At 47.6% G+C, this 72,089-nt stretch overlaps 2 protein-coding genes across 2 annotated transcripts; both read right to left on the bottom strand.

Annotated features, from left to right (window-relative positions):
* Positions 1-10,735: 10,735 nt before the first annotated feature.
* LOC309548402 (olfactory receptor 52K1-like) lies at positions 10,736-11,695 on the bottom strand (the record flags this gene model as incomplete). The annotated part of the gene is made up of 1 exon (XM_082248341.1): positions 10,736-11,695. One exon carries the CDS (start codon positions 11,693-11,695, stop codon positions 10,736-10,738), a length of 960 nt encoding a protein of 319 aa, XP_082104467.1.
* Positions 11,696-36,108: 24,413 nt separating this feature from the next.
* LOC309548401 (uncharacterized protein) lies at positions 36,109-64,199 on the bottom strand (the record flags this gene model as incomplete). The annotated part of the gene is made up of 2 exons (XM_082248340.1): positions 36,109-37,150; positions 63,247-64,199. 2 exons carry the CDS (start codon positions 64,197-64,199, stop codon positions 36,109-36,111), a joined length of 1,995 nt encoding a protein of 664 aa, XP_082104466.1.
* Positions 64,200-72,089: the final 7,890 nt, after the last annotated feature.

The raw sequence follows: 72,089 nt of genomic DNA, 5'->3' as shown, positions 1-72,089 counted from the left end.
TGACTCAATATAAGAGACTGCTGAGGACCACAGACTCAATATAAGAGACTGCTGAGGACCACAGACTCAATATAAGAGACTGCTGAGGACCAAAGACTCAATATAAGAGATTGGTGAGGACCACAGACTCAATATAAGAGACTGCTGAGGACCACTGACTCAATATAAGAGACTGCTGAGGACCACAGACTCAATATAAGAGACTGCTGAGGACTACTGACTCAATATAAGAGACTGCTGAGGACAACAGACTCAATATAAGAGACTGCTGAGGACAACAGACTCAATATAAGAGACTGCTGAGGACAACAGACTCAATATAAGAGACTGCTGAGGACCAAAATATTGAAGGTTATTATCAAAGATGCCAACTTCCCAAAGTAAAATTAACTGACACCACACAAAAAATTCACTGACAGAACAACATATTTTACTGACAGCTCAAAAAGTTAGCCAAAATGATCAATTTCAGTGCAAATATCAATATATATCCAACTACATGAAGGTCAGATATATATAACCCAACACAGAGTTCCCCCTTACATCAGGGTCTGCAGAGTTTCCCTTTACATCAATGTCCTCAGAGTTCCCCGTTACATCAGTGTGCTCAGATTTCCCTTTTACATTGGGGTCTGCAGAGTTCCCCTTTACATAAGGGTCCACAGAGTTCCCCTTTACATCAGGGTCCACAGAGTTCCCCTTTACATCAGGGTCCACAGAGATCCCCTTTTACATCAGGGTCCACAGAGTTCCTCTTTACATTGGGGTCCACAGAGTTGCCCTTTACTTTGTGGCCCACAGAGCTCCCCTTTACATCAGAGTCCACAGAGTTTCTCTTTACATCAGGGTCCTCAGATTTCCCCTTTACCCCTTAACATCAGGGTCCTCAGAGTTCCCCTTTACCCCTTAACATCAGGGTCCTCAGAGTTCCCCTTTACGTTGGGATCCGCAGAATTCCCCTTTACATTGGGGTCTACAGAGTTCCCCTTTACATCAGTGTCCTCCTCTGGTTTGAACCTCTTCTCCTCCAGACCACCAGTCCTCCAGTGATAGTCCCAGCGGCGCTCCCACCTCCCCCATCCAGTCCTCCAGTGATAGTCCCAGCGGCGCTCGCACCTCCCCCATCCAGTCCTCGGGTGATAGTCCCAGTGGCGCTCCCACCTCCCCCATCCAGTCCTCCAGTGATAGTCCCAGCGGCACTCCCACCTCCCCATCCAGTCCTCCAGTGATAGTCCCAGCGGCCCTCCCACCTCCCCCATCCAGTCCTCCAGTGATAGTCCCAGCGGCCCTCCCATCTCCCCCATCCAGTCCTCCAGTGATAGTCCAAGCGATGCTCCCGCCTCCCCCATCCAGTCCTCCAGTGATAGTCCCAGCGGCGCTCCCACCTCCCCCATCCAGTCCTCGAGTGATAGTCCCAGTGGCGCTCCCACCTCCCCCATCCAGTCCTCCAGTGATAGTCCCAGCGGCACTCCCACCTCCCCATCCAGTCCTCCAGTGATAGTCCCAGCGGCCCTCCCACCTCCCCCATCCAGTCCTCCAGTGATAGTCCCAGCGGCCCTCCCATCTCCCCCATCCAGTCCTCCAGTGATAGTCCAAGCGATGCTCCCACCTCCCCATCCAGTCCTCCAGTGATAGTCCCAGCGGCCCTCCCGCCTCCCCCATCCAGTCCTCCAGTGATAGTCCCAGCGGCCCTCCCGCCTCCCCCATCCAGTCCTCCAGTGATAGTCCCAGCGGCACTCCCACCTCCCCCATCCAGTCCTGTAATTCATAAAAGGCACCAAACAGCACAATGACATCACCACGCACCCTCCCCCTTCTGAGCCCGGCCCTGGGCTGGCCAGCTTGGGAACTGATATCTATTTTTTGGCAGCCGCGGCCTGTAACTGATATTTGTGGAAGAACAACTGACTGTCCATAAATTTAGTGGCGGCTGACAACCTTGGTTTCTGTAAAGGACGAGGTCCTGCAGGTGACAAATTAGAAGAGACGGCTTTATGGAAATCAATAAATGAAAACAAGTTTGGCCAACAATATCAATTACATAAAAATTCAGAGTCTTCTCCGTGTCCTGATGGCCCTCCCCCCACAATGTACATTCGTGTCTTTACTGTCCATGTGAGGCACCGGTGGTCAACTGAGGGATGTCAGGGCTGGGCCACAGAGCTGACTTCTTCACCCTCCGACTTTGGTGGCCATTAAGTTATTGAAGAAGAAAAATAAGATGAGTGAAGGTCTGAGGGCCGGTTTTTACTTCTCATCACTGAGTGTAGATACAGACAGGTTCACTTTATGATGGAGGAACATGAAAAAACTCGATGTTACGCCCGGTAATCTATATTTATATCACACAAAGCGTGATATTTATATGTCTGGGGTCATTTGTAGCGCATGGCCGGATACAGATGTGCGAAGTCATTCCCGATAAAACCTCAAAATTTTACTGACGACTTATTATACTTCCCACCGTCATTTCTACAAACCACAGAACCTCGTCTGGTGCAGCTGGGACCTTCCCATGTGTAACGAGACGAGTATTTATATGACAGAGGAAGTGAAATCATATTCACCCAAACCTCACCGTCTTCATCTGCCACAAGCTGCTCATATTCACCCCAACCTCAAAGTCTTCATCTGCCACATTCTGCTCCTATTCACCTCAACCTCACCGTCTTCATCTGCCACATTCTGCTCCTATTCACCTCAACCTCACCGTCTTCATCTGCCACATTCTGCTCATATTCACCCAAACCTCACCGTCTTCATCTGCCACATTCTGCTCATATTCACCCCAACCTCAAAGTCTTCATCTGCCACATTCTGCTCATATTCACCCAAACCTCACCGTCTTCATCTGCCACAAGCTGCTCATATTCACCCAAACCTCACCGTCTTCATCTGCCACAAGCTGCTCATATTCACCCCAACCTCACCGTCTTCATCTGCCACATTCTGCTCATATTCACCCAAACCTCACCGTCTTCATCTGCCACATTCTGCTCATATTCACCCCAACCTCACCATCTTCATCTGCCACATTCTACTCATATTCACCCAAACCTCACCGTCTTCATCTGCCACAAGCTGCTCATATTCACCCAAACCTCACCGTCTTCATCCGCCACATTCTGCTCATATTCACCCAAACCTCACCGTCTTCATCTGCCACATTCTGCTCATATTCACCCAAACCTCACCGTCTTCATCTGCCACAAGCTGCTCATATTCACCCCAACCTCACTGTCTTCATCTGCCACAAGCTGCTCATATTCACCCCAACCTCACCGTCTTCATCTGCCACATTCTGCTCATATTCACCTCAACCTCACCATGTCCACCCATCCAAAACTGCTTATATTCACCCCAACCTCACCATCTCCACCTGCCACATTCTACTCATATTCACCCAAACCTCACCGTCTTCATCTGCCACATTCTGCTCATATTCACCCCAACCTCACTGTCTTCATCTGCCACATTCCGCTCATATTCACCCAAACCTCACCGTCTTCATCTGCCACATTCTGCTCATATTCACCCAAACCTCACCGTCTTCATCTGCCACATTCTGCTCATATTCACCCAAACCTCACCGTCTTCATTTGCCACAAGCTGCTCATATTCACCCCAACCTCAAAGTCTTCATCTGCCACATTCTGCTCATATTCACCCCAACCTCACCGTCTTCATCTGCCACATTCTGCTCATATTCACCCCAACCTCACCGTCTTCATCTGCCACATTCTGCTCATATTCACCCCAACCTCACCGTCTTCATCTGCCACAAGCTGCTCATATTCACCCAAACCTCACCGTCTTCATCCGCCACATTCTGCTCATATTCACCCAAACCTCACCGTCTTCATCTGCCACATTCTGCTCATATTCACCCAAACCTCACCGTCTTCATCTGCCACATTCTTCTCATATTCACCCCAACCTCACCGTCTTCATCTGCCACATTCTGCTCATATTCACCCCAACCTCACCGTCTTCATCTGCCACAAGCTGCTCATATTCACCCAAACCTCACCGTCTTCATCCGCCACATTCTGCTCATATTCACCCAAACCTCACCGTCTTCATCTGCCACAAGCTGCTCATATTCACCCAAACCTCACCGTCTTCATCTGCCACATTCTGCTCATATTCACCCAAACCTCACCATCTCCACCTGCCACAAGCTGCTCATAATTACCCCAACCTCACCCTCCCATCCACAACACCCTGCTTATATTCACCCCAACCTCACCATCTCCCCCTACCACAAGCTGCTCATCTTCACCCCAAATTCACCCAAACCTCACCGTTTTCATCCGCCACATTCTGCTCATATTCACCCAAACCTCACCGTCTTCATCTGCCACATTCTGCTCATATTCACCCAAACCTCACCGTCTTCATCTGCCACATTCTGCTCATATTCACCCAAACCTCACCATCTTCATCTGCCACAAGCCGCTCATATTTACCCAAACCTCACCGTCTTCATCTGCCACAATCTGCTCATATTCACCCAAACCTCACCGTCTTCATCTGCCACAAGCTGCTCATAATTACCCCAACCTCACCCTCCCATCCACAACACCCTGCTTATATTCACCCCAACCTCACCATCTCCACCCACCCAAAGCTGCTCATATTCACCCTAAATTAAACAGAAATGACCAGCGCTATGGAATATATAATGAATGTAGATTACTTGTAAGGTGTAAGCTGCCAAAAACCAAACCCAGAAGGGTTAAAGAATTAAATGCGTACAAAGAGGGTTGAGAACGGCGCTACCTTTTAACAGATTAGTGCACTTTGTGAATAAATAATTTAAATGAACAGTGATGTTTAAAAATAATTTTTAAAGTGCATATAGGTGACTTGTAATTTAATGTTTATAGTAAAACCTGAATAAATATAAATTATAAAGTGCACATGTGACTAACCTCACCATCTCCACCCACCACAATCTGCTCATATTCACCCTAACCTCACCATCTCCACCCACCACAATCTGCTCATATTCCCCCCAACCTCACTATCTCCACCCACCACAATCTGCTCATATTCCCCCCAACCTCACTATCTGCACCTACCATAGGCTGCTCATTGTCAGCCCAACCTCAACATCTCCCCCCACCACAATCTGCTCATATTCAACTCAACCTCACTATCTGTACCTACCATAGGCTGCTCATATTCACCCCAACCTCACCATCTCCACCCACCCCAGTCTGCTCATATTCTCCCCAACCTCACCATCTCCACCCACCACAATCTGCTCATATTCCCCCCAACCTCACCATCTCCACCCACCACAATCTGCTCATATTCCCCCCAACCTCACTATCTGCACTTACCATAGGCTGCTCATTGTCAGCCCAACCTCAACATCTCCCCCCACCACAATCTGCTCATATTCCCCCCAACCTCACTATCTCCCCCCACCACAATCTGCTCATATTCACCCCAACCTCACTATCTCCACCCACCCCAGTCTGCTCATATTCTCCCCAACCTCACCATCTCCACCCACCCCAGTCTGCTCATATTCCCCCCAACCTCACTATCTCCCCCCACCACAATCTGCTCATATTCAACCCAACCTCACTATCTGTACCTACCATAGGCTGCTCATATTCACCCCAACCTCACCATCTCCACCCACCCCAGTCTGCTCATATTCTCCCCAACCTCACCATCTCCACCCATGACAAGTCACTCATATTCAACCCAACCTCACCATCTCCACCCACCCCAGTCTGCTCATATTCTCCCCAACCTCACCATCTCCACCTGCCACATTCTGCTCATATTTAACCCATCCATACTATCTCCACCTACTATAGGCTGCTCATATTCACCACCCACCCCAAACTGCTGATATTCACCCCAACCTCACCATCTCCACCCACCCCAGTCTTCTCATAATCAACCCAACCTCACCATCTCCACCCACTTCAAGCTGCTCATATTCTCCCCAACCTCACTATCCCCACCTACCACAATCTGCTCATATTTAAACAATCCTTACTATCTCCACCTACTATAGGCTGCTCATATTCACCCCAACCTCACCATCTCCACACACCCCAATCTACTCATATTCACCCAACCTCACCACCTCCACCCATCACAAGCTGCTCATATATAACCTATCCTTACCATCTCCACCCACCACAAGTTGCCCTTATTCACCCCAACCTCACCATCTTCATTTACACCAAGCTGTGCTAATTCACCCTAACCTCACCATCTCCACCCTCCCCACGCTGCTTATATTCACCCCAACATCACCATCTCCACCCACCACAATCTGCTTATATTCACTTCAATCTCACCATCTCCACCTACCACAAACTGCCGATATTCCCCCCAATCTCACCATCTCCACCTACCACAAACTGCCGATATTCCCCCCAACCTCACCATCTCAACCCACCCCCAACCTGCTCATATCTACCCTAACCTCACCATCTCCACCTGAACCAATCCTTACCATCTCCACCCACCACAATCTGCTCATATTCAACCAATCATTACCATCTCCACCCACCCCAGTCTGCTCATATTCAACCCAACCTCACCATCTCCACCCACCCCAGTCTGCTCATATTCAACCCAACCTCACCATCTCCACCCACCCCAATCCACTCATATTCAACCCAACCTCACCATCTCCACCCACCCCAATCCGCTCATATTCAACCAATCATTACCATCTCCACCCACCCCAGTCTGCTCATATTCAACCCAACCTCACCATCTCCACCCACCCCAGTCTGCTCATATTCAACCCAACCTCACCATCTCCACCCACCCCAATCCACTCATATTCAACCCAACCTCACCATCTCCACCCACCCCAGTCTGCTCATATTCAACCCAACCTCACCATCTCCACCCACCCCAATCTACTCATATTCAACCCAACCTCACCATCTCCACCCACCCCAATCCACTCATATTCAACCCAACCTCACCATCTCCACCCACCCCAATCTACTCATATTCAACCCAACCTCACCATCTCCACCCACCCCAATCCACTCATATTCAACCCAACCTCACCATCTCCACCCACCCCAGTCTGCTCATATTCAACCCAACCTCACCATCTCCACCCACCCCAATCTACTCATATTCAACCCAACCTCACCATCTCCACCCACCCCAATCCACTCATATTCAACCCAACCTCACCATCTCCACCCACCCCAGTCTGCTCATATTCAACCCAACCTCACTATTCCCACCGATGACAAGTCACTCATATTCAACCCAACCTCACCATCTCCACCTGTCCCAATTTGCTCATGTTCATCCCAACCTCACCACCTCCCACACAAAGCACATCGCAAGCAAATGTGAATCTCCTTCATTTTACTAATACCACCCTGTGTGTCTGTCAGCATTGCTTGAGAGGCCCCCCATCCCCCATCCCCCTATCCCATCTCCCTTTCTTGTAAGGAACAGCTGCTCAGTAGTACTGATGAGTAAAAGGAACTTCCAGATGTCAGGAGGAGAATCCTGACATGGCGCCCCTTCCTGTCTACATGTACTCCAGCGATGGCTGCATGGCGTTTCTCAGGGTGGGTTTCCTGATGGGATCCATGAGCTCCATTCACAAAGCCTAAACCCTTTTTTATGGTGATGGTTCTTCGGCTGAGACAAATGATATTTGTAAGTAAGAGACCATTGGCTGACCATTTGTGAATATTGATTGCTGGCTTGTCCACTTACACTCTCACTTTAAGTCTGTATGACAGGGTGACAACTCAAGAGAACAATTAGGAGACAGGAAAGAGCGTTGTCACCCCCATGACAGGAAGTCCCTGATCAGGGCCTCTTATGGCTGGATCAGCAGGAACTATTTTACAGAAAACCGCAGATTTAAAAAGACTAAACATTACTTTTAACTTTACATAATAAAGATGATATGACACGTTAGTGATTGGAGGTCACCTATGGAGTGGGACTCATCTTCTGCACCAAGCAGTGCTGGTACAAGGTCAATCAGTGCCCAGGGAGAAGATGGGAAACTGCATCCACGCTCCTCCCTTCTCCAACCTCCCAGTACACAGCTCCCTCTCCCCTTGATCCCCCCTAGAAAAGAGGTCCCCTCTCTTCCCCACCGCAGAGCTACACCACCCCGTAGCACTCCCAATGCTAAGAAGTGGGGGGATCTCTGTGTACTTGGAGTGCTAGGAGGTGTGGGGGAACTCAAGTACACAGATTTCACCCCACCTCCTAGCACCCTAATACACAGAGCTCCCCCACACCTCCTAGCCCCCCAGTACACAGAGCTCCCCCACACCTCCTAGCCCGCCAATACACAGAGCTCCCATCACCTCCTAGTACCCCCAATACACTGAATGTTAGGAAGTGTGGGGCAGATCTGTAAATTGTGTGTGGGGGGGGGGGGGGTACTTAGAGGAGGAAGGGGAGCTCTGTGTATTGGGAGGGTGCTTGGAGGTGGTGGGAGCTCTGTGTACTGGGGGTGCTATGAGTTGATGGGAGCTCTGTTTATTAGGGAGTGCTAAGATGTGGGGGGAGCTCTGTGTACTGGGGGTACTATGAGGTGATGGGAGCTCTGAGTATTGGGGGTGCTAGGAGGTAGGGGAGCTCTGCGTAGAGGAAGGCCGCTATGAGGTAATGGGAACTCTGTTTATTAGGGGGTGCTAGGAGATGGGGGGAGCTCTGTGTACTGGGGGTACTGGGAGGTGGTGGAGCTCTGTGTATTGGAAGGGTGCTAGGAACTGGGGGGAGCTCTGTGTATTGGGAGAGTGCTAGGAAGTGTGGGGGAGCTCTGTGTACTTGGAGTTCTAGTAGGTGTGGGGGAGCTCTTTGTATTGGGGGTGCTTGGAGGTGGGGGGAGCTCTGTGTACTGGGGGTGCTATGAGGTGATGGGTGCTCTGTGTATTGGGAGAGTGCTAGGAGGTGGGGGGAGCTCTGTGTATTGGGAGGGTGCTATGAGGTGATGGGAGCTCTGTGTATTGGGAGAGTGCTAGGAGCTGGGAGGAGCTCTGTGTATTGGGAGGGTGCTATGAGGTGATGGTGATGATGTCTATTGGGGAGTGCTAAGAGGTGGGGGGAACTCTGTGTATTGGGGGGGGGGTGGGTGCTAGGAGGTCGAGGGAGCTCTGTGTACTTGGGGTGCTATGAGGTGGGGGAGCTCTGCCTATTGGTAGAGTGCTAGGAGGTAGGGGGAGCTCTGTGTATTGGGGAGTACTAAGAGGTGGGGGGAGCTCTTTGTATTAGGGGTGCTAGGGGGTGGGGGGAGCTATGTGTATTGGGAGGGTGCTAGGAGGTGGGGGGAAACTCTGTGTATTGGGAGGGTGCTAGGAGGTGGGGGCTCTGTTTATTAGGAGGGTGCTAGGAGGTGGGGGAAGCTCTGTGTATTGGGAGGGTGCTAGGAGGTGGGGGAGCTCTGTGTATTGGGGGTGATAGGAGGTGGGGGGGAGCTCTGTGTACTTGAAGTGCTAGTAGGTGGGTGGGAGCTCCCCCTACCTCCTAGCACCCCCAATACACAAAACTCCCCCACCTCCTAACACTCCCCAATTAACAGATCTTCCCCCCGCCTCCCAGCACCCCAAGTATACAGAGATCCCCCACCTACTAGCACCACCAATACACAGAGCTCCCCCACACCTCCTAGCACTCCAAGTACACAGAGCTCCCCCACACCTCCTAGCACTCCAAGTACACAGAGCTCCCTCACACATCCTAGCCCCCAATACACAGAGCTCCCCCACCTCTTAGCACTCCAAGTACACAGAGCTCCCCCCACCTCCTAGTACCCACCAATACACAGAGCTCCCCCTGCCTCCTAGTACCCACCAATACACAGAGCTCCCCACACCTCCTAGCACCCCCAATACACAGAGCTCCCCCACACCTCCTAGCACTCCCCAATACATAGAGCTCCCCCACACCTCCTAGAACTCCCCAATAAAGAGAGCTCCCGAACACCTTCTAGCATTCCAAGTACACAAAGTTCCCCTGCACCTCCTACCCGCCCCCCCCAATACACAGAGTTCCCCCAACTCCTAGCACCCTCCGAATACACAGATCTCCCCCCCACCTCTTAGCACCCCAAGTAAAGAGAGATCCTCCCACCTCTTAGCCCCCCAATACACAGAACTTCCCCCTCCTCCTACAGTCACCAGTACAGCACTACCACAGGTTGCTCCACGCCTAGCCTACTGGCAGCTGTTTCTCCAGAACTGAGGAGGCGCTGTAACTTGAGGTTTGCTGTGTCATATGTAATCATGGACTCAGCTTTTTTGTTTATAAGTGATGGCTGCTGGCAAGGAGCAGAGGGTTGGTGCCAGTGGTAGCAGTACAGAGTGCCACCACGCTCCACACAAAATAAAACAAAATCGCTGCTGACAGGAGTGACACTGGAGTTACTCCTGTTATGGAGAGGCAGATAGAGGGGAGCTCCCAGTGCATCCCCACGGCACATACATTCAGTGCCCGGGGAAGGTTCCCCCTCTGCCCCCCCTCTTGTCCTGGCCCTGGTGCCAAGAGATTACAGCATCCAGAGCCAGGTGCCTCATGTATTGGACGTTCTAGTTTGACCGACTGCTAGAGGGAATACTAAGAATGGGGAATATTAGAGATGATAAACTGAGACTTCCCCAAGAGTCATGTACAAGAGATTGCCAAATATATATCAGTAGTCTCAGATCCTCCATCTTGGTTTTGTCATAAAACTTTATTTTCTAGGACACACCCATCGATTTCATTCCATCAATGAATTCTGTTTTTTGACCATTTTCAGCATTCGGAGTCTGATCTCGTTGGTCCTCAGGCCATAAATCAGTGGATTGGCCAGGGCAGGGGCCAGTAAATAGGCGGCACTGAGAAGATTGTGGGTGTCTTGGGTCACTGATTTCGATACCCGGTACACGATGGAGGAGGAGAGCCTGAAGAAGTAGACAACCAAGATGACCAGGATGTGAGTCCCACACGTGTGCAGAGCCTTGTTCCTGAGTGTTCCAGTGGAGATCTTCAGTGCGGCACAAATGATGGTGCCATAGGAGATGGAGAGGAAGGATAGGTCCACTATCATGGAGATCACTCGCATGCTCAGGCCCACAATCTTGTTTTTGGTGACGTTACTACAAGCCAAGCTCAGCAGGGCCATGTGCTCACAAGCAAAATGGTGGATGGTATTGGAGCCACAGAAATGGACTGTGGAGGCCAGATAGATGACGGGACCGATGAAAGTCACACACCTTATAAAAGATAGAACCGTGAGACAAAGCAACATTCTCCTGGTCATAATAGTGTGGTAGCTCAGCGGCTTGCAAATGGCGATGTACCGATCCAGAGCCATCATCAGAAGAACATTGCAGTCCATCATGATGGTGAAGTAGATGAAGAACATTTGAATCAAGCAGCCAATGAGGGTGATCTGGTTCATGCCAAAGAGGAAGCCAAGGAGCATCTTGGGCATTATGCTGGTGGAGCTACAGATGTAGGTGATGGACAATAGTGAGATGAGAATATACATCGGAGCGTGCAAGGAGCTCTCTTTCCTCACCGTATGGATGATGACGCTGTTGGTCAATAAAATGATTATAAAGAGAAGGAGAAATGGGATGAATAGGAGACTTCTGAACTGAAGGACTCCAGGGAACCCCAACAAGGTGAATCCATTGTGAGATCGGTAGAAGGTGGAATTCCAGGTACCCACCATGGCATTTGGTTGGAGTCAGAACCAGTCACCTGTAGATGGAGGACAAGATGTGACTCAAATTCATTTTACTTTTTAAGTCAATGGACACGTCACCATCTATTTCCGACTGCAGCTCACAGTCACATTGTAAAATGATCTTTTATAGATGTTGAAAGACAAACTGAACCATCTGTCCCTAGACAAGGCTGGAAACAACGTAGGATTGCTGGAGATATCGGACACATTCATCTCCAGCCACCTGCAGCCATGGTACCAGAATATACCGGAAGCTTGCCGGCTGCAGCTCACAGTCACATTGTAAAATGAACTTTTATAGATGTTTAAAGACAAACTGAACCTGTCCCTAGACAAGGCTGGACACAACGTAGGATTGCTGGAGATATCGGACACATTCATCTCCAGCCACCTGCAGCCATAGCACCAGAATATACCGGAAGCTTGCCGGCTGCCTCTGCAGCAATGCCTCAGCTGGCCACCCACAGCCTGCAATCCCAATGTGCCAGACAATAGGATTCCTATACAAGAACCCTTCCTGTTCTCTATCTGGAAAGATGGGCGGGGGGGGGGCTGCATTGTATATGTATGTATGTGTGAGGAGGGGGGGGTTGTATGTACAGTATGTGTGAGGGGGGGGGGTAATTGTAAAAACCATTTAAATGAATAATTAAGGGTTTGTTCACATGTGCTTTGGTCTCTGAAGACTGACCCACTTTCAAATCGCTCTTCAGAGAGCATTTAACAGGGAGTAAGGACAAACTGTATTGCCTTCTCATAGCCTGCTTTAACTCTGCTCCCAGCATGCTGCAACCATGTGCATTGGCTGTGTTCTTACTTAATGAGGACCTGCAGCTGTGTTTATACAAATTAGGACCTGTGGCTGTGTTCTTACAAATTAGGACCTGCAGCTGTGTTCATGCGAATTAGGACCTGCGGCTGTGTTCATACAAATTTCGACCTGCGGATGTGTTCATACAAGTTTGGACCTACGGCTGTGTTCGAACAAATTAGGACCTGCGTTTTTGTTCATACAAATTAGGACCTGTGGCTGTGTTCGTACAAATTAGGACCTGCGGCTGTGTTCGTACAAATTAGGACCTGCGGCTGTGTTCATACAAATTAGGACCTGCGGCTGTGTTCGTACAAATTAGGACCTGCGGCTGTGTTCGTACAAATTAGGACCTGAGGCTGTGTTCATACAAATTAGGACCTGCGGCTGTGTTCATACAAATTAGGACCTGTGGCTGTGTTCGTACAAATTAGGACCTGTGGCTGTGTTCGTACAAATTAGGACCTGAGGCTGTGTTCATACAAATTAGGACCTGGGGCTGTGTTCGTACAAATTAGGACCTGCGGCTGTGTTCATACAAATTAGGACCTGTGGCTGTGTTCATACAAATTAGGACCTGCGGCTGTGTTCGTACAAATTAGGACCTGAGGCTGTGTTCATACAAATTAGGACCTGCGGCTGTGTTCATACAAATTAGGACCTGCGGCTGTGTTCATACAAATTAGGACCTGTGGCTGTGTTCGTACAAATTAGGACCTGCGGTTTTGTTCATACAAATTAGGACCTGGGGCTGTGTTCGTACAAATTAGGACCTGTGGCTGTGTTCGTACAAATTAGGACCTGCGGTTTTGTTCATACAAATTAGGACCTGCGGCTGTGTTCGTACAAATTAGGACCTGCGGCTGTGTTCATACAAATTAGGACCTGTGGCTGTGTTCGTACAAATTAGGACCTGCGGTTTTGTTCATACAAATTAGGACCTGCGGCTGTGTTCGTACAAATTAGGACCTGCGGCTGTGTTCGTACAAATTAGGACCTGAGGCTGTGTTCATACAAATTAGGACCTGCGGCTGTGTTCATACAAATTAGGACCTGTGGCTGTGTTCATACAAATTAGGACCTGTGGCTGTGTTCATACAAATTAGGACCTGTGGCTGTGTTCATACAAATTAGGACCTGTGGCTGTGTTCGTACAAATTAGGACCTGCGGCTGTGTTCATACAAATTAGGACCTGTGGCTGTGTTCGTAGAAATTTGCAGGAAAGCTAAAACATTTGCACAGTAATTTGTGTTACTTTTTTAGATACAGAGCATCCAGAAAGTCCTCACAGCGCTTCACTTTTTCCACATTTTGTTATGTTACAGCCTTATTCCAAAATGGATTACATTCATTATTTTCCTCAAACTTCTACAAACAATTCCCCATAATGACAATGTGAGAGAAGTTTGTTTGAAATCTTTGCAAATTTATTAAAAAATAAAAAAGGAAAAAACTCCCATGTACATAAGTATTCACACCCTTTGCTATGACACTCAAATTTGAGCTCAGGTGCATCCTGTTTCCACTGATCATCCTTGAGAGGTTTCTACAACTTGATTGGAGTCCACCTGTGGTAAATTCAGTTGATTGGACATGATTTGGAGAGGCACACACCTGTCTATATAACATCCCACAGGTAACAGTGCATGTCAGAACACAAACCAAGCCATGAAGTCCAAGGAATTGTCTGTAGACCTCGGAGACAGGATTGTATGGAGGCACAGATCGGGGGGAAGGGTACAGAAACATTTCTACAGCATTGAAGGTCCCAATGAGCACAGTGGCCTCCATCATCTGTAAATGGAAGAAGTGTGGGACCACCAGGACTCTTCCTAGAGCGGGCCGCCCGGCCAAACTGAGTGATCGGGGGAGGGGGGCCTTAGTCAGGGAGGTGACCAAGAACCCGATGGTCACTCTGACAGAGCTCCAGCGTTTCTCTATGGAGAGAGGAGAACCTTCCAGAAGAACAACCATCTCTAAAGCACTCCACCAATCAGGCCTGTATGGGTGTGGCCAGACAGAAGCCACTCCTCAGTAAAAGTCACATGACAGCCCACCTGGAGTTTACTAAAAGGCACCTGAAGAAAACTCAGACCATGAGAAACAAAATTCTCTGCTCTGATAAAACAAAGATTGAACTCTTTGGCCTGAATGGCAAGCGCCATGTCTGGAGGAAACCAGGCACCGCCCATCACCTGGCCAATACCATCCCTACAGTGAAGCATGGTGGTGGCAGCATCATGCTGTGGGGAGGAACTGGGAGACTAGTCAGGATGGAGGGAAAGATGAATGCAGCAATGTACAGAGACATCCTTGATGAAAACCTTCTCCAGAGCGCTCTGGACCTCAGACTGGGGCGAGGGTTCATCTTCCAACAGGACAACGACCCTAAGCACACAGCCAAGATAACAAAGGAGTGACTACGGGACAACTCTGTGAATGTCTTTGAGTGGCCCAGCCAGAGCCCAGACTTGAACCCGATTGAACATCTCTGGAGAGATCTGAAAATGGCTGTGCACCGCCCCTCCCCCATCCAACCTGATGGAGCTTGAGAGGTCCTGCAAAGAAGAATGGGAGAAACTCCCAAAAAATAGGAGTGCCAAGCTTGTAGCATCATACTCAGAAAGACTGGAGGCTGGAATTGGTGCCAAAGGAGCTTCACCAAAGTATTGAGCAAAGGGTGTGAATACTTATGTACATGGGAGTTTTTTCTTTTTTTTCTTTTAATAAATTTGCAAAGATTTCAAACAAACTTCTCTCACGTTGTCATTATGGGGGAGGGGTTTGTAGAATTTTGAGGAAAATAATGAATTTATCCATTTTGGAATAAGTCTGTAACATAACAAAATGTGGAAAAAGTGAAGCGTGTGAATATTTTCCGAATGCACTGTGGACCCCTAATTGAATGAGTCAGCAGTCAGTGTGGGTGAGGGGGTGAGGAGGTGAGGGGGTGAGGAGTGATGGGTGAGGGGCCAGCAGTGAGGTGTGAAGAGGTGAGGGGTGAGGCGGTGAAGGGTGAGGAGTGAGGGGTAATGAGGTGAGGAGGTGAGAGGTGAGGGGTGAGGGGCCAGCAGGAGTGAGGTGTGAGGAGGTGAGGGGTGAGGAGGTAAGAGGTGAGGAGGTGAGGGGCGAGGGGCAAGGAGTGAGGGGTAATGGGTTAGGAGTGAGGCGTGAGGGGTAAGGTGTGAGGGATGAGGAGTGAGGAGTGAGGGAAGAGGAATAAAATCCCATAATATTATCCCATAATAATATCCCATAAAATTATCCCATAATAATATCTCATTATATTATAATAAAATCCCATAATATTATCCCATAATAATATCCCATAATAATATCCCATAAAATTATCCCATAATAATATCTCATTATATTATAATAAAATCCCATAAAATTATCCCATAATAATATCTCATAAAATTATCCCATAATAATATCCCATAATAAACCAAACACACATACACATTAGGGATGATCGAACGGTTCGGGTCAACCATCGGCCGAATTCTGAACTTTTTGCGGTAAAATTTCGGAATTCGGTCACCCGAACTGCCCAAAATGCAATGGGACAGGAAGTGGGCTTTAAAAGGCCGTGATTGGCCCAGAAACGTCAGTAAAAGCCAATGAGGGAGGAGGCAGGAGAATGCTAGGAATGTGATTGGAGTGACTACGGGGTCCAGAGGCCAATCAGGAGTGAATAGCCCCCCAGTATATAACATAGCCCCGCCTAACCTCTAGCACTGTAATACAGAGGCTTTGGAAGAGAGTGGAAACATTTGTGTTAATTCTGCTTTGTTACACAACGTTTGCTGCATAGCCGATTGCTTGTAAAGCTCCAGATCAGCAGAAGAGCAGTCAGCTTACAGAGAGATTGTCAGTGTAGTTAGAAATACAGCGATTGTGCTGTTTGAGTTAGAAAAAAAATTTTTTAAAGGGACATTGTCAGTTAGAAATGATCTTCTGCTGTATGGAGCTGTTCTTTTAGTGTGAGGAAAGGGATATGCAGTGTAGTTAGGGTACTATATCCCACTATAGTTGGATTCAATAATCTAGTTTTTGTAGGGATACTTTAAGTGTCAGGGTTCCGTCTAGTGAGCACGTTGCACTGCTGATATATCTACAGCAGGTATACGTGCTTGCTAGTCAGCTATTGTGCAAAATACATTTCAGCGATACACACATCTGCTGTATTTAGCGACAACTTTGGGTCGCATAGCAGTGTGTGTCTTGCAGATGAATTTCACATCGCACAGTTGATAAAGCCTCAGTGACAACTATACATAAATTAAAGTTCATCACCAAAAAAAAAAAAAAACAGATTATTTTTCTTAGAATTTCAGTAGCGCAGGGATGGTGTTCCCCTCCTTTCATAAAGTGCAAATATATAAAGTGCAAAAATTGCATAAATAATCCAAAACATCCAACTAAGCAAGAACAGAGTCCTTCAAAAGTCTTTGTTTATGTAGTGCATTTATTTGCACTTTATGAAAGGAGGGTAACACCATCCCTGTGCTACTGAAATTCTAAGAAAGATAATCAGTTTTTTTAGTGATGAATTTGAATTTATGTATAGTTGTCACTGAGGCTTTATCAACTGTGCAATGTGAAAATCACCTGCAAGACGCACACTGCTATGCGACCCAAAGTTGTTGCTAAATAAAGCAGATGTGTGTGACGCAGAGTAGCAAAGCCTTTTGCAGTGGACTTCACGCTTACAACAAGAACAGGCGTTAACTTGTCACTGAGGCTTTATCATACACATTGGCTGAGCAGTTGATTAGGAGCAAAAGAAAGGCGTGGTTAAGCAAAAAAGTAATTTTTGAAGGTTTGGCATGCTATAATTCTGGTTCTGGACATGCTACAGAGCTGAAACTTCACAGGTACACTTAGACCCCCCAGATACTAAATCCAAAGAAATCTCTTTTTTTTCCCAATAATTTTTTCAATAATTGGCTCTCTATCAAAAACGACAATTTTAAGAACTTATTTTTGCCTGATTCATAGTCCCTGGGGCATGACCCAGAACCCTAGGCACTTTTTAGGGGCATTTATTAGGTTTTAGGGCTTCAAAATTGTGTTTTTTGATTCCCGAAGTTCGGGTCCCATTGATTTCAATGGGGTCCAGGAATCCGAACCGAACTTTCAGGAAATTTGGGTGTTCTGGTCGAACCAAACTTTTCAAAAGTTCGATCATCCCTAACACACATCCCAATAGTGGTGATATCTGGTGCAATGAAGGCACGCCAACACACATCATGTATGATCTCCATCTATCTTCATCATCCACCATCCTCACCTCTCTGCACCATATATAGAGTTAGGACACGCCCACCCATTGTATATCACCTCCTGTTTATAAGAGGGACATACAAATAATACCCCAAGATTATAAGGTAAAAGACAACTTCTGGCACCCCTCTTAGGTCACTCCCAGCTCCCCTCTTAGGTCACTCCCAGCTCCCCTCTTAGATCACTCCCAGCACCCCTCTTATTCCACTCCCGGCACCCCTCTTAGATCACTCCCGGCACCCCTCTGATTCCACTCCCGACACCCCTCTTAGGTCACTCCCGGCACCCCTCTTAGTCCACTCCCAGCACCCCTCTAAGGTCACTCCCAGCACCCCTCTAAGATCACTCCCGGCACCCCTCTTAGATCACTCCCGGCACCCCTCTTAGATCACTCCCGACACCCCTCTAAGATCACTCCCGGCACCCCTCTTAGTCTACTCCTGGCACCCCTCTTAGATCACTTTTGGCACCCCTCTTAGATCACTCCCGACACCCCTCTAAGATCACTCCCGGCACCCCTCTTAGTCTACTCCTGGCACCCCTCTTAGATCACTTTTGGCACCCCTCTTAGATCACTTCCGGCACCCCTCTTAGATCACTCCCGGCACCCCTCTTAGATCACTCCCGGCACCCCTCTTAGGTCACTCCCGGATCCCCTCTTAGGTCACTCTGGGCACCCCTCTTAGATCACTTCCGGCACCCCTCTTAGATCACTCCCGGCACCCCTCTTAGATCAATCCCAGATCCCCTCTTAGGTCATTCCTGGTACTCTTCTTAGGTCACTCCCGGATCCCCTCTTAGGTCACTCTCGGCACCCTTCTTAGGTCACTCCCGGATCCCCTCTTAGGTCACTCCCACCACCCCTCTTAGTCTACTCCCAACACCCCTCTTAGATCACTCCCGGCACCCCTCTTAGGTTAATCCCCGCACCCTCTTAGATCATTCCCGACACCCCTCTTCGGTCACTCCCAGCACCCTCTTAGATCACGCCTTGCACCCCTCTTAGATCCCTTCCGGCACCCTTCTAAGGTTACTCCTCACACCCATCTTAGGTCACTCCCCGCACCCCTCTTAGAACACTCCTTGCACCCCTCTTAGGTCACTCCTGCACCCCTCTTAGATCACTCCCAGCACCCCTCTTAGATCACTCCCCATACCCTCTTAGCTCACTCCCAGCACCCCTCTTAGATCACTCCCGGCACCCCTCTTAGGTCACTCCCGGCACCCCTCTTAAGTCACCCCAGCACCCCTCTTAGGTCGCTCCAGTACCCCTCGGTAGGTTATCCGGTGCTCATGCTGATAATGATTGGGGGGCTCTGGCTATGATTAAGCAGGTGCGTCAGACCCCTGCAGGGAGAACACTGCTTCCAGAGAGCAGGAGTCCTTTTCTGCAGCATGCTGGCAGGGGACAGGCCTTTCTACTCTACTCTCCAAAGGAAACAAACTATGACTCTGTACAGCTTTTCTTCTAATACATCTTGATGGTTTTTAGCTGATTTAGCCTGATGGGGGTTCTCTTTTATATGTGCATTGTGCTCTGCTTGGGGCCCCCTCTGATCTCTGAGCTCTGTGTGAAGTGTAAGCAGTGGAACAAGGTGGCATGATGTGGCACATACGGTATACACATACAGTATATATATATATATATATAGTGTGCAGAGGAGAGGTACCGGCTTTCCTCTATAGATAGACCCCCTGTATAAACCCAGCAGATCCTTGTCATATGGGGTCCTACAGAGAAGACCAGAGCTTGTCTGGATGGGGGACAAAGAAGGTACCTACCTGGTAATGACATCCTGCCCCTCCGCCGACCGCTCTCTGCCATTACTGGGCAATGTGTTCAGAATCTCATCACCAGGAAGGTTATATTTGTGTCGTCTCCTCTGCGGAGATTTCCCCTGAAGGGCCATTAAACTTCTCAGAGTCACCAGAGTCCAATCTTTCCTCCTCTCCCTCCTTCCTGAATTGTCTGTGAGAGAGGAAGGGGCCACACAGGAGAGCGACCAAGGGCCCCGCCAGACAACTTAACTCCTCACTGACCGCAGACACTGCTCCGAATGGAGAAAACACTGACCTCAGATGACTGGAACCTTCCCATGGATGGAAGATGAATGACAGACAGCATGGGATCCTACAAGAGATACTCCGACCCAGTGCTGTATTTTGGCCTAGGCCAACAGGGCCCAGGCCTAGGGCGGCACTTTGCAGGGGGCAGCAAAAAAGCCACCCCCCTCCATCTGAGACTCTATTGGCCACTGGTTGCTAGAACCGCCTCTCTCACCCCCTCTCTCTTTCTCTCACTCACCCCCCTCTCTCACCCCTCCTCTCTCTCTTTCTCTATCATCCCCCCTCTCTCACCCCCCTCTCTCTCATCCCCCCTCTCTCTTTCTCTCACTCACCCCCCTCTCTCACCCCCTCCCTCTCTCTCGCCTCCTCTCTCTTTCTCTATCATCCCCCCTCTCTCTCTCGCTCTCTCTCATCCCCCTCTCTCTCTCTCTCATCCCCCCTCTCTCATCCTCACCTCTCTCTCATCCCCCCTCTCTCTCTCTCTGATTCCCCCCTCTCTCTCTTATTCCTCCCTCTCTCTCTCACCCCCCTCTCTCTCCCTCCCTCACCCACCCCCTCTCTCTCCCTCCCTCCCTCACCCACTCCCCTCTCTCTCCCTCCCTCACCCCTCTCTCTCCCTCACCCACCCCCCTCTCTCCCACCCCCTCTCACTCCCCCCTCTCATGAGATCTCAGGGGTTCATGCTGGGACCTGTAGTCCTTCAATTTTGGAGGGAGTCACATCTGTTAAAAATAGGAGTAGGGAAAATGTATTTGGGGGAGGGCGCCCAATTTTAGCCTTGCCTGGGGCAGCACAAAACCAAAATACACCACTGCTCCGACCTCTAACAAAGGAAAATGTGTTCTAAGAGGATATAAAATATACAAAGACGGTCAATCAATCAATCAATCCTACCATGTTACATAAAAAGTTGCCCCATCCTTGTGTATAAATCAAGTGTAGCTCTACCCCCCAAAGGGGCCGCTGGTAATAGCTGGTTCTTCCCTAATAATATAGAGGCTGCCCACCACCACAAGCAATCGTCCATACACTCTAGCTTCAATAATTCCGTGTAGGGGATGTATTTTTGATATTTTTGATTGAAGAACCTAAAACAGGAGAGGGATTCGGGCATGGGACACTTCATAACCAATTGGCAACAACAATGAAAGATAAATAAAATAAAGTGCAGCGCCTATAAAGTGCACATTAAAGGTAATATGAAAATGACATGCAGGTATAAATGTGACTGATGCATAAAGAGAAAAATTCAGTCCTGGCATAAACAGTCTCTGAGATGAAACAAGAATGTGATGATAGGAAGCCGCTCCCCACTGCAAGATGATAATCCACCACCGTGTTGCAAACGAGCGAGGTACCCTTACCAACTGCGGTGGACCCTCAACTCAATGACAGGTCAAACAGGCATGTAAAACAGGGATCAGCTCAGAGGATCATCAACATCCATCGGCTCTCCATACCGGACCGGATATGAATGGATCCTATGTATAAAAACTTCCCCAACTCTTCCACGGGTTGATCATGCAAGAATAAAGGGAATCCAATGGTGCAGTACGTCCAACAAAGCATATTTTATTGATAAAAAAGGCAGGTACTCACATATTGTTAGATGAGAAACAGCATGTAATAGCAAAGATGGCCGCGGCGGTAGCGTGCTCACGTGCTTCGTGTGTAACTGACGCGTTTCTTCATCATAGACGTTGTCAAAGGCGTGAAAGGACAATCCTCTCCTTAGTCTCTTTATATCTAGGTGATTGGAAATATCGAACAGCCTAAAGGCCTCGCAGCTGTAGATCATAGGGTCATTTCTTTTGGCATCTGGGTATCTTGTGCCCTTGAACAACTATTGTTACCCAATGCGATATTCAGAACACTGTCTAAAGCTCCCCCAGTAGAAGCCACTGGATAGAATGGGTCCTCTGTTGTTTGCTTTGACCTTCTCCAGAAACTTAGCCCCTCTAACACACTAGGCTGAACGTACAAACATACAATGTCATACTGGAAGTCATACTTTGTACCCAGTAGTAGCGCTATATCACAGAAAACTCACCAAACCAGGTAGTAAAGGCAAACGTCATATATCGTCACCCAATATGGTTGGTAACTAGGCAATCATATAATGGATTAACAATGGCAATAACGCAGTTCAGCATACAAAGTGATTACCAGTAAGATGACATTTGGCCTTCAGATCAATATGAACAGTAGAAAGACCGCCTCAAGTGCAGCAGTGAGCTATACTGCCAGAGTGCTTTTATGGAGACAATGCTGGTCCGAGATCAATTGGGTATGCACTGTCTAAAACAAAAGGATGATAGTAGAGAAGGGGGCTGGGAAGCAAAGGGGGCTTGCAGAATAATATTACAATAAGGGGTAGTCCTTTGAGAGGTTCTTCTGTCGCCCATCGTTGGGGCCCTCTAACCAGCATGAAATATAGGTACAGTATAGATACAGTATAGTCTCTATACAGGTGTAAGGTAGATGTGGTTCAGAAGCAGTAAAGCCAGCTTCTCAGGAGATCCACCCAGGCCCTTAGCTCTGACAACGCTGATGCCTCAAGAAAAACTACACAGTCCATGGGCTGCCAAAAAGCAGCAGTCCCTCTGGAAGCCTCCTGGGGAGAAGGAACAATCTCTCCAGGGCTTCTGACAGCTCGCTAGCCACCAGCTGAACACTCCTTACTCCTTGGCTAGAGCATGCTATATATTCAGACTGGGTATTTGATCTCCCTCTCTAGATCCTGGAAGCTTCTTCTAGAGGCAGGGGGAAGCAATCAAACTCCCAGCCTGTGAAACCCTTAACAGACCATACCAAACCAGCACTGCTTATTTGATTACAGAAGGAGCCAAAAACTAAATTTGTCTGTCATGTTACATAAAAAGTGGCCCCCACCTTTATGTATAAATCAAGCCTGCCATGTTATATGAAAAGTGACCCCCACCCTTGTGTAAAGATAAAACTTTCTATGTTATATAAAAAGTGACCCCCCACCCTTGTGTACAAATCAAATCTTCCATGTTATATAAAAAGTGGCACCAAGTGGGGGCGTGGTCTGGATGCTCCATGAGATGGTTGCCTGATGCTGGACCTCCATAGCCCAGTAGACTCTCAGAAACCCTTACTGACGCTCCTTCTTCCCAGTGAAGCTCTGTGCCATGCAAAGAGAGGCAGTCTACCATCACAACGCCCAGAGAGGGAGACCCCATTAATTGCATGACATTTTCTCTGCTGTAGAGTTGTCAGGATCCAAAATTGGAGGCGAACATTCTAGCGGCAGTAGCTCATTCACAGATAATTTTGGACACAGACCTGGGGCCTGAAGAGGCAGCACTGTAGAATGCAGCAGTTAAAGGGTTTAGCATCCCTCAGCATCCCCAAGCCCCAAAGAAGGACCTGTAAGAAAAAACACCAACACACCCCATTCATGATCACAGACCAATCTCACACCAAAAGCAGGAGGCGCAATACTCTCCTTTATCCTGCCTCTGATACCCCGACCGTGGAAATATGCACATGACTAATCTAACCAGTATTATATCCCATATAGGAGGTCATGTATTTATAGGGTTGGTGCTTTTGTTGTTTTTAACAAAGGAATTGTTAACAACTGTGTGCGTGTTTTTATTTATTTTTGATAATTTTTTGACATTCACATTGGGGGGATTCCAAATTCGGGTAAGCCCCCTGCCCGCAAGCCCCCACAACCACCGCCTAGGGTTGTCGGGAAGAGGCCCATGTCCCCATGCACATGGTGCTTTGGAGGGGGGGCTGTGCCCCCCCCTGCCCAGAAGCACCCACCCCCCCATGTTGAGGGCATGTGGCCTGGAATGGTTTAGGGGAGGGGGGGCACTCGCTTGTCCCCCACTTCCTGACCTGCCAGGCTGCATGCTCGGTTAAGAGTCTGGTATGGATTTGGGGGGGGGGGCACGCCATTTAAAAAATAAAAAATAAAGGGCGTGGCAAGCGCGGGACAGTGATGGACGCTTGATCTCCCGCTCCGCCGGCAGCCATCCAGCGCCGTCCACAGTGACACAGACAGGATCCGAGCCTGAATCTCACCCCAGCTGACCGAGGCATCTTGCAGCGATGTCCCGCAAGCGAAAGGAGGAGAAGGGACCGAAGAAACTCACCGCCTTCTTCCCGCAGCTGGCCCGAGGGGGTCGACAAGATGGCGCCGGCGGTCCGGGCCTTGCCGCCTCGGGGAAGCAGCGGGTGCACTACACTGACCTGCCTCTGCTGATACCCAGCTGTCAGGTACTTTCTCCCCCACCGAATCTGCTCCCTCCAGCCCTTCCTGTACGAGCCCAGCTAAATCAAAGATGAGACTAGAAAGCTCTGACAAGGCCCCAACGCCTGGGAGCTCTAGTAACCCTCTTCTGCCCATCTCCCTGGGGACATCTCCATTTGCGGCCTTTCCCACTGTAGGCCAGCCTATCATGGACACAGCTCTTAAGGACATGATGTATGCCCTCCATACCTCTCTCCAAGCGGACATTGTGACACTTGCTAATATATTTTCAGCAGAAGTTCATTCCCTGGGGGACAGGGTGCACACCGTAGAATCCTCCATTTCAGAGATTGTAACCACTGTGAATGATTTGGTAGAGGCACATGAAGAAAATATGGATGAGCGACACTGGATCAAAGCGAAAATCGCAGATCTAGAGGATCGCTCCAGAAGAAATAACCTCAAAATCCGTGGCATTCCTGAAAATGTGCCTCCTGCTGAGCTACACAAATTCGCCACAGATCTATTCTTAGCTATATTACCTGGAGCGTCCCCCCTGGAGCTGACGGTTGACCGTATTCACAGGGTTTCAAAACCCCCATTTCTCCCTCAACATGTCCCACGCTACACATTGCTGCGCGTGCACTTTTACCAAACGAAGGAATCCATTTTAACCAAAGCTGGATCCCTGGGCACTCTCCCTGACCCCTATTCCGCAGTGCAAATTTTCGCGGACCTCTCTAAGCACACCCTGGATATGCGCAGGCAACTTTCCACTATCACTAAAGCACTGCGCAACCACAATCTGCCGTACAAGTGGAAACACCCTTCCAAGATATTAGTGGAGAGGATTGGAGAATCATACACAGTCACCCCGCTTGATAGGGGCATATCCCTGTTGCACTCTTGGGGCATCATCCCCGATCCGGTCCCCCCCCCCCCCCCCGGGAGCGAACAAAATCCCCAAGTAGAGTTTCCCCTCAATGGCACTCCCTGCCTCAATGCACCTCAAGAGACGTCTGAAAGTCTGGGCTCATACATTCTCTCTTTTAACCCCTTCACCATGGTGTCCTGTTCTGATTCCAGCTTGTCATCCTGTGGCGTTTAGCCCGTTTGGCTACTGAACTGTTCTTACCCCCGATTGGAAACGGCAACCCCAGCCCATGGTTTCCACCTGCTTTTATGTTCCCTTGTCGTCTTGTATTGTTCTATGTTGTTCTCTTTTTCCCCCTTCTGCAGGTGTAACAGTCATTGATCTTCCAAGCAACACTATGTCTCCCTCCAGGACCTATTGGCCTGTCCCCAGGCTCTCCAGATCCACCAGCACATTCTACTGCCACACCAGCGCATACCTAGACGGTCAACAGCTTGTCACTTCAGACGTCTTCTGAAGACGTCTGATGACGAAACGCGTACAGCGCCGTCACATCACTTCCGGTTCCGGTATCCTGGTGGAACGCATTGCGTTCCAGGATGCCATTTTCTCGCTTTGAAATGACTTTCTACATGTGAGTACCCATTTTTTGTATATTGATCTGAATAAAGGTGTAAATGATATCACACTATCGAGCCTTTCTTTGCCCTATGTGACCCTCCCACCCGTACATACTACCGAATGACCGGACTCCACCCAAGGACCGCCAGATTTCATATCACTAGGAGAAGACCCCATTAAGCCTGTTTCCCTTTGGGACACCTGGGACCCCCAGTGATTGCCCACAATGCTTTCCCCCTACACAAAAGGGAACTAAGGAGCCAAAGGAAGGAATACTCAGCTATATTCCAAATACCCGCTCTATACCTCTGTGTGGGGTGGGTATATCTGGTTAGTAGGTCTTTTTACTACGGGTCACCCCGCACCTCGCCAGTCACCCACCTTGGGGTTATCGTAAGGTTGTTCCCACTTTTACCTGCACATCTACCAAGTTATAGACTAATTTCCTTTCTTCTTTTTCAAGCATTGGCCTATTGGACATTATTTCCAGCCAGACACCCCACTGTTATTCTTTGTGCACTTTCTCGCACTATTTGTTGTGTGATTCACTCACTTAAATTTCTTAATATTATATTATTTTTATTCTTATTTTAAATTTTTATTAATTTTCACTTCATCTTTAGTGCCATTTATTTAGCACTATATATCATTAGCACATATTTATCCTACCATTGCTTCTTTCTATTTATTCAGGTTTTACCAGACCACTTACCCATTTATTGTTTTGATACGCACTTTGCACTTTCTCCACGCCTCCTGCTGGCTATTCACTCATATTGCACTATATAGGGTGTTGATTGCATATTATTTTGAAGTGTATACTTATTTATATATATTTATTATTGTCCTATCTTACACACACTCAGGGCAGCCATCAGGGGGGGACAGCCCATACACATGTAGGGGGCCCAGGCGTTCCGAGGGGCCCAGTCACCCAGGCCCCAACCAACAAGACCGAGTTGTTGCTGATGTAGTAACTAGCAATTGCTAAAGCATGGCGGCTGCAGAGTAAGCCAATGCAGCTGAAGGGATGTCTCTTTGCTGAATATATGAGGCCGTCTCTTTGTTGGATTAGGATGTCTCTTTGCTGTATATATGAGGCCGTCTCTTTACTGGATGGGGATGTCTATTTGATGGATTGGATTCATTTTCATTCATTAAGATTGAAGAGTGTTAAAATAGAAGTGGGAGCACTGAAGGACTCGGTGGGATGGCTAGAGGACGGATTCGGTGGGACGGCCAAAGGGCGGGCCCTGCGGAATGTTGGTGGTCAGGCCCAGAGGGGCCCAGGCCTAAAGCAGTGTAAGGGGCCCCAAAATTTCTGATGGCTTCCCTGCACACACTTACCTTGTGTACTATCACATCACAGTTTTTATACGTATTTATTCATTTTATTTCCACCCTATATACCGGCAGCACCAATTACCCTATTTTCCACACACCATTTTATATAGTCTTTGGACTGTAGTCTGGGGTAGGCGGCAGCCGATCTCTACATATATCCTTTTATTCCTTGGATAACCTTAGCGTGGATTTTACTCTTACTAAAGATACATGATCATTGTCTGCTCACTAGATGGCTTTACAATGACTTTGGTCTCTATTTACGCCCCCAACGTTCATCAAATTCGCTTCCTGAACCAAATTATGAAAAAAATTTGCTCAGTTCAAAAGGGTCCCCTAGTGCTGTGTGGTTATTTTAATCTACCCCCGGATAGAACAGTGGACACTTCAACTACCACCACCAGATGCCAGCAAGCCCTGCAAGGTTTCATACACAGAAACGACCTCTACGACATTTGGAGATGCCACCATCCCTCTGACCGGCAATTCTCCCACCACTCTGTAGTGCATAATACCTATTCGCGTATTGATGTTATTTTATCTGATATGTCGATTCTCCAGAGAGCAGTGGACTCAGAGATAGCCCCAATTACGTGGTCCGACCACGCCCCAGTGAGCGTTGTACTCTTGCTAACTTCTAAATCATCCTCACAAAAACCTTGGAGAGCGAATGCTGCAATTCTTAAAATCCCGGAAAATGTAGATTTTCTAAAAAACTCAATTTCTGATCTTTTCCAAGATAACAAGGGGTCGATATCTGAGTCCGCGACTCTCTGGAATGCCCATAAGGCATTCAGTAGAGGGGTACTTATTCAACTGCAGCGTAGGACAAGCAGAAAGCGCTCCCAAATTGTAGACAAGCTCACCCGAGACATCACCTCCCTGGAAGTCCAGAACCAAACTAACCCCTCCATAGATCTCAAAACCAAGCTTTTATCACTTAGGCGGGAACTTAGGTCACATCTCCTTGACACTTACGAACGCAATCTCCGGAAGATTAAGGCCACGTATTACACCACCAACAACAAGGCAGGCAAACTGCTAGCCATCAGAATTAAGGGTCAACGTATTAAACATAAACTTAAAGCGGAGTTCCACCCTGGTTATACTTTTTTTAATAAAAATACCCCCGGGACAGTCAGGAATAGTACATTCCACAATGGATAGCCTCTGATCTGTCCCGGGTTGCACTTACCTTTTAGGAGAAATACTTACCTTGAAAATGTCTTGTCCAGCACTGCCATCTCAGGTGTGGGCAGCTTGAAGCCAGCGCGATCCTCTTCTGCGTCCTCTTCCTTCTTCGGTCCCACGATGCACTGCACCGGCCCCGCCGTCACTTCCGGTGCGCGCGTGTCATCCCTCCACAGCTTCTGGGCATGCCCAGAAGCTGTTTAGAAGGGAATGACGCGCGCGCCCTGGAACTGACGTCGGGGCCAGTGCAGGCGCATTGATTCCTGGGAGCGATGACGTTCAGCTCCCAGGAATCATTGCAAGCCAGGAAGTGATGAATCGCCGTGGCCGCCGAGGGGAGGAAGAAGGAAGTGAGGTAAGTATATTTTCTCTACAAGGTAAGTAAAAAAAAAAAAAAATTGCGATTATCCATTTGTTTTTCAGGTGACCCGGAGCGAGAAGATGGAGGTAAGTATAAATTTAGGGTGGAACTCCGCTTTAAGTACATCATTCACCCCCACACAAAAGAGCAGCTATATGACCCTAGAGACATAGCCAACGCCTTTAGCATCTACTATGAATCTCTGTATAACCTGAAAGACTCCCAGACCACATCGCCCAACCCTGACCACATCATAGAATTCCTAGACAGCATCTCCCTCCCTGCCCTCACCCCCGCACAGTCTGCACAACTTAATACCCCTTTCACGGTAGAGGAGGTTTACGAAGCCATAGCCTACTGCCTGGGAAATCCCCTGGCCCAGATGGCTTGATCAACGACTATTATAAAGCACTAAAGGACATCCTAGCACCCCACCTCTGCACATTGTTTAATGATGCCGCCTCCTCCTCCTCATTCCCAATGGAAATGCTTGAAGCTACCATCGTAACTCTCCCCAAACCAGGCAAGGAACCAAACTCTCCGCAAAATTTTCGACCTATTTCCTTACTTAATTCAGACATAAAAATCTATGCCAAGATAGTAGCTAACAGACTAATGCCACTTTTACCACTGCTCATGCACAAGGACCAGTCGGGATTCACCTTAGGAAGACAATCCGCAGACGCAACCAGACGTCTCATTGACGTCATACATAACGCAAACACCAATAGAACGCCTTCTCTGCTCCTATCGTTGGATGCAGAGAAGGCGTTCGATAGAGTGCACTGGGGGTATCTCCAGGAGGTGCTCCACAAATTTGGCATACACGGCAAAATGCATGCAGCTATACTAGCGCTCTACTCTCATCCTTCAGCCTGAGTTCTTGTCGACACCTCCCTTTCCACGCCTTTCCACATTACAAATGGGACGCAGCAGGGGTGCCCACTCTCCCCCCTGGTCTTTAATATGGCCATAGAACCTCTGGCCCAAAAAATCCACACGGACCCTGGTATCACGGGCATAACCGTCGGCTCTCAGGAACACCGCATCAGCCTATTCGCTGATGATGTGATCCTGATGGTATTGAATCCCACAACTTCACTCCCACAAATTAAGGATATCCTTACTGCATTCGGGCGGTTTCGCTATACAAGGGGAATGAGGCCAAACCCCATATACTCGATTTAGGCATAGACGGGACAACCAGAAACCTTCTCACTCGGTCACTCCCATACAAATGGGCGGACGCGGGTATTACCTATCTAGGCATTACGCTTACCAAATCCACGTCCCTATTGTTTCAAGCTAATTTCTCTCCCTTTAAGAGCCAATTGGCCACGGAACTGCAATCTTTGGCAAAATTTGAGCTTACATGGTCGGGACGACTAGCTGCTTTTAAGATGTGCACATTGCCCAAACTTCTATATCTATTCAGGTCGTTACCCATCCCCGTCCCTAAGTCGTTCCTACGCTCACTACAGACGATGGTATCTCATTATTTGTGGCAAGGCAAACGGTCTCGGTGCGCAAAAGGGATCTTAATGAAGACCAGGGAAGCCGGAGGTGCCTCCGTGCCCAACCTGGAAGATTACTACACAGCCTCCATACTCTCCCAATTGCGCACTTGGTTCCACCACACCCCAGACAGCCTCTGGGGGGCGCTGGAGAGAGACCAAATCCCCCACAAAGACCTCTCCTCATGGTTATACAGTAGGAAAGTGGGGGACAAGCTACCAAAACACATGTCTCCGACCAACAGAGCATCGGTCTCGGCAGGGTTACATTTGATGCACTCTAGGTGAAAAAAAAAACTTCACTTACCACAATTTCCCTTCCTATGTCCAGCATCCTTCAAGTAGTCCCAGATATGAATCGCAGTCAGTGGTTACTCCGTGGCTGCATCACATTAGATGTCCTATATAGTCTCGGAGTCGTTAAACCCTTTTCACAGCTAGTGTCGGAATATCACATTCCCAAAACGGAATGGTACCGTTACATCCAAATTAAGTCCTGCCTGAAACAAAATCCTCAACTCAGAGCGCCCGTCCCGAAGAAAATTTGGGACTATCTCACCTCCCCTCTGTCAAAAGCAAAGGGCATCTCTACTATTTATCCCATCCTCGGTGAGAAGAACGTATTGACCAAATCTCCCCCCATGCTCAAATGGGCACCGCATTCTCCCCTCGCCAGTGGTCCCTAGCCCTAACCTCGGGTTGTAAAGCCTCCCTAAGTGCTTCTGTCAGGGAATTGCACCTAAAAATCTCCTTGAGATGGTATCTCACACCGTGTATCTTAGCGAAATTCGATGACAACACCCCCCCAACATGTTGGCGACAGTGTGGTCAGCAGGGTACCATCAAACACATACTGTGGGATTGCCCACCCATACGAGCCCTATGGTCTAAGGTCTTCACTTTACTCTCCAAAATTATATTACTACCCCTGGACCCATCTCCAGAGCTAGGTCTCTTGAATCTGACGTTAGAAAAAATACCGCTGCAACTCCGCAAAATAGTATTGAATGTCCTTCTGGCAACTAGATTAACCACTTGCCGACTGCCTAACGACTATCTACGTCGGCAGTCAGCCCCTTACAGGCAAAGTGACGTAAGTCTACGTCGTTAGCCTGTGAGGGTCTAGGGAGCGAGCGCGTGCCGCCGGAGGCGCGCTCCCGCTCCCGCGTGGTCACGGACCCCCCCTGCGCGTGTGACCGGCGGACCCGATGTCCGCCGGTCACTCTGCGATCGCCGCTGCAGAGGGAGAAAGTCAGGCGGCTAGTGTAAACAAGCCGCTTGTCATTCTCCCCTGTGTAGAAACTGTGATCACACGGTATCACCAGGAAATGGAAAAACGTCCAGCTCCCATCACTACTAGAAAAAAATCATACACACTACCCAATTGCACTACACATACGAGCTAATTATGTCTCCCACAAGCGAGCATTACCATAAAGAAAGAAAGAAATGGTTCTAATTGGTTCAGCTCGAACTTCGATGTATAATCTAATTTGATCACTAGATGGCGCACTTGTTATTATTAGCTGATGTGAGTGGTGAAGATGTAGATTTACTGTATTATACTTTTGACCTTCCTGTACTGTACAAGTTACGAGTTATATGAGCTGGAATGATCTGGATGACTATTGATACTTAATTCCTACCTGTTACACAAGTTATGCAAACCTGCTTATTGTTTTCCCCTGTTGTATGACAAAAATTACAATAAAAACTATTTGAAATGAAAAAATAAAAAATAAATTGGTGTGGGGTTTTCCTTAAAATCCATATCAGACCCAAAGGTGTTTTTTTTACATTTTTTTTTTTATAGCCGGCAATGTTTTTTTTCATTCAGCTGTCAGCGGGGAAGCCCGTTGACAGCTGATGACTCATCCGTTGTTGCCGGCTTCCTGCCCCGCTCTTTAACACCCAGATATTCACTATGCCCTGATTTGCCAAAGCTTTGCCCAAACACGGCTTAGAATGAACTGTGCAGCGCAGAGAGCATTGTGGGGCGCACAGCGGCTGCGCCACAGGCACCAGTCTATATACTTTAGTTGTAATGGCACAGTCTAAGGGATGTCTTTTTAAGATTTATTGCTGAAGAATTTTAACAGGAGAGGAGTTTAGGGTCACAGGATACTCCAAAATGGCCAATAACAATATTGGGAGGACAAACTTCTCACTAGTGTTCTTACAGCAGCCTTTCTTGACAGTGACAGGGAATGGCCATTATATCTCCAACTCTTTTAAAGCAGCCCCAGTCCATATAGTATCCCAAGTTCCATGGGCATCTGCAAGGGGCGGGGGCAAGTTCCCCCCCCTGGAATCTCGATTCTTGGGGGGCTGGCACTGACACAGGAGCAGACAGGCAGGGAGGGGAGGGCGGGGCACTGATGCAGGAGCAGACAGGCAGGGAGGGGAGGGGGCGGGCACTGACACAGGAGCAGACAGGCAGGAAGGGGAGGGGTGGGCACTGACACAGGAGCAGACAGGCAGGGAAGTGAGGGGCAGGCACTGACACAGGAGCAGACAGGCAGGGACGGGAGGGGCGGGCACTGACGCAGGAGCAGACAGGCAGGGAGGGGAGGGGGCAGGCACTGACACAGGAGCAGACAGGCAGGGAGGATATTGGGCAGGCACTGACACAGGAGCAGACAGGCAGGGAGGGGAGGGGGCAGGCACTGACGCAGGAGCAGACAGGCAGGGAAGGGAGGGGCAGGCACTGATGCAGGAGCAGACAGGCAGGAAGGGGAGGGGTGGGCACTGACACAGGAGCAGACAGGCAGGGAGGGTAGGGATGGGCACTGACACAGGAGCAGACAGGCAGGGAGGGGATTGGGTGGGCACTGATGCAGGAGCAGACAGGCAGGGAGGGGAGGGGGCTGGCACTGACACAGGAGCAGACAGGCAGGGAGGGGAGGGGGCGGGCACTGACACAGGAGCAGACAGGCAGGGAGGGGATTGGGTGGGCACTGACGCAGGAGCAGACAGGCAGGGAAGGGATGGGTGGGCACTGACGCAGGAGCAGACAGGCAGGGAGGGGAGGGGGCAGGCACTGATACAGGAGCAGACAGGCAGGGAGGATATTGGGCGGGCACTGATGCAGGAGCAGACAGGCAGGGAAGGGATTGGGTGGGCACTGAAAGATGAAAGATAAATGTAATCATGAGATTATAGCTATGAAAGATCCACTTACTCCACGTAGAGTGGTTAGAGAGTGAAAGCAGAGGGGTCTGCTCTCCCAGGAACCTCGGAGGAACCAATGAGGAACCCATCGCCATCCCACCTAGTTAGCAGATCTCCCATACCAAGGGAGTCACAAGTACCCTGCACTTGTTGTCAGTAAGACAGATCCAAGGTTCAAAAAACAGTCCCTTCCTTGAAAATGGTTGAGTGTTGGGCGTAGAATGGTCATTGGATTAGGTGATTCACCTAACATTCCATTTGGATTTTTCATTTTTATTGTTTCACTTTAAGCATCAATAAATCACTGCCCCTGTAAGTACGATTTAAAAAGAAATTGCATTGATACATGCCTCCCAGGGCAGTGCCGAGGGCCCCATACCCCTTTTTAGGGCCAATAACTTGCATATCAACCTACAAAATGGGGACTTTTGATTTTTCATGTTCGTGTCCCATAGACTTTAATAGAGTTCACGGCTTGAGGCCAAATCTTCCCTGTTCATGAGTTCTGGTACAAACTGAACCAGGGGGTGTTTGGCCCAACTCTACTAGTGAGATTATAGCCAAAGAAGATCCATTTACTCAATGTAGAGTGGTCAGAGAGTAAAAGCAGAGGGGTCTGTTCTCTCAGGAACCTCGGAGGAACCAATAAGGAACCCATGACCATCCCACCTACTTAGTAGATCGCCCATACCAAGGGAGTCACAAGAACTCTGCACTGGTTGTCTGTAAGGCAGATCCAAGGTTCGTAAAACATTCACTTCCTTCAAAATGCTCAAGTTTAAAAAAAATCTCTACTTAGGACCTATCATCAAATCTTTTCAGAGTTTGGGAACGTTCCATCAAGTTAGGAACATTACTATGACATATACTATGAGAACTAGTCAGTGACCAAGGATAAAGATGGTGATCAGATCACAGAAGGTCCACTTACTCCATATACAGTAGTCAGAGGGTGAAAGTAGAAGGTCTGCTCTCCCAGGAACCTCTGAGGAACCCATAAGGAGCCTATAGCCATCTCACTTAGCTAGCAGATTCCATGTCAAGGGAGTCACAAGAACCCTGCACTTGTTGTCCGTAAGACAGATCCAAAGTTTGTAAAACAGTCACTTCCTTGGAAATGTATGAGTGTAGAGCATTGAATGGTCATTGGATTGGGTGCTTCAACCCATCCATGGCAATGGCTGAGATGGAGCAAACAAGAGGTGGGAACTACTGAGAAAGGTGAGTAGACGTGCGGTTTGTTTTGTTCCGAATTTATGAAGTACAATAGTAATGAATTTAAATGAATCCGAAATAACGAAAATACATTCCACTGAAATTCGAATCGAATTAGAATCAAATTCGAATCAAATTAAAAAAGGAAATTGAATCTGAATTTGGATTTGAAAATCAAGAATAAAAGAAAATAGAATACAAAATAAAGGAATAGAAATTATAAAAAATAATAGAATAAAATAGAATAGAAAATAAAGGAATGGAATAGAAAAGAATGGAATAGTTTAGAATAGAAAAGAATAGAAAATAAAATAATAGAATAGAAAAAAATAACATTGAATAGAAAAGAATAGAAAAGAAAAAACAATAGAATAGAATAAAATAAAATAGATAGAATATAACTGTCTTCTGAAATTTCGAATTTCAAATAGAATAAATGTAAATTTGAATAGAATAGTTTAGAATAGAATTGAATTGAATAGAATAGAATAGAATAAAATAGAAAAAAAAACAAAAGAATTGAATAGAAAATAACCGTCTTCCGAAATTTGAAATTCGAATAAAATAGATTTGAATTTGAATAGAATTGATTCAAATAGAATAGAAACGAATAGAACAGAATAGAATAGAATAAACAATAGAATAGAAAAGAATAAAATAGAAATAATTTAACCGTCTTCTGAAATGTGAATTTCAAATAGATTAAATGAGGATTTTATTGCAATTTGACCAAATACGGAAAATTTGAATCAAATTTGAAAACAAATAAACAAACAAAACAAATTCCGAAAACGAATCGAACAATTTTACTTAAACAAAATTATTTAAATAACATCTCAAAACAAAACAACTTTTTTCATTCTGCACATGTCTAAAGGTGAGTGATGGTATGTTGGGGGATGGGCTAAAAAACATAGTCTTTTACGTTGCCCGAAAATTCTCTTTAAGCCCCATAATTAATTTTCAGTAAATTTTTCTTTCACCGTGAACAGATTCGGCACTTTATCTGATATTTGTTGGGGTGGGCCTGGTTGGTCCGTCTACATGCACTTTCCTTATTTAGTAAGATTCATTGGGGTGGGCCTAGTTGGTCCGTTTACATACAGTTTCCTTCTTTGGTAAGATTTGTTGGGTTGGGCCTAGTTGGCTTATTTGCATAGAGTTTTCTTCTTTGGTAAAATTTGTTGGGTTGGGTCTGGTTGGTCCATTTACGTAGAGTTTCCTTCTTTGATAAGATTCGTTGGAGTGGGCCTAGATGGTCTGTTCACATAGGCTTCCCTTCTTTGGTAAGATTTGTTGGGTTGGGCCTGGTTGGTCCGTCTACATTGGCTTTCCTTCTTTGATAAGATTCGTTGGAGTGGGCCTAGATGGTCTGTTCACATGAACTTTCCTTATTTAGTAAGATTTGTTGAGGTGGGCCTGGTTGGTCTGTTTACATGGACTTTCCTTCTTTGTTAAGATTTGTTGGGGTGGGCCTGGTTGGTCTGTTCACATGGACTTTCCTTATTTGGTAAGATTTTTTGGGGTGGGCCTGGTTGGTCTGTTCACATGGACTTTCCTTATTTGGTAAGATTTTTTGGGGTGGGCCTGGTTGGTCTGTTCACATGGACTTTCCTTCTTTGATAATATTTGTTGGGTGGGCCTGGTTGGTCTGTTTACATGGACTTTCCTTCTTTGTTAAGATTTGTTGGGGTGGGCCTGGTTGGTCTGTTTACATGGACTTTCCTTCTTTGGTAAGATTCGTTGGGATGGACCTGATTGGTCCTTTCACATGGACTTTCCTTCTTCGGTAAGCTTTCACTAAGCAGATCCTTATCTCCTTCACCCTCAGCCCGTAGATGATTGGGTTCACAGTGGCGGGGAAGAGGAAGTAGATGGCGCTAACAAGGTTTTGCCCATTGACCGGAACGGCTGTGCCCATCCGGTACACAATGGATGACAAGAAGCCACAAGTGTAGATGAGTATAGCCACGATCAGGTGGGTGCTACATGTGTGCAAGGCCTTCCTTATAGCTTGTCCTTTCACGGTCTTCATTGTCGTACGGAGAATGTCCAAGTAGGAAATGAGGATGAGACTCCCGTCCAGTGCCGAGACAAAGACCCTGACCACCAGACCGGTGATGTGCATCTTGGAGATGTCTCCACAGCCGAGCTTCAGGAGCACCATATTTTCACAGGCGAAGCCCTCAATGACGTTGGAGCTGCAGAACTGAACTTTGGACACGGATATGACTATGGGGCACACGAAGATGACGCTCCTGATCACACAAAGGAGGACAAGCCATCCCAGAAGCCAATTGGTCATGATCTCATGGTAGCGAAGAGGCCTACAGATGGCCATATGCCGATCGAAGGCCATCAACAGAACCACCGCTGACTCCATAACCACTGATAGGTAGATGAAGAACATCTGCACCAGGCAACTGCCCAGAGAGATCTGGTACTCGGTGAAGGCCAGGCTTACCAGAAATGCAGGCAGGATAGTGTTAGTACAAGAGAGGTTCACTATGAAGAGGAGAGAGATAAGGGTGTACATTATGGACTGGAGGGTCTTCTCCACCCAGATCCGGTAGATAAGCAAGCAGTTCCCGGACAGTATGGCCATGTAGACAGACAGGAACGGAATGATGAGTAGGGCCCGGGATTCCGTAAACTCGGGAAACCCAAAAAGGAAGAAGCTGGAGTAGGAGGAGTCAAAGGTCTGGTTGAGATGGAGAACTTCCATGACCACATAATCCGTGTGTAAGAAGCGCCTGCAATGAAAGATGAAGATGTTAAAAAGAGGGAAGGATGGCTACTCCACCCCACAGCAACCAAGTCATTAGATGCTTAGATGACCGGAACAAGGACTACAAGCACAGGAAGCCAGACAGGGTCAGTCCCAAATCCAGGACTACTACTACCTCCTGATTAGGCTGAAGAGCATCAGTCTTATTTTTTTTAAGCGGGTTACATAAGCCCATGACTTGGTAAGCTTGGACAATTCTGGATACTGTCGTTTTTCATCATTTCATTGGTGCACTCAGTTTTAAGGCTGGACATGTTTGGTATCTGTTTACTCGTCATGACTTCCTGTTTTATATTTTACCAAAAAAAGGGCAATATATAGTGTTCCTGTGCACTAAAATTATTTTTGTGTAATTTTTTTTAATGAAAATTTTAATGTGATAAGCTGTGCTAATAAAAAATTCCAGCTGCCACCATTTTATTCTCCATGGTCTCAGCTTTCAGAAAATATATAATGTATGGGGGTTCTTAGTAATTTAGCAGCAGGCATTGGATATGAAGTGGTTAAACAGCAGGAAAAGACCTCCAACCCTTGGTGAGCGTGATTGGGTCGTGCTGGTAGAACACACCCCTGAGTATCCCCCATCAATGGATACTCGAGTCTGCACCTACTTCAGGTATTCATAGAATGTCTCTGCCATTACCAACAAGACTGACCAACAGGAGGAGACCTCCAACCCTTGGTGAGTGTGATTGGGCCATGCTGGTAGAACACACCCCTGAGTAACCCTTATCATTGAATCCTTGAGTCTGCACCTACTTCAGGTATTCATAGGACAGCTCATTCATCACCAACAAGACTGACCAACAGGTGGAGACCTCCAATCCTTGTTGAGCGTGATTGGGCCGTGCTGGTAGAACACGCCCCGGAGTATCCCTCATCCTTGGATCCTGGAGTCTGCACCTACTTCAGCTAATCATAGGATGGCTATTTTATCACCAACACTTCTGACCACCTGGTGGATACCTCCAACCCTTGGTGAATGTGATTGGGTCATGCTGGTAGGAGACACCCCTGAGTATCCCTCATCACTGGATCCTGGAGTCTGTACCTACTTCAGGTATTCATTGGATGGCTCTTTCAATACCAACAAGACTGACCAACAGGTGGGGACCTCCAACCCATGGTGAGTGTCATTAGGCCGTGGTGATAGGAGACACCCCTGAGTATCCTTCATCATTGGATCCTGGAGTCTGCACCTGCTTCAGGTATTCATTGGATTGCCCTTTTATTACCAACAAGACTGACAGCAGGTGGAGACCTCCAAACCTTGGTGAGTGTGATTGGGCCATGCTGGTAGAGAAAACCCCTGAGTATCCCTCGAAGTCTGGAAAGCCCAAGATGGTGGCCGTAGCAGCAGACGGAGGTGGATCTGGTCTGGATGGTGGAAGTGTCATCTATCTGTGAATGATGGACCAAAGATGTAATTGGTTGTTATGACTCTGAGGGTGCAATGACAGAGCACTGGGGGAATCCTGTACTGGAGACTGGAGAGGGAGTGTGGGGTATCGGGAAGGAATGTAGACTGTAGGCTGACCTGAAGACCTGTGTGAGGGCTCACTCACCCCCACTGTCAGCCAGATAAAGTCTTGCAGGGGGTGCAGATTTGGCCCTCACCTAGAAGATTGAATTTTATGAAGTGTTGGTCACCAATGTCAGCCGGCACTTCCTCCCAGAACCTTCTATGATGACTGGAAAGTTCCATCAGTCACCCACCTGAGCTCTCCTGGGGGGTTCCACCTTCCTCACTGGTCACATGATGCTTTCAAGTCCAGGACCAGGATGACATCCGGTGATGTCCTGAGGACAGTCATTCCACATCACCGACTGCAATGAGCCCCACCGGGACCTGCACTGAATATCAAACATCAATTCACAGCAACTGAGAGCCAAATACATTCCCTGCATTGTGTGTAATGGCTTCTCTGTACAGCACTGCGGTATATGTCAGAGATATATACATGTATAATAATAATAGTGTGTGGCTGTGGGGGAGGGGACATTAGAGTGTAAGCTCCTGTGGTACAGAGACTGATGTGACTGGCTCAATGAGCTCTGTACAGCGCTGAGTATATGTCAGAGATGTATATAAAGAGTTATAGAGAAGTGTATCCCGGGTATCATTGTGGAATATATTGATAAAAATGATCAGGGTGTATTATGTATTGATAATAATAATCGGGGTTTATTATGTATTGATAATAATGATCGGGGTGTATTATGTATTGATAATAATGATTGGAGTGGATTGATAAGAATGATCGTGGGTGTATTGATAATAATGATCGGGATGTATTATATATTGATAATAATGATCGGAGTGTATTGATAATAATAATCGGGGTGTATTATGTATTGATAATAATGATCGGGGTGTATTGATAATAATGATCGGGATGTATTATGTATTGATAATAATGATCGGAGTGTATTGATAATAATGATCGGGGTGTATTATGTATTGATAATAATGATCGGGGTGTATTATGTATTGATAATAATGATCGGGGTGTATTATTTATGGGTGGAGGGCCCAGTGGTAGAGTCAGTTAGGAGGGAGCTGAGGACCGAGAGTATTATTGGGGGCAGAAGCGACAGCAGGTCCGTAGCTTCTAAAATTGGGGGGTCTGTGCGGATAAATCTGAGACCAAACAGGAATAAAAGTAAGCGCCAATCACTATCAACTTCCACAAAACTAGGAGGGACATATGCAAATACCTGGAGCATAGCTAATAAAATGGATGAGTATGAAATGTTAGCACCTGAGGAGGACATACTGTAGACCTTGTGGGAATAACAGAAACTTGGTTCGACTCTTCAAACGACTGGCTGGCCAATATCCAAGGGTATTCTGTGTATCGGAAAGACAGGGAAGGAAAAAGAGGGGGAAGGGTATGTCTCTATGTCAGGAATAATGTAAGGGTGGTGGAAAGGAGTGATATTATGGAAGGGATGAGTATGGAGTTAGAATACGTGTGAGTAGAGCTCCGTAGGGAAGGTGAAAAGGGAAAAGTAATTGTGGGGGTTTGCTATAGGCCACCCAACCAAAGGGAGGAGGTAGAGCTGGAATTTATATCACTATTGGGTAAAGTGGCAAAGCTGGGATCAGTCATCATATTGGGGACTTCAACTATCCTGACACTAACTGGGAAGAGGGGACTACACACTCACAGAAGGCCCGTCTCTTTATGGAAACATTACAGGACAACTACATGTCACAGTTGGTGGATTCTCCTACTAGAATGAATGCAGTGTTGGATCAATTAACTACTAATGACTAGGGTTGAGCGAACACAGATTGTATTGTTCAGGATCGTACCGGACTTTTCGGTTTTTGGTACCCGGACACAGACCCGAACATTTTACTGTATATTGGGGATACAGTACTTTGTTCGGTTTTAATGGCGCGGTTTCAACAGCTGCATGGCAGCCAATCAGCAAGCGTTTAACTAGTGTGCCCTTAGAAGCCATCACAGCCATGCCTACTAATGGCATGGCTGTGATTGGCCAGTGCAGCATGTGACCCAGAGTCTATATAAGCTGGAGTCACACAGCGCCGCACGTCACTCTGCTCTAACTATACTAGGGAGAGGTTCCTGATGCTGCTGATTTGAGGGAGAGATAGGAGATTATTGTAGGGACAGGCTGGAGATTGCTTTCAGGGAAAGAATAGGAAGAATCTTCTTTAATCAGACAGCGATCTATATTGATTTTATCGTGTGGGGGTGCAGTGCACAATCTTTTTGCCCTGACCTGAGCCCAGTGAGGAGGAGGGAGAAAAAAAAAAAACTTTTATCAGTCTGTTCTAATCTGCTATTCAAAAATCACCAATTAAAGGGAAAAATAAAAAATTGTCATTCATATGTTACTGTGAGATACACCCTTTGGATACTGTTGTTCTATTCTGCTATTCAATAAACACCCATTTAGGGGAAAATTAATAATTTTGCAGCGTTTGCTGATTATGTTACTGTGAGATACACCCTTTAAATTTGTTTGGCGCATCTCCTTCCACCACCGAGGATTGCGGGGCGCTTCAGTTTGCCTCCTGTTGCTAACTCCTCCTACTCCGCTTCCTCATCCTCATCCTCTACCGCCTCCTCATCCGGTCAGCGTAACACCTTCACCACCAACTTCAGCACAGCCAGGGGTAAACGACAGCAGGGAGTTTTAAAACTTGCCTGTTTGGGGGAAAAAAACACACACCGCACAGGAGTTGTGGAGGGGCATGGAACAGCAGACCAATGAGTGGTTGGTGCCAGTGAGCCTCAAGCCCGGCCTGGTGGTGTGCGATAATGGGCAAAATCTCATAGCAGCTCTGGGCCTAGCCGGTTTGACACACATCTCTTGCCTGGCACATGTGCTGAATTTGGTGGTGCAGAGGTTCCTTAAAAATTACCCCGATATGTCAGAGCTGCTGCAGAAAGTGCGGGCCGTCTGTGCGCACTTTTGGCGTTCTCACCCTGTGCTGCTCGCATGTCAGCGCTGCAGCGTAACTTTGGCCTTCCCACTCACCGCCTCATATGTGACGTGCCCACAGGGTGGAACACCACCCTGCACATGCTGGCCAGACTGTGCGAGCAGCAGCAGGCGATAATGGAGTTTCAGCTGCAGTATGCACACGTGAGTCGCTCTGCGGTACAGCACCACTTCACCACCAATAACTGGGCCTCCATGCGAGACCTTTGTGCCCTTTTGCGCTGTTTCGAGTACTCCACCAACATGGCCAGTGCCGATGACGCCGTTCTCAGCTTAACTATCCCACTTCTATGCCTCCTTGAAAAAACGTTTCGGGCAATGATGGAAGAGGATGTGGTACAGGAGGAGGAGCAGGAGGAGGAGGAAGAGTGATCATTTCCAAGGCTTTCAGGGCAGTCACAAGTGGCTCAGTGGGTGGGTTCCTGCACCCACAAACGCCAGGTACACAATTGTCCAGCAAGGGCACAGTTCTGGAGGATGACAAGGTGGAGGATGAGGAGGAGGAGATGGAGGAGGAGTGACCATGTTCACAGCAGGGTGGCACCCAGGCCAGCTCGTGGCCATCACTGGTGCATGGCTGGGGTGACACAGAGGATACACCTCCCACAGAGGACAGCCTTTCGTTGCCTCTGGGCAACCTGGCACACATGAGCGATTACATGCTGCAGTGTCTCCGCAACAACCGCTGAGTTGCCCACATTCTAACTTGTGCTGATTACTGGGTGGCAATACTCCTGACGGGGACATAGGGTTTCCATGGTCTGCATAGCCAGAAGGCCTGGCAGACCTCATTCTTCATGGTAGCTGAAGCCACCTCGAATACTAGTTTAGGGGGGCTCTCCCAAAGAGAGACCCCCCAGGGCAGAGGAGGAAGGAACCTGAGGGCCACACATCTAACCTTCCAAGCCCCCATTACTCCAGCAGGTTTTGCATAGCCGCCACCCAAACTTTGTCAGGCCAGATGACAGCACAGTGCCCCCACTGGATAACTGATAACAACAGATACTACACTTGATCTTAGCCAAAAGGTCGAGAAGCGATGCTGGTGGCATTCCCACCTGATAGCGGGGGGACAGTGGAAGCACAATGCAAAGGCAGAGGAGGAGGAGGTCGCCAATGCAGCCAGGGCACCGCCAGCACCTCAGAAGGCAGGGTTAGCATGTATGAAATGTGGAAAAGCTTTGTCGGCACGCCACAACCAGGACCACCAGCTGTTGTTTTTTTTTTTTTTTAAGCCCGTGGTGTGTGAACACACTCAGACTATCACCCGGTGGGTGCATAAAAAAGTGCACACCACAAAAGTGAAACACAAAAAAGTGCACAGGGTGTACACATGGTCCTTGACCCTGATCCCCCGGGGCGCAAGGCTCCTGACAGGGACTGGGGGCCTTACACTGGCTAACCTGGCCGAAACCAGGCAGCCCCGTTCTTTAGGAGGTCTGCTTAAACAGACCACCCCAAGTACTAGGTGGGGCTCTCCCGAAGAGAGACCCCATAAGAGAGGGCGAACCAAGCCAGAAGGCCATATCCACCCCCTCCCAAGACTTTCAGGGACAGGCCCAAGGATCTACACCCTACTAATCACGCTGTGCAAAATAAAGTGTACCGCCACAATAAAAAACACAAAACGTGAGACACACAACACATAAAAGTGGGGAAAGGGATAGTGGAGAAGTGCAAGGTTAGTGCCACGTTGCAATACTATGGCAGGCCCTTCGGCCAGGAATAAAAAATTCCTCTGGTCCTGACTCCTGACCAAAAGGCCCGGCCTTAGAGGCAGGTGTGAAAAATGTGTGTAGGAAGCGCAGTGTCCTTGGTGCCATACTCATAGTGTTGCCATCCACCGTGAATTATGGCACCCCTGGACTGCCACTTCAGGGGCACATACACCACAGGCTTTTCAGAATCCTGGTCCCTGGCAAGACCAGGGCAGCCCCGTCCCTACCAGAAGGCCTCAGAACTTAGACAGCTTTGGGAGAGCCCGGCCCACAACCAGGGACACATACCTTTTCCAAGGCCAGACTCAACCCAGAAGGGAGAAAAAAGCCCCCCCGCCACCATCACCGTTCCTTACCATATACCATATATAGTTCCTTACCGTTCCTTACGTACTATACACATACTGAATGACGGGTCTGCCCCCTTCAACTTCTGGGTCTCCAAATTGGGCACATGGTCTGAGATTGCCCTTTACGCCTTGGAGGTGCTGGCCTGCCCTGCAGCCAGTGTATTATCTGAACGTGTATTTAGCACGGCTGGGGGCGTTATCACAGACAAGCGCAGCCGCCTGTCCAGAGACAATGTGGACAAGCTCACATTCATTAAAATGAACCAGGAATGGATCCCACAGGACTTTTCCGTACCTTGTGCAGAATAGACATGTATACCGGCCTTACCTAGCCATTGTTGTATTTTTGATCTTTCTCACTCTTTTGGGGTGTACCCTCATTTAAAAAGAAATAAAATTAAAAACAAAACCAGTGTTGGCTACCTCGTCCTCCTCCACCACCGCTTCCACCTACACCGCCACATCCACCGCCTCTTCAACCCCCTATTCCATGTGGGCCTTGTCTTCCTCCTCCACCGCCACCACCGCAGATTCCACCTGCACCGCCATATCCTCCACCACTTCAACCTCCTACTCCATATGGGCCTCGTCTTCCTAGATCAACATGATTCTTTTTTATTTTTATGTTTTTTATGTTATTTTAAGCTATTTCCCTATCCACATTTGTTTGCAGAGCACTTTCCATGTTCTTAACAAGCTTTTGCTGCCATTTGCAGCCTTCTAGCCCTTTCCATGTTTTTTTGTAGAGCCATTTTAGTGCTCAAAAGTTCGGGTCACCATTGAATTCAATGGGGTTCAGGATCGGGGTCAAGTTCGGGTTAAGTCCGGGTCAAGAACCCGGACTTTTTTTTCAAGTTCGGCCGGACCCGCCGAACCCGGACATCCAGGTGTTCGCTCAACTCTACTAATGACCCAGATCTCTGATCTCTAATCTCAGATGTAGGAGTCCAGGACAACCTGGGCTCTAGCGATCACAGGATGATCACATTTAGTATAAATAACAATATAACAAGGCAAGTGGGGAACATAAGAACCCTAAACTTCAGAAGGGCAAACTTTCCCAAATTGTGCTCAATGATGGAAAGGGTAAACTGGGACCAAACCCTGGGAACACTGACCATGGAGGAAAAATGGGAATGCTTTAGGAACATATTAAGCAAATGCATCTCACAGTGCATTCCTATGGGAAATAAATTTTGAAGAGACAAAGCCAAACCTGGCTGACTAAACCGTAACGTAAAAAAAACTTATTAGGGGAAAAAAAATGGCTTTCAAGAAATATAAATCAGAGGGCACAGTATTGGCTTTCCAGCAATACAAGGCGGAGGCAAATAATAAGAGTAAACACGAAATCAAGATGGCTAAAATCAACTTTGAGAGACAAATAGCGGAGGATAGTAAAAAGAACCCAAAGAAATTCTTTAAATATATCAACAGCAAAAAAACTAGGGCAGAGCATATTGCACACATAATTAACAATGATGGGAGTATGGTTACAGAGGACACTGAAAAAGCAACCGTGCTGAATGCTTTCTCCTCCTCAGCCTTTACACAGGAAAAAGAGGGGTACACTGACCATGACTGTATGGGGTACACTGACCATGACTGTATGGGGTACACTGACCATGACTGTATGGTTAGTAGTAATACACAGGACTTGCCACTATGGCTAACAGAGGGTGAAATCAGGGAAAGGCTGGATAAACTTAACACAAACAAATCACCAGGCCCGGATGGCGTACATCCGAGAGTACTCAAAGAACTCAGTAAGGTTATATCTAGACCACTGTTCCTGATCTTTGCTGACCGTATTATGACAGGAGATGTACCAGGGGATTGGAGGAAAGCTAGCGTGATACCGATATTCAAAAAGGGGCAGAGCCATGTCCCGGAAAATTATAGGCCTGTCAGTCTGACATCGATAGTATGTAAACTACTGGAGGGGATGATAAGGCACTATATCGTAGAGTTTGCTAAAGACAACAACATCGTCAGCAGTAATCAGCACGGGTTTACAAATGGGCGTTCTTGTCAAACCAATCTGTTAACATTCTACGAGGAGGTGAGCTGTGAGCTAGATAGGGGCAGACCAGTGGATGTGGTGTACCTAGATAGGGGGAGACCAGTGGATGTGGTGTACCTAGATAGGGGGAGACCAGTGGATGTGGTGTACCTGGATAGGGGGAGACCAGTGGATGTGGTGTACCTGGATAGGGGGAGACCAGTGGATGTAGTGTACCTGGATAGGGGGAGACCAGTGGATGTGGTGTACCTGGATAGGGGCAGACCAGTGGATGTGGGGTACCTGGATAGGGGGAGACCAGTGGATGTGGTGTACCTGGATAGGGGGAGACCAGTGGATGTGGGGTACCTGGATAGGGGGAGACCAGTGGATGTGGTGTACCTGGATAGGGGCAGACCAGTGGATGTGGGGTACCTGGATTTCGCTAAGGCATTTGATACAGTTCCCCACAAACTCTTAATTTATAAAATAAGGTCTGCAGGCATCGACCGCAAGGTTTGCTCTTGGATACGGAACTGGCTAAAAGGGCGTGTCTAAAGGGTGGTAATAAACAGCGCCTACTCAGACTGATCTGAGGTGGTAAGCGGGGTCCCCCAAGGCTCAGTCCTGGGACCAACCTTGTTCAATTTATTCATAAACAGCATTGAGGACGGGATCAGGAGTTCAATATCAGTTTTTGCAGATGACACAAAATTGGGCAGGGCAATAACTGCACAGCATGAAGCAGATATCCTACAGAATGACCTGGACAAAATAACGGAGTGGGCAACGACATGGCAAATGAGGTTTAATGTGGAGAAGTGTAAGGTTTTGCACTTGGGGACTAAAAACATAAAAACACAATACACGTTAGGAGGGGAACCCTTGTGGGAATCAAAAATGGAGAAGGATCTGGGAGTCTTGGTTGATGATAGACTAGGCAATAGCATGCAATGTCAAGCGGCAGCTTCCAAAGCCAGCAGAATATTAGCATGCATAAAGCAAGGGATGTATTCCAGAGATAAGACTATAATCCTTCCACTTTATAAAACTCTGGTCTGACCCCATCTGGAGTATTCTGTCCAGTTCTGGTCGCCAGTCCTCAGGAGGGATGTGTTGGAGCTGGAGAGAGTCCAGAGAAGGGCAACTAAACTGATTAGGGGGTTGGAGGACCTTAATTATGAAGAGCGTCTGCAATCGCTTGATTTATTCTCCCTGGAGAAGAGACGCCTGAGAGGGGACATGATAGCGATTTACAAATACCTCAACGGTGATCAGAGCATAGAAAAAAAAACGATTCAGTCGCAAGGATTGCATGAGGACTCGAGGGCATACAATGCGATTAGAGGAGAAGCGTTTTAACCTCAGGCAACGCGGGGGGTTCTTTACTGTTAGGGCTACAAGATTGTGGAATTCTCTACCACAAGAGGTGGTTTCTGCGGGAAGTATGGTGGCTTTCAAAAGACTCTTAGACGTACATCTCAAGGATCAGGAGATAAAGGGCTATGTTAGATGATTACAGTCACACACACCTACACAGGGGGAACTGGATGGACTATTGTCTTTATTCAACCTCACCTACTATGTAACTATGTATTGATAATAAGGATTGTGGTATATTATGTATTGATAATAATGATCGGAGTGTATTGATAATAATGATCGGGGTGTATTATGTATTGATAATAATGATCGGAGTGTATTGATAATAATGATCGGGGTGTATTGATAATAATGATCGGGGTGTATTATGTATTGATAATAATGATCGGGGTGTATTATGTATTGATAATAATGATCGGAGTGTATTGATAATAATGATTGGGGTGTATTATGTATTGATAATAATGATCGGAGTGTATTGATAATAATGATCGGGGTGTATTATGTATTGATAATAATGATTGGAGTGTATTGATAATAATGATCGGGGTGTATTATGTATTGATAATAATGATTGGAGTGTATTGATAATAATGATCGGGGTGTATTATGTATTGATAATAATGATCGGAGTGTATTGATAATAATGATCGGGGTGTATTGATAATAATGATCGGTGTGTATTATGTATTGATAATAATGATCGGAGTGTATTGATAATAATGAATGGGGTGTATTATGTATTGATAATAATAATCGGGGTTTATTATGTATTGATAATGATGATCGGGTGTATTATGTATTGATAATATGGATTGTGGTGTATTATGTATTGATAATAAGGATTGGGGTGTATTATGTATTGATAATAATGATCGGGGTGTATTATGTATTGATAATAATGATCAAGGTGTATTGATAATAATGATCAAGGTGTATTATGTATTGATAATAATGATTGGGGTGTATTGATAATAAGGATTGGGGTGTATTATGTATTGATAATAATGATCGGGGGGGGATTATGTATTGATAATAATGATCGGGTGTATTGATAATAATGATTGGGGTGTATTATGTATTGATAATAATGATCGGGGTGTATTGATAATAAGGATCGGGGTGTATTATGTATTGATAATAATGATTGGGGTGTATTGATAATATGGATTGTGGTGTATTATGTATTGATAATAATGATCGGGGTGTATTATGTATTGATAATAATGATCGAGGTGTATTGATAATAATGATCGGGGTGTATTATGTATTGATAATAATGATTGGGGTGTATTGATAATAAGGATTGGGGTGTATTATGTATTGATAATAATGATCGGGGTGTATTATGTATTGATAATAATGATCGGGGTGTATTATGTATTGATAATAATGATCGAGGTGTATTATGTATTGATAATAATGATCGGGTTGTATTATGCATTGATAATAATAATCAGGGTGTATTATGTATTGATAATAATGATCAGGGTGTATTGATAATAATGATCAGGGTGTATTGATAATAATGATCGGGGTGTATTGATAATAATAATCAGGGTGTATTATGTATTGATAACAATGATCGGGTTGTATTATGTATTGATAATAATAATCAGGGTGTATTATGTATTGATAATAATGATCGGGGTGTATTATGTATTGATAGGTGGGGGCTCTCACCTCTCTCCTGTATTTTGGGGTTGATGTAGAGATGATTTGGGGTTCTGGGTAATTGTAGAGATTTCCTTCGTTGTGCTCGGCAGATTCTCCGGCACTATTTATGAAAGGTTGAGCATTCCCGGAAGGACGGACTCCCAATATCTCCGAGCTCATTAATCCTCCTCTCCCCCCCTCCCCCTCCCCCCTCCTCCCTCCTCCCCCCCAGAGATCCCATAATACATCCCTCACCACCCCCCTCCTCCTGACCCCCCCTGACCAGATCTTCTCTCTTTGTATCTTTTTATAGATATTGTCTTCTCCTGAAAAACAATCACAAAATCTAAAATAATAAAAGGGATGTATAAATCATTGAATGATGGATTTGTGGTGATAAATTACTTCAGATTTTAATTGGTGGAAAATACAGAAATAAAAATGAAGGTCCCAAAAAAAAAAAAAAAAAATAGATAAATAAACTAAATAAATATAACAGAAAAACTAGATTGGCTATATCATTAACCACTTGCCGACCGCCGCACGACTATTTACGGCGGCGGTCAGCCCCTCACAGGCAAAGTGACGTAGGACTATGTCGCTAGCCTGAGAGCCTCTAGGGGGCGAACGTGCGCCGCCGGGGGCGCGATCCCGCCCCCGCTCGTTCCCTAACATGTCCGCATGTGACATCGGAGCCGCCGGTCACTCACGATCTCCCGCTGGAGAGGGAGAAAGGCAGGCGGTGATGTAAACAAAGCCGCCTGTCATTCTCCCTGATGTAACTGCAGAGATCATACGATCCTGCTATGTAGGATTGTATGTCTCTGTGCTTACATCACAAGCCACACCCCTTTACAGTTAGAAGCACACCCCTAGGGACACATTTAACCCCTTGATCACCAATAAAATTAACCCCTTCCCTGCCAGTGTATTTTTGCAGTAACAGTGCATATATATAGCACTGATTACTGTAGTAATGTCACTGGTCCCCCAAAAGTGTCAAAAATGTCAGTCAGGGGTCCGATCTGTCTGCCGCAATGTCGCAGTCCCGCAAAAAAATCGCAGATCGCCGCCATTACTAGTTAATAAAAAAAACACCAAAAATTACATACAGTAAATATTTCCCTTTGATAGTAAACGCAATAACTTTTGCGCAAACCAATCAAGATACGCTTATTGCGATTTTTTTTACCAAACATATGTAGCAGAAAACAAATTGGCCTAAAATGTTAAAAAATTTTGCTTTTTAAATTTTTTTGGGGGGAATTTCATATAAAAAAATGTGAAAAATATTGTTGTTTTTTTCAAAATTTTCACTCTTTTTTTGTTTATAGCGCAAAAAGTAAAAATTGCAGAGGTGATCAAATACCACCAAAAGAAAGCTCTGTTTGTGGGAAAAAAAGGACGTCAATTTCATTTGGGTACAGAGTCGCATGACCGCGCAATTGTCTGTTAAAGTCACGCAGTGCCGAATTGCAAAATAGGCCCTGGTCAGGAAGGGGGTAAAATCTTCCGGGGCTTAAGGGGTTAAGAAAAGTTCTGTCACTGGATGTCTTTAGGCCAACAGTCAGCATCAATCAACCTACTTCCTCTGAGCCCAGATCTTCCAAAATCCATCCCAGCCTTTGATTGGATGGTGAAAGGAGAAGCAGCACAGCAATGAGCATCTCTCTGTCACTCCGCTCTCTCATCCTATTAGCATGCTTCTCACCAGCACTGATTGGCTCCTTCTGCTGCTGTCTCTCCCAGCCTGAGCTCTGCTGATCCCGGGTCACATACTGCTGGGATTCAAAAAATTTATGAATGACTGATTAGGAATTGCAGAGCTGCGTTCATTTGTGTCTTTTATATCCCCCAGAAGGATGAAGTCTGACCAACTCAGCACACATGTTGCAATTTGATTGTCCAATCAAATGGGTTTAGATAGAACTCTGCAGACATCTCTAGGTGGACAAAGAGATATATTGTATATATTGTGTGTATTGTGTGTATTGTATACATTGTATATATTATGTGTATTGTATTATATGAAGGTATTCAAATAGAATAACACCGTATATGGCCAAACATTCATGGACACCTGACCATCACACCTATGGAGCTTGTTGGATATTCCAAAACCATGGCCATTCATATGGAGGCCCCCACCCCATAGCCACTAATTTGGAGTGGCCCCCTCTCCCTATGGCCAATAATATGGAGTTGCCCCCCTCTCCCTATGACCATTAATATGGAGTTGCCTCCTCTACCTATGGCCAATAATATGGAGTTGCCCCCCTCTCCCTATGACCATTAATATGGAGTTGCCCCCCTCTCCCTATGACCATTAATATGGAGTTGCCCCCTCTACCTATGGCCAATAATATGGAGTTGCCCCCCTCTCCCTATGACCATTAATACGGAGTCGCCCCCTCTACCTATGGCCAATAATATGGAGTTGCCTCCTCTACCTATGGCCAATAATATGGAGTTGCCCCCCTCTCCCTATGACCATTAATATGGAGTTGCCCCCCTCTCCCTATGACCATTAATACGGAGTCGCCCCCTCTACCTATGGCCAATAATATGGAGTTGCCCCCTCTCCCTATGACCATTAATATGGAGTTGCCCCCTCTCCCTATGACCATTAATATGGAGTTGCCCCCTCTACCTATGGCCAATAATATGGAGTTGCCCCCCTCTCCCTATGACCATTAATATGGAGTTGCCCCCTCTACCTATGGCCAATAATATGGAGTTCCTCCTCTCCCTATGCTCTTTAATATGGATTTGCCCCCTCTCCCTCTGGCCATTAATATGGAATCACCTCCTCCCCCTACCCCATGGTCATTAATATTGAGTTGCCCCCTCTCCCTATGACCATTAATATGGAGTTGCCCCCTCTCCCTTATGGCCAATTATATGAAATCCCCCCACCCCATGCCCATTGATATGAAGCCCCCCTGCCCGTGGCGATTATTATGGAGTCCCGTAACCCCATGGCCATTAATATGGAGCCTCCTTCATTAGCATTATGTAAGAGACGCTCAGCTGGACCCAAACAGACATTTGTGCGCATGCCCAGGCACACAGGAAGAAATGTGCGAATGCGCGTACGCAACGTGCGCACGTAATTGCCGCCAAACGGCCTATTTATACTGAGCGGTGACAGGAGCACATTGCTGAGTGGTCTTTCAGCTTGTTTCTGTTTCCCTGTGCCCTGACCTGCTTCTGGATTTCCTGTTATACCGACCCGGCTTGCCCTTGACTCTCCTCTGGATTCCTGCCTGCCTACCTGTGACCTCGGCTTGTTTCTGACCCTGCCTTTGCCTCATGCTTTTGTACCTCGCTGCCAGACTGTGTACCGACTTCGGCTTGTATCCTGACTCCTCTCCTGTCTAGCGTTCCTGTACCCGTGCTGTCCGGCTGCTGACGACTCCTTGGCTTGTGTTCCGGCTTCGCTCCTGCCTTCTCATCCAGCATCACGAGTTCCAGTTCCAGGTGTTCATCCAGTGATCCACAGCCATCAGTCTTCTGTCAAGACATCACCTGCTATTCCGGCCCTTGTGCCACTCTGTGTCCTACACCGCCTGTCATCTCTACCAGGGGTGTTGGACAGGAGGTGCAAGAGAAGCCCCCTCTCTACAGCCTGGTGTCCACCAGGTACATGATACATTATTATGGAGTTCCCCATCCAATGGCCTCTAATATGGAGTCCCCCTAACCCATGGCCATTATTATATTGAGTTCCTCCACCCCGTGGCCTCTAATATAGAGTCCCCTTACCCCATGGCCATTATTATGGAGTCCCCTCTATTGCCATTATTATGGAGTCCTCCACCCCATGGCCACTCATATTGAGTCCCACCACCCCATGGCCATTGTTATTGAGTCCCCCACAATATTGCTTCTTATATGGAGTCCCCCTACACAATGGCCATTGTTATGGAGTCCCCCACTCCATGGTCTCTAATAGGGAGTCCCCCTACCCCATGGCAAATGAATATGGAGTCCCCTCTATTGCCATTATTATGCAGTCCTCCACCCCATTGTTTGATTGTTGTGGGGGAAATTGTCAGGAGGGAGGGGCCAGGAGCATTGGCAAAAGACCCAAGAAGAGGAAGATCTGGGCTGCTCTGTGCACAAATACTGCACAGAGGAGGTAAGTATAACATGATTGTTATTTTTAAGCAATAAAAAAAAAAACTAGACTTTAGTACCAAGGGATGGAAGGGTGACCATTAATTGCTGGATGGTCTTCAGCTGCCTGTAATCCTTGCTCCTGGGCTCCCTGGTTACCCTGCTGTTTGACTATAGCTTGTTCCTGGATATCTCCTTGACTTTCTCTCGATCGTGACCTTGACTTGCCGCTTGATCTCACTCCTGTCTGACTTCCCATGTATGACCCAGGCTTACCTCCAGACCTTATCTGAGCAAGACCCCAACCTGTCACTGGACCCTGCCTCTGTTACCTCAACTTACCTGTGTGTGACCCTGGCCTGGCTCCTGACCATGTCTTCTCTTCCAGTCATCTGACCATGTATGACCATGGCCCAGCCTCCAAACTTTTGTCTCCCTGCTACCCTACCTACCAGGTTTGCCTTCTGCCTTGGTCCTACCATGCATTTATTCACTACCAGTGTGGGGGCTGCCTACCACAATTAATTGTGAGGTGTCCTTCTGCTGCATCCATCAGAATCTCTGCAGACCATCTCTACAGATCAGCATATGCCATCCAGGTACCCATGCCTGCAGGTCCCCACAACCACTAGACCAGGGTTGTGGGAAAGAGGCCCTTGTCCTCAGCAACATGGAGACAAAGTGCTATGCCAGGAGGGTCCCTACTAACTAGGTACCCTGCCATGAATAGAGCATGTGGCCTGGTATTGTTCAGGGGGGATGCATGCCCCCCCCCTTACATGCATCCTCAGGTATGTGCCTGATACTTTTACACATATACTGTATGTATATACACTCCTCTTCCCCCAGCACATCAGTTGCTTGCAGAACAACTCAGACCCAGGGGCGGACTGACCATTTGGGGATTAGGGTACTGCCCGAGGGCCCAAGGTCAGTAGGGGCCCCATGAGAGGCTACACACTACAGAAAGAAGCCAGGAACTTCCATGCAGGCTATGCTGTGGTAGATATTTTAAATGCCCACCCTATGTGGCAGAGCTGCAATTTGTAGGTGGGGCTTTGTGTGGCTTGAGTGTGGACACAGGGGGCCCCATGATCTCTGATTGCCCGGGGGCCCCATGAGTTGTCAGCCCACCCCTGCTCAGACCCAACTGAAACACCGTATGGTGGATCTGGCAAGACACTCAGCCAAATCAAGCGAAAGCCTTTTTATAGGAAGCGACTGCGGGCCCCTTTGGTGTGTAGAAAAAGTCCCAGTTTCCAGCTGTATTCCTGTGGCTACTGATCCCAGCACCACCTCCTCAGGCACTGCCAGCCCACCTGGCTGCAGCTGCCTCTCTCACTAGCCCTCCTGGCTACTTCCCACATTCATTCCAGACTAACCCTCCCCAGCCACCCGGCTGTCTTCTCCCTGGAGATCTCAGGGACCTGCTAGCTGGCTCCTGCTGTCTTCACTCTTGCTCTTGCTCCCGTGCCTCTGGTCAGGACTCCTCCTTGTTTTGTTAGAAGATCCCTCCAGCACCTGAGCCCCAGGCCCGAGGTCACCCCCCCCCCCAGACTAGGGGGCTACCCTCAAAGGGCCTTTGCACTCCATCTCCAGCTTCCACCCGAACTCCACATACTGCCCCTGCTGGCCTGACTCTAAGTATTTAAGAGGTGTCCTCCCCCTCGCCAGCCCATTTAACTGGGGTTTGCTGGGGCCCTCCTCAATACTCCAGGCAGCTCCTCCTAACCTCACCTCCCATTCTTCTGGAAGCTTCTCAAAGGTTCAAGAACTAGGGGAGATACTGGAGGTGCTACCTGATGAGTCATCCAGCTTCCCTGGCTCATTCACCTTGACCCAGATTCAAAACACCGGCTTGGCTGCCAAACAAGCCTACATTTACCTACATTTATGCAGCCTCTCAGCAGGTGGGCCCTGCATGCTCCCAGCACGGTAGCCGGAAGGGTACTACCTATTAGGAGCTTTCCAATCATGTGACAGCTGGGACAGCCAATCACAGCGATCACATGACCCGAATGCCAGCCTCCGCCTCCCGGCTTTTAGAACCTTTAATGGGCTGGGAGGCTGTCAGCGGGAAGGGGGTTAATAAAATTGATTTGCCGATTCACTCTGTTGGGGGTATTTGGCCCTTTTCTCTTTTCTTGCTTGCTGTACATGTACTAAACTGGATTTGATCCCATGCAGGGCTGAGATTTAAATAGTCCACTGGGTGGCCACTGGGTGCCAGTATCAGTGGTGCCCATTATTGCCTTGACTTCCATGCCCAATAACATGGGCATACGCATAAACCTAAGCACGGGCCGCATGGTGGGCACCATCTCCCTGACAACTGCCATGGTGCTCCTGACACAAACTTGTAGATGAGATCAGTGACCGTATTCGGCATTTTATATTTACCAAGATATCCATTTATTACCCACTTGGAAAGTCCCCCCCCTTCATCACCAGACTATTTTTGGCTATTCAGCACTGCGCTACTTTAACTGAAAATTGCAATGCTGTACCCAAATGACATTTTTATAATTTTTTCCACACAAATAGAGCTTTCTTTTGGTGGTATTTGATCTTCTCTGCATTTTTTATTTTTTTGCTAATAAAAAATAATAAATTAAAAAAAGACCAAAAATTTAGAAAAAATTATATTTTCTACTTTCTGTAATAAAACATATCCAATAAAATCAAATTTCTTCATGAATTTAGGCAAAAATGTATTCTGCTACATGCCTTTGGTTTAAAAAAAAAAAAAAAATCCCAATAAGTGTATATCATTTATTTATTTATTTCATTTCATTGTTTTTATTAGGTTTTTAAAATGCAAATAGAGACATACATACATTTATTTACATTCAAATATACATTTCAAATATACAATAAATCTACATTTATTTATTTATTTTCATGTTTCTTTGTTTTTATTAGATTTTTAAAATGCAAATTGAGACATACAAAGGCAGGTTGAACCTTGCCCACACAAAGATACAAAATCAAAGAAAAATAAGAAAAAAGAAAAATAAGTGTATATTATTTATTTATTTATTTATTTCATTTAATTGTTTTATTTGGTTTTTAAAATGCAAATTGAGACATACATACATTTATTTACATTGAAATCTACATTTATTTATTTATTTATTTTCATGTTTCATTGTTTTTTATTAGGCTTTTAAAATGCAAATAGAGACATACAAAGGCAGGTTGAACCTTGCCCACACAAAGATACAAAATCAAAGAAAAATAAGGAAAAAAAAAAAAAAAGAAAAATACGTGTATATTATTTAGTCTGTGTGAAAGTTATAGCGCCTACAAACTATGGGATATATATCTGATATTCGATCGATCCTGATGTACTGACGACGGATCTCATTTCTTGAGGCCCAAAAATTCCAGGACAGGAGAAATCACCCCCCCCCCCCCAAATCACCCCTTTCTGGAGAGTAGATGGTCCGAGGTATTTAATAAGAGACATGGCGAGTTTTTTGAAGTTGTAATTTTTTTGTCATAATTTTTTGGAAAATGAAGACATAAAATATTTTTTTTTTCTTTTCCATACTGTCACCAGTGCAGTATGACATCATCATATGACTGGTGCGGCGGTTATTAGGGACACTGACTGGTGACAGTAATATGAAAAAAATTATAATATTAAAATACAAATTTTTCATTTAATGTTTTTTAAACATTTTTTTTCTTTTTTTTTTTTTAGATTTTTTTTTTTACATCCTGTCATCAGACACTGTACTACTGTGGGCAGGGATTAGGCATTTTTTTTACAATAGTTTTAGCTGTCATGAATGGCTTTCATTCATGGCAGCTTGTGATCTGTGATTGGCTTCAGCTAACCACATGGTACAGGTTGCTTTGATTGGCCCAGGTACCATGTGATAGCTGTGTGACAATCATAGCATCACAATAGAAAGAAAAGCAGTCACAAGAGGAAGCCATTCATGATTGTTTTGTTTACATTGTAATCATGTGATCGCTATGACCAATCACAGCTGCCGGGTACCGAGCGCCGCATGGGATCGCACCGCTGCATGCCCCAGGGGGTGCTCCAGTGCGCATGCGCTCCGTAACCTAGCAGTACATCACAGACTGCAGCTGCCACCCTGACACAGAAACTGTACTTACTGTGACTTACTTATTACCCATCAGTGCACCTATCTGTGCCCATCAGTGCACCTATCTGTGCCCATCAGTGCACCTATCTGTGCCGCCTATCAGTGCCACCTATTAGTTCCCATTAGTGCAGCATATTAATGCTGTCTCATCAGTGCCCTTCAGTGCTGCCTCATCAGTGCCCTTCAGTGCTGCCTCATCAGTGCGGCATATCAGTGCCACATATTGGTTCCCATCAGTGTAGCATATTAATGCCTCCCCATCAGTGCCACCTAATCAGTGCTCTTCAGTGCCGCCTCATCAGTGTCTTTTAGTGCCGTCTCATCAGTGCCCATCAGTACAGCCTCACCAGAGCACATCAGTGCTGCCTCATCAGTGCCCATCAGTGCCGCCTCATCATTACCCATCAGTCCTGCCTCATCAGTGCCTCCCATCAGTGCTGCATACCAGTGCCACCTATTAGTTCCCATCAGCATGGCATATTAATGCCGTCCCATCAGTGCCACCTAATCAGTGCCCTTCAGTGCCGCCTCATCAGTGCCCTTCAGTGCAGCCTCATCAGTGCCCTTCAGTGCCGCCTCATCAGTGCCCTTCAGTGCAGCCTCATCAGTGCCACCTATCAGTGCCACCTATTGGTTCCCATCAGTGCCACATATTAGTGCCTCCTCATTAGTGCCACCTAATCAGTGCCCTTCAGTGCTGCCTCATCAGTGTCTTTCAGTGCCGTCTCATCAGTGCCCATCAGTGCAGCCTCATCAGAGCATATCAGTGCAGATTCACCACAGCACATCAGTGCCACCTCATCAGTGCCCATCAGTGCAGCCTCATCAGTGCAGCTTCATCAGTGCCCATCAGTGAAGGAGAAAAATTACTTATTTACAAAATTTGTTGATAGAAACAAAGAAAAACTTTTTCCCCCAAATTTTTGGTCTTTTTTCTTTTTAGCAAAAAATAAAAACCCCTCCAGCGGTGAATAAATAACACCAAAAGAAAGCTCTATCTGTGTGAAAATAATGATACAAATGTAATTTGGGTACAGTGTTACATTACCGCGTAATTGTCATTCAAAGTGTGAGAGCGCAGAAAGCTGAGGATTGGCCTGGACAGGAAGGGAGGGAGTGGCCATTATTGGGGGGGGGCTGGGGTGGGCAAGAAAGGGGGGTAAAGTGGCTGGTATTGGGGGGGGGGGCGGGGGTGGGCAGGAAGGGAGGAAAGTGCCCGGCATTGTGGGGGGGGGAAGGGGTGGGCAGGAAGGGGGGAAAGTGCCTGGTATTATGGGGGGCTGGGGTGGGCAGGAAGGGGGAAAGTGCCTGGTATTATGGGGCTGGGGTGGGCAGAAAGGGGGGAAAGTGTCCGGTATTGGGGGGGGCTGGGGTGGGCAGGAAGGGGGGAAAGTTGCCGGTATTATGGGGTGCTGGGGTGGACAGGAAGGGGGGAAAGTGCCCGGTATTATGGGCGGCTGGGGTGGGCAGGAAGGGGGGAAAGTGCTTGGTATTGGGGGGCTGGGGTGGGCAGGAAGGGGGGAAATTGCCCGGTATTATGGGGGGCTTGGGTGGACAGGAAGGGGGGAAAGTGCCCGGTATTATGGGGGGCTGGGGTGGGCAGGAAGGGGGGAAAGTGCCCGGTATTGGGGGGGTTGGGATAGGCAGGAAGGGGGGAAAGTGCCCGGTATTATGGGGGGCTTGGGTGGACAGGAAGGGGGGAAAGTGCCCGGTATTATGGGGGGCTGGGGTGGGCAGGAAGGGGGAAAGTGCCCGGTATTGGGGGGGTTGGGATAGGCAGGAAGGGGGGAAAGTGCCCGGTATTATGGGGGGCTTGGGTGGACAGGAAGGGGGGAAAGTGCCCGGTATTATGGGGGGCTTGGGTGGACAGGAAGGGGGGAAAGTGCCCGGTATTGGGGGGGTTAGGATAGGCAGGAAGGGTGGAAAGTGCCGGTATTGGGGGAAGGCTGGGGTGGGCAGGAAGGGGGGAAGGTACCCGGTATTGGGGGGGGCTGGGGTGGGCAGGAAGGGGGAAAGTGCCTGGTATTATGGGGCTGGGGTGGGCAGAAAGGGGGGAAAGTGTCCGGTATTGGAGGGGGCTGGGGTGGGCAGGAAGGGGGGAAAGTTGCCGGTATTATGGGGTGCTGGGGTGGATAGGAAGGGGGGAAAGTGCCCGGTATTATGGGCGGCTGGGGTGGGCAGGAAGGGGGGAAAGTGCTTGGTATTGGGGGGCTGGGGTGGGCAGGAAGGGGGGAAAGTGCCCGGTATTATGGGGGGCTTGGGTGGACAGGAAGGGGGGAAAGTGCCCGGTATTATGGGGGGCTGGGGTGGGCAGGAAGGGGGGAAAGTGCCCGGTATTGGGGGGGTTGGGATAGGCAGGAAGGGGGGAAAGTGCCCGGTATTATGGGGGGCTTGGGTGGACAGGAAGGGGGGAAAGTGCCCGGTATTATGGGGGGCTTGGGTGGACAGGAAGGGGGGAAAGTGCCCGGTATTATGGGGGGCTGGGGTGGGCAGGAAGGGGGGAAAGTGCCCGGTATTGGGGGGGTTGGGATAGGCAGGAAGGGGGGAAAGTGCCCGGTATTATGGGGGGCTTGGGTGGACAGGAAGGGGGGAAAGTGCCCGGTATTGGGGGGGTTAGGATAGGCAGGAAGGGGGGAAAGTGCCGGCATTGGGGGAAGGCTGGGGTGGGCAGGAAGGGGGGAAGGTACCCGGTATTGGGGGGGGCTGGGGTGGGCAGGAAGGGGGAAAGTGCCTGGTATTATGGGGCTGGGGTGGGCAGAAAGGGGGGAAAGTGTCCGGTATTGGGGGGGCTGGGGTGGGCAGGAAGGGGGGAAAGTTGCCGGTATTATGGGGTGCTGGGGTGGACAGGAAGGGGGGAAAGTGCCCGGTATTATGGGCGGCTGGGGTGGGCAGGAAGGGGGGAAAGTGCTTGGTATTGGGGGGCTGGGGTGGGCAGGAAGGGGGGAAAGTGCCCGGTATTATGGGGGGCTTGGGTGGACAGGAAGGGGGGAAAGTGCCCGGTATTATGGGGGGCTGGGGTGGGCAGGAAGGGGGGAAATTGCCCGGTATTGGGGGGGTTGGGATTGGCAGGAAGGGGGGAAAGTGCCCGGTATTATGGGGGGCTTGGGTGGACAGGAAGGGGGGAAAGTGCCCGGTATTATGGGGGGCTTGGGTGGACAGGAAGGGGGGAAAGTGCCCGGTATTATGGGGGGCTGGGGTGGGCAGGAAGGGGGGAAAGTGCCCGGTATTGGGGGGGTTGGGATAGGCAGGAAGGGGGGAAAGTGCCCGGTATTATGGGGGGCTTGGGTGGACAGGAAGGGGGGAAAGTGCCCGGTATTATGGGGGGCTTGGGTGGACAGGAAGGGGGGAAAGTGCCCGGTATTGGGGGGGTTGGGATAGGCAGGAAGGGGGGAAAGTGCCCGGTATTATGGGGGGCTTGGGTGGACAGGAAGGGGCGAAAGTGCCCGGTATTATGGGGGGCTTGGGTGGACAGGAAGGGGGGAAAGTGCCCGGTATTATGGGGGGCTGGGGTGGGCAGGAAGGGGGAAAGTGCCCGGTATTGGGGGGGTTGGGATAGGCAGGAAGGGAGGAAAGTGCCCGGTATTATGGGGGGCTTGGGTGGACAGGAAGGGGGGAAAGTGCCCGGTATTATGGGGGGCTTGGGTGGACAGGAAGGGGGGAAAGTGCCCGGTATTGGGGGGGTTAGGATAGGCAGGAAGGGGGGAAAGTGCCGGTATTGGGGGAAGGCTGGGGTGGGCAGGAAGGGGGGAAGGTACCCGGTATTGGGGGGGGCTGGGGTGGGCAGGAAGGGGGAAAGTGCCTGGTATTATGGGGCTGGGGTGGGCAGAAAGGGGGGAAAGTGTCCGGTATTGGGGGGGGCTGGGGTGGGCAGGAAGGGGGGAAAGTTGCCGGTATTATGGGGTGCTGGGGTGGACAGGAAGGGGGGAAAGTGCCCGGTATTATGGGCGGCTGGGGTGGGCAGGAAGGGGGGAAAGTGCTTGGTATTGGGGGGCTGGGGTGGGCAGGAAGGGGGGAAAGTGCCCGGTATTATGGGGGGCTTGGGTGGACAGGAAGGGGGGAAAGTGCCCGGTATTATGGGGGGCTGGGGTGGGCAGGAAGGGGGGAAAGTGCCCGGTATTGGGGGGGTTAGGATAGGCAGGAAGGGGGGAAAGTGCCGGTATTGGGGGAAGGCTGGGGTGGGCAGGATGGGGGGAAGGTACCCGGTATTGGGGGGGTTGGGATGGGCAGGAAGGGGGGAAAGTGCTGGTATTGGGGGGGGGGCTGGGGTTGGCAGGAAGGGGGGAAAGTGCCCGGTATTATGGGGGGCTGGGCTGGACAGGAAGGGGGGAAATTGCCCGGTATTATGGGGGGAGCTGCGGTGGACAAGAAGGGGGGAAAGTGCCCGGTATTATGGGGAGGAAGGAACAAGGTGACGTCACTTCCGGTTAGTCCCCGCACTTCATACCGCAACTTGCGGCAGCTTGTTGTCCTCTGCAGTAAATGTGAGTTTTTATTTGTTTTTTGCAATAAAGCATTACATACTTCACTATGGAAGCCTACTTTATCTCTGTGAGCAAATGGGAGTAACCGCGGTGATCTGCACGTAATTGAGTACCCCACCAGAGGAAAGGATATCGAGGGACCCCCCAATTAATAACCCCTTCCTAAAAGAAGATAAGGAGAAAAGGAGGAACCCACCATCCCTAAACATCTGAGTGGTTACCATTTATAAAAGAACGCCTTTATTGGTGTAATGTGAGGTGAGCGGCCATTGCACCTGTATGTTTTTTGGATATCTTGCTCACCCTGAATGAACACAATTTGGATTTAAATATCACAGTCACATATATTTATTTGGACTTTTTTATGTACTATTCCCGGTCACATATGGATCCGATCCGATAGGAAGATCCACACCTCTTGTTTTTCACAGAATATTGCACAAGATTGTATTTATTTATTTACTTATTTATTGCATATTCAGTTTTATTGATTGGATTTATTGGTTCTATGTTTGGATTTTTTATTTGAAGATTATTGAAGATTTGCGCATTTTTTAAATTTTTTATTTCTCTATTGATTTATGATTGGCACTTTGATTCACAATCATCTCTACTCACCTTTTTGGATCAGTTATTTATTCATTCATCTTTTAGCTACTTATTGTCACTTTCACTTTTGTAGCAATATATATTATATTGATGCACTTATTATTATACAGTTTGATGATACTCAGTTATTATTATATATTTATTCTTCAGTCCTTTTCTGAAATCAGCGCCGATTCATCTCCTATACATTGATCGTCTAGTATTTTGTGAAAATACAGAATTGGCTGCTTTTTTCTTCTTTCACCTGGGCAAGATCTATATATATACTGTATATATTTATTTATTTATTCAATATTCTCTGCTCTCTCACTTTTAATACCTAATAGCAGCGCATAGACCCCCATTCTCTTTTTTAATAGTCAGCAATATGTTTGCATTTCAAATTTGTTTTCAAATTCATTTCAAATTTGTTTAAATTTCAGTTCGAATTTGGATAATTCTGTATTTCGGATGAATTTTTCTGAACTGGATTATCTCCCAATCTATTGATTCTGTTCAGCCTTTCTTGTGATTCACACATTCCTTACCACCCCACCAGGGCCGGCAGGGTGACACCACTGTTTGCTGTTGTAGTTTCTTTTAGCCTTTTGACTTGCTTGTGTGGTCATGGGACTGTGAATGAGCTACGTCATCCTACTTGTGTTCTCTTACATCTGGAAGCAATCGAAACACCCCCCCCCTCTCACCCGGTAACATTGATTGCAATTTTGCTAATTCCCTCTAGTGTTCTCTAGAATTGTTCCATTGTATCTCTTGTTACAAAGACATATGCTCCTCATCTCCATCTAGTGGTTATAATGTGGTATTTTATACTAGACCCCTATGGCACAGGATAGGTGGATAGAAGGCTAATAACCGGAGTTACCCATATAGCTATGGAAGGTAAAGGAACATTGTAAAAGATCTCAGGGTTGGGTTAGTTGGACAGATTCCAGCTGTGTTCATGTTCTTCATCATTAGTACCGGAGATAGCCAATCTTCAGTTCATTTTGGGGCTACCTGAATTGGTTAGTCTGCATGCCAATAAAGTAGATTATATCCCATTAAATAAACAATACATAAGAAAGCCAAAGATACATTTTTAGGTGTCATAAAAAGGTTGCAAGTCCCAATGTGAGGTCCACAACATCCAACATAAATTACTTTGTCCAGGGTTTCTTCAAGTAGACTTTAATTTCGGTGATCCTCAACCCATAGATAATTGGGTTGGCCACCGATGGTAGCAGAAAATATATTGCACTGGAAAGGTTCTGAAAGTCGTATGAAATGGATTCCTCCACCTTGTGTAAGAAGGAGGACAGGAGACCACAGGAGTAGACCAGCAGAGCGACTAGGACGTGGTTCCCGCAGGTGTTCAAGGCTTTGTGTCTGGCACTTCCAACTGCAATCTTCAGGGCTGTCCTGAGAACCTTCACGTAGAAGACCAAAAGGACGGAAACATCCGTTACCGTCATACCTGTCCTCACCATCAAACCTACCATCTGGATTTTGGAGACATCTCCACAAGCCATGCTGACCAGGACAACATACTCGCATACAAAGTTGGGGATGATGTTGGACTTGCAGTACTGAGCTCTTGATGCCAGGAAAAAAATAATGGCCACAAAGAGAGAATTGCGAGCCAGTCCTGCTATTGACAGTTGGAGCAGAAATTTCTTGGTTATGATGTCATGGTAGCGTAGCGGCCTACAGATGGCTATATACCTATCAAAGGCCATCAGGACAAATACAACGGACTTGAACATGGTGGCCGAGTGGACAAAGAAGAGTTGTGTCAGACATTCAGACAAAGAAATCTGGTTTTCCCCCAGCAAACTCAGTATCATCTTGGGCATGACGATGGTGGTGCTGATAACATTCACAGCCAGGAGAAAGCCAATGAGGACATACATGGGGGAGTGCAGACTCTTCTCCCACCAGATAGTTTGGGGGATTACATAGTTTAGGATCACGGTTATTCCATAGATTGAGATAAATGGGAAGGCCAGGACTTGCCTGTAGGTTGTGATACCAGGAAAAGGGAACAAAATGAATTCAGTGTAAGAGCGAGAGAAGTTCTGCAGTGGAGCCAATCTTTGGATGCTGCCATCTCCCATCCTTAGTCCTAGAATAGAAAGTTCACATAATAATCTATGGCTTGTATCTCTGAAAGGTCTCATATATATAGGTCATGGTGTATCTAGCAATAGATGGTCTCTGTCAACTGGGCTTGTTCTGCAATATTGAAGATGTTTCCTAGTCATCTTAGTGCATTCTTGATGGAGGAAGCCAGGTGGATGATGGCCAAATGGCTTAGAAATACAGAACAAGTCCAGTTGAGTGTGACAAACTATGACTAGTCAGTGTAAGGCTTAGGCTTCTAAAAGCTGAAGACCGTGAGGCAAGTCTTTTCGGAATCTGGTTACCCTGTATGACTGCACAACTATAGATAACTTTAATTTTAGGGTGCCACAAAGTCAAAGGGGGGTCAGTTAGGGTCTTTACTCATAAGTCCCCAGGACAGCTCCATCCTTCCAGCTTCCTTGGGACAACACTCACATTCACTTGTAAAGAATCCTACATACAGCTCCAGGTTAGTCCTAGGCAGGGCTTTTCCTTCTCCTTCCTTCTGAGTCACCCCTTAACCCTACCCACCCCTGAGCACCATTCCTTGGTTTCACTGCTTACCCACCTCCCAGTATCACCGCTTTTAGAGAATTAACGATAACAAGAAAGGCAATATAATAGATCTAGAAACAATGGACACCACCCCAGCGACAATAGATCCACCTCTGCAACAATAGATTTCCAACATCCAGCATCAATAGACTCCAGCAGCATTAGGCCCCTCCCTCAACAGTAGATCCCTCCCAGCAATGATTGATTCCCTGCAACATGATACCCCACCAGCAACAACAGACTTCTCCAGCAACAATAGACCTTCTGCGCAAATATATCCACTCCAGCAGCAAATAGATCCTCTCCAGCAACAAATAGATCCCCTCCAGCAACACTAGATTCCCCAGTAGCCCGCATCAATAGACCCTCCAGCAGCCAGCAACAAAGACCCCTCCCTCAACAATAAATCCCTCCCAGCAACAACTGACCCACCAGCAGCAAAAGACCCACCCCAGCAACAATAAATCCCTATGAGCAACAGAAGACCTCCCCAGCAACAATAGACCACCATCCTCTGCAGCAATAGATTCCCTATTAGCCAGCATCAATAGACCCTCCAGCACACCCCAGCACCCCTTGCCATTACATACATTCAGTTCTGGAGGTGCCGAAACTGCGTTCCCCCCGCGTTCCCGCTGAAAAAAAGCCCTGGTCCTAGGTCTCCAGCCCTGTCACAACCGAAATCCAGCAGGACAGCAACTCATTCCACAGGATGCCTCAGAGGCAAGCATCCCCCTTTAGCTCTCGGGAACTTTCCTTGACGGGGAAAAGAACATTCTCTCCAGGGATCCAGACTATTTACCACCTCACAGACCACCTTCTGGGCACACTTTCCCCTGGATTGGCTAGGACATGATAAATATTCAGGTTAATTATTTGAATTTCCCACCCTTACCATTATCATCGAAAGTGAAAATAAAAGAAAATCATAAATTATGGATTGACATCAGAATAGGCATAGAGGGGACATCTTCCAATGGAGAGACTAGTTCTGGTGATTCCCTCACTTCTTGTTGTGGCTATGGGACAAGAAGTGAAGGGTTTATCAGCTGCACCCTAACATCATCACATATAATACAGGACCAGGTGAAGGCCTGTGTCAGGTCACCTGTGGCCAGGTGACGACTGCACCCTGTTGGAGGCAGGGGTGCAGCGCAAGGTAGTGAACCCGATAGCAGACTGCTGCGGATGGACCGAGATGTGAGCCCAAGATTCTAGTGGTGAGGATGGACTTGGCTGCAGCTGGGCCCAGGTCACAGCCCCTGGGGTCCCCCGGGTCACGCTCCGTAGGGAGAGAAGGGAAGCAGCCATTCAGGACACACAGAATGGTGATGGGTAATCCGAGGACGGGGTAACAGGCAGACGAGGGTAACCAAGGGACAGGCCAAAGGTCAGGGTAACAGGCAAAGAGGAATAGTCAGAGACAAGCCAAAGTCGGTACACAGAAAAGTAGATCAAGCACACGCCAAACAGGAAACAGGAAACTAACACTGTTGAACAGCAAAGCAGACCTGCAGTGCACTGGTTAATATAGACTTCCTGTGATGACCTGGGGAGGGGCAGGAAGTAGAGGTGATAAAAAGGAACCAGAAATGCAGTCTGACATCTAATACAGACATGAAGGGACAGGTAAGCTTGCCAACACTATTGCAAGTCCATGACAGCCTGCCTATGGTAGGGGCTTGTATTTGGCTAGGAGACAAAGGGATCGAATGACAACAGTTTTCTTAGATTTTCTGTTTTACTGATAAATACAATAAAAGTTTAAATAGGTTTCAAAGTCAATGCATTCATGACCCAGGCATGAAATATCTTCCACAATACAGATCACCACCATTATTCAGTGCTTACATATGATGGCTGCTGGAGACCTATGTTCTTCAGTGGGATTCCACATGGTTGTGCATCAGGACTAAGGGAAGGGAGGTATCTTAGTACTTCTTTTACTTTACCAGTGTGCAGGGATTTATCTGACCGGTATCTAAAGAGTAAAGCTGAAGGTGATTTTCATAAGCAAGATCCAGAAGGTCCCTAAATTATCCCTACACAGCAGGAGCCTTCCCCTGCACTAAACCAAACTGTCCCAAACAGTTCCTCTCACTGCCTACTTACATACAGGGGTCACTACCAATGGCCTCAGCAGGGGCTCACTTAGACCTTCAGGTTTACTTAGCTTTTAATCATAGAACCTTACTGCACAGGCCCACTCCTGGCCTCCAGATAGGGTTCTCTATACAGCCCGGGTTCTCAGAAACTCAGACTCCCTCCAGCCTCTTCAATGGACTCGCTAGTCACTTTAGCCTTCTTAGTCTCACATACCCACATAGCTGTCCTGACTCTCCCAGTCCTGTGGGTAAGATGACCCCATAACATGGGGTTTTGTCTCCTAAGAAGGTCACCCCCCTGGCTGGAGCACACCACTATCTTCACACAACGGCTGTGTCTCTGCCCTGAGCTATCCTCATGCTTGGCTTATAACGGCCCTGCACACTGTGCACTCACACAGGCTGCAGGCATCCAGCAAAACCTGGACATAGGATTGAAGGTTCCGTCCCACCCAAGACATTTTGGAACCTTCAAGCTCCAGGCGCCAATACAGGACTACCAAAGCCAGAGAAAACTCACAACACGGCTCTCTCCACTCACAATACATAGGCTTGTAACTGAGAATCCTGTGTCCTTTCCATATCCTATACTGTGGGAGGGCCTCGCACTGTCACTATATATATTGTGACAGGAAGTCAGGTAAATCTGTGGATGTTGTCACAGACAGGAGATACATTTCTGCTTGGTTTAGACAATTCACCAATTACTATAGGGTGTCGGCTGCAGAGGTAGCCAGCAGGAAGGTTTAGAGGGAGTTGAAAAACCTTCAGCTATTCAGAATGAGGCAATTAAGGCCTCTATAATTTGTCCAGAGGAAGTCGATTGATTGCTGCCTCCTGACGCTGTGTGAGTAGAGGAGGTCAGACAGATGGGTGTCTCCTGAAGCTGTGTGAGCATGGGAGAGGAATACCTCCTGAAGCGATGTGCGCTGAGGAGGGTAAAAAGAGTGAAGACTACTCAAGGTGAGGTCTTGGATTGTGTTCTATGTGAAGAGAAAAACAAAGGAATGTTTCCTATGTGAAGAGAAAAGGGACATGTTCTATGTGAAGAGAAAAGGGACATGTTCTATGTGAAGAGAAAAGGGACATGTTCTATGTGAAGAGAAAAGGGACATGTTCTATGTGAAGAGAAAAGGGACATGTTCTATGTGAAGAGAAAAGGGACATGTTCTATGTGAAGAGAAACCAATGGACATTTGTTGTGTGAAGAGAAAATAAATGGACTATTGATGGTCTGCTGTAGGATCAGAAAAGTCTGCCCAACAGTAGGTTGGGGACAGACTCCTTAGGTAGGTTCCTGTGTGTGAGAAGGTTGCCGCCCGCAGTGGCAAGGATTTATTTTATTTATGTTTATTTTGAAGTATGATGTTTTTGACGCTTGCACTTGTGTGAAGAAAATTGCAAGAATAAAACCTTACACTGTTGTTTTCAACCACTTCTCGGCTATCTCCCTGTGTAACGAACCCCCCCAAGGGGTCATCCACACCGCCACCGAGCTAATCCCCACAATATGTATATATATATTATTCATATATTCATTAATTTCATCCTGATAACTAATGGCAGTCAGGATGCCATTGTCTAGCCTGTAGAGGTCTGTGCGTCCCTCCATGGATTTGACTACCCAGACCATCACTGACCACCACCAAACCGGTCACACTGAACGATGTTACAGGCAGCATAACATTCTCCTCGGCTTCTTTAGACCCTCTCACGTCTGTCACATGTGCTCAGGGTGAACCTGCTCTCATCTGTGAAAAGATTCTGGTGTTCAATGGCAAATGCCAATCGAGCTCCACAGTGCCGGGCAGTGAGCACAGGGCCCACTAGAGGACGTCGGGCCCTCAGGCCACCCTCATGAAGTCTGTTTCTGTTTTTTTTGGTCAGAGACATTCACAACAGTGTCCGGCTGGAGGTCATTTTGTAGGGCTCTGGCAGGGCTCATCCTGTTCCTCCATGCACAAAGGAGCAGATACCGGTCCTGCTGATGGGTTAAGGACCTTCTATGGTCCTGTCCAGCTCTCCTAGAGTAACTGCCGGTCACCTGGAATCTCCTCCACATTCCTGAGACTGTGCTGGGAGACACAGCAAACCTTCTGGCAATGGGACGTATTGATGTGCCATCCTGGAGGAGTTGGACTGCCTGTGCAACCTCTATAGGGTTCAGGTATCTCCTCATACTACCAGTAGTGACACTGACCCCCTCTATAGGGTCCAGGTATGGCCTCATGCTACCAGTAGTGACACTGACCCCCTCTATATGGTCCAGGTATGGCCTCATATTACAAGTAGTGACACTGACCCCCTCTATAGGGTCCAGGTATCTCCTCATGCTACCAGTAGTGACACTGACCCCCCTCTATAGGGTCCAGGTATGGCCTCATGCTACCAGTAGTGACACTGACCCCCTCTATAGGGTCCAGGTATGGCCTCATACTACCAGTAGTGACACTGACCCTTCTTTATAGGGTTCAGGTATGGCCTCATACTACCAGTAGTGACACTGACCCCCTCTATAGGGTCCAGGTATGGCCTCATGCTACCAGTAGTGACACTGACCCCCTCTATATGGTCCAGGTATGGCCTCATACTACAAGTAGTGACACTGACCCCCTCTATAGGGTCCAGGTATCTCCTCATGCTACCAGTAGTGACACTGACCCCCCTCTATAGGGTCCAGGTATGGCCTCATGCTACCAGTAGTGACACTGACCCCCTCTATAGGGTCCAGGTATGGCCTCATACTACCAGTAGTGACACTGACCCTTCTTTATAGGGTTCAGGTATGGCCTCATACTACCAGTAGTGACACTGACCCCCTCTATAGGGTTCAGGTATGGCCTCATACTACCAGTAGTGACACTGACCCCCTCTATAGGGTTCAGGTATGGCCTCATGCTACCAGTAGTGACACTGACCCCCTCTATAGGGTCCAGGTATGGCCTCATACTACCAGTAGTGACACTGACCCTTCTTTATAGGGTTCAGGTATGGCCTCATACTACCAGTAGTGACACTGACCCCCTCTATAGGGTTCAGGTATGGCCTCATGCTACCAGTAGTGACACTGACCCCCTCTATAGGGTCCAGGTATGGCCTCATGCTACCAGTAGTGACACTGACCCCCCTCTATAGGGTTCAGGTATGTCCTCATACTACCAGTAGTGACACTGACCCCCTCTATAGGGTCCAGGTATGGCCTCATGCTACCAGTAGTGACACTTGTGACGGATACTGGTATCAGACCCCTGGCCTTCTCATCCACCTCGTGACCAAAGACCAAGCAATCTCACACCCTGCCGTCACTTGCGTAACAATGCCACTCTCAGCTGCGCCCAGCACACAGATTGTCCAGCTTGCGGGACCACAATCTAGATGCCAGCAGACTGAGAGCGATTGTCACCGGGTTAATTACACGATTAACCCTTTCACTGCCACCACCGCTACGTTTCAGCTTAGCGGATGCTCCTGATTTCACAAATATCAATTATGACTTTAGAATAACCGTCTGTAACACACACTGTCACCTGACAAGAATGTTTCAGATAGGTTAGCCTAAACAGTACAAATATCAAGTATGACTTTAAAATAACTGTCTATAACACACAATAGCGCACTTCAGGAGGCAGATTCGTTTGGGTCAAGTTGCGTTTAAGAGCTTAGAGACAAAAGTTAACACTTTTCAAAATAAGGTTTAATTATAAGAGGTTTTAAAATTGGTGCGAATAAAAATATTTACAGAAAAATGGGTTACAAAGAAATGGAGACACAATATACAGCAATTTAGAAAAAGGAGAATAAAAGAATGAAAATACTTGCATTAAAACAGTCCTGGGATTACCTTAAGTTTCAGAGTTGAACAGGTATGTTTGGTTCTCCTTGGGGGCGGTGTTATGCCATCGATCTTAGGATGAGAACTGAGCTCTCTATCCGTTCCTGCCTTTTTCCCTGACTCTCCAGGGGGTGTCACCAGAAGTACTTAGCCAATTGGCTCTGAGTCTATAAACCTCTAAATGACCGCCCGCTTTGACAGATTAATAAAAGCACTCATATCTTCAATTATGAAACGGTTACACGCTTGAAACCGATATTTTATGGTACGTTTTTGAATGTCCTATCTTTAGACACTAAACATGGGGTATTTCGGACTAACATCTGCCCTGTACGCCCTTGGATCGCTAGCTTGCCTTTCCTCGGCATGACGGTGTCCGTGCTTAGACTTAATTCGATTGGTATTTTATGGGGCACCCAAATATCTACTTTTTGTTAACATGTTATGTTTGGTTAAAAAGATATGATTTGAGCCCGGATTGTGAGATGTAAGTTAACAATTTGGCTTGGAGAATGTACAAAGCAATTTCCCTGGACATCTAATCTGACCCCCTGCTGTCCTCGCAGACACAACTCCTGCTTGGTCAAAGCTTGTGTAAGGTAAAGGTGTGAAAAATGTCAGCTTAGCAGGAACCTGGCATATAGTGACCCAGGGGGTCATTAAACTGCCAAAAGGCTGGAGGATGAAGCTTGTAAGAATTACCCATTTGGCTTTAACACTGTCAACTAAGCTTGTAACACAAGATGGATGCCTGTGACAGCGCCTGAACGAAATGGCGGCTTGACAAACCAGAGTGCCAACGCAAGATATCATTACAACACTGACCCCCCTCTATAGGGTTCAGGTTGTCCTCATACTACCAGTAGTGACACTGACCCCCTCTATAGGGCCCAGGCGTCTCCTCATACTACCAGCAGTGACACTGACCCCCCTCTATAGGGTCCAGGTATGGCCTCATACTACCAGTAGTGACACTGACCCCCTCTATAGGGTCCAGGTATCTCCTCATACTACCAGTAGTGACACTGACCCCCTCTATAGGTTCCAGGTATGGCCTCATGCTACCAGTGGTGACACTGACCTCCTCTATAGGGTCCAGGTATCTCCTCATACTACCACCAATAGTGACACTGACCCCCTCTATAGGTTCCAGGTATGGCCTAGTATTACCAGTAGTGACACTGACCTCCTCTATAGGGTCCAGGTATGGCCTCATGCTACCAGTGGTGACACTGACCTCCTCTATAGGGTCCAGGTATCTCCTCATACTACCACCAGTAGTGACACTGACCCCCTCTATAGGTTCCAGGTATGGCCTCGTACTACCAGTAGTGACACTGACCTCCTCTATAGGGTCCAGGTATGGCCTCGTACTACCAGTAGTGACACTG

The sequence above is a fragment of the Pelophylax lessonae genome, assembly GCF_965119305.1.
Source record: "Pelophylax lessonae genome assembly, chromosome: 2".
Taxonomy (NCBI): Eukaryota; Metazoa; Chordata; class Amphibia; order Anura; family Ranidae; genus Pelophylax; species Pelophylax lessonae.
The sequence above is the reverse complement of the archived record's forward strand: the minus strand, read 5'-3'. Positions and strand labels throughout refer to the sequence as shown.